Below are 72,089 nucleotides of genomic sequence, written 5' to 3'. Positions count from 1 at the left end.
AACTGTTAACCGTAACTGTGACAATAGCCGTAACCGTTACTGTACTGACAGGCATACTTGCACCTCCTTGTGAAGCTGTCATGTCAGGACTGGGAATATTATTTTAGAAAGTCTGTCTTCACTTACTCTGTGAGTCTCCAAAAAAAGACATACTCTAATGCCCTTAATCTTTCTGTATTGTGTGTTTCACAGGGAGACTATGGACAGGCACACAAGTTCTGTGCTGCGGACCAAATCCCAGACTTCTACAGCTACGGGAGGACCATGCACATCGTCTTCAAGTCTGACGCCTTCATCAGCGGCAACGGAATGAGTCTGACCTATCAGGTGGCAGGTATGGTGATGGCAGACTTCCAACCGTTAAGAGGGAGAGGCTCCCTCTTACCCAATTCTCCTTTTACTTATTTTAAACATCTGTGTTTGTCCCATGGATTTATCTTTAATGTATTTGTCTGGTGTTTTCTCCCTTGTCTGATTATTCGTCTCTCCTGTGTGTTCCTCCAGGTTGCAGCAGGACCTATGAGCAGGCCTACGGCTACCTGAAGAGCCCTGACTGGCCTAACATGTACCCCCACAATGTCGACTGTACCATCATCCTCATGGCCCCCCAGAACAACTCCATCTCTCTGTTCTTCAACAGCTTCAACCTGGAGTCCCACTCCACCTGTAGTTATGATTACCTAGAGGTGAGCACACAGACAGTCTGAGGACACCCTGGCTCAGTCTGCCACTTTACTTGATGCATGGCCATTTTATACCATACAAGGGCCTGGTTGAAATTCTCTCCTGACAGTCTGTTCTAAGTTTGTTTTTTATGCCCATTTTCATATCTTGGAATGTTACATTTTAATGGCATTTGGATGACCACATAAAATATTATTTAGCTGCTTTATGAATTCTGTGTATCCCAGTCAGTCATTCCTTGGTGTTGTATGTTTATAAAAGGCAACGTCTCGTCCCTGTTCCTCAGGTCCGGAATGGCAGTACAGAATCTGCCCCACTGTTAGGAAAGTACTGCGGGTCCACACTTCCCAATCCTATATTCCCGGGCACCAATCAGCTTTACATGCGCTTCAAGAGTGACTTCTCTGGTGCCAAGGACGGCTTTGAGATCACCTGGACCTCTTCTCCAGAGGGTGAGTGATTGAACCCTGTAGGGTGTCCCCATCCTCAAAGACAAGAGAGACACATTCCTAGTCCTAAACCATCTCCTCCTTCTGTAGTTTACCGTATGATGCAACCGAGACAATGGTCAAGATCTATCTATTTAAATGACAAAATAGCTGTTTGGTTTATTAAAAAATGAGCCTACCAAAAGGTTCTAACAGTGTATCTCTAGTACACAATTGTATAAGGGGATATCAACCGAGAAGTTGCTTGCTTTTATATTGAAGGTGTGTGTCTGTGCAGTATGTGTATTTTCATGTGTGTGCCTGTGTGTTTTCTCCCCAGGTTGTGGAGGGCGGTTATACGGAGACCACGGCTCTGTGACCAGTCCTAACTACCCTGGCACTTATGCCAACGGTACCCACTGTGAGTGGGGCATTAAGGCTCCTAATGGACGTGTGGTGACTGTCACCTTCGCCCAGATCAGCATTGATGACCCAGGAGACTGCCAGAACAACTACCTGAAGCTGTTTGACGGGAAAGATGCTAGCACTCCTCCTATTGGCCCTTACTGTGGAGCGGTACGTAACATAGGAATTCATATTGGACTTTAGTTTACTTTGTTGATTTGTTTCCATTTTATTGTGGGGAACGTAGGTATCATCGTACTCAACCTCAAATGGTCTTGTTTTGGTGCGATGAACCAATAAACAATTAAGTTCAGAAAATGAACGGTGATTCGCACTAAAAAATAGACCACTTTTTTTTCTTTGCTTTTCAGCAGGCAAACAAAAATAATTAACATTTTATTGAGGAACAAAAGAGCATATCAGGATTATGTGGCATTTGTACAATTTATCAATAGCGTTTATTTTACAGTTAATATACAGATTATAACATAGAATGAATGATTGTTGTCATATAAGGGCAAGGGTTATGTATGTGGTACCCCGTTATTCTCCTCTAGCCCTCCCTTCTTTCTTGTCGTTCACAGGAGACGAATATCGCTCCGTTCACAGCATCCTCACACCACGTCTACGTCGTGTTCAACGCCCAGTACTCTGTCCTGCCTTCTGGGTTCAGGCTTACATGGAGCAGCTGATAGGACACACACTCACACACTCACCACATGCTTGTTTACAGATTCTCTAATCAGGCCAGTGAAACTGGACATCTGCCATGAGATCTTAGCAGACAAATTAAATGTAAATAATGAAAAAGCTCTAAAATTGGACCGTAGAATGTTTGAATCATCTCTTTGTAGATAATTTTCGAAAGAATGGCAAATATGTATTTTATGGAGTTGCAATTGGGTAATAAATGAATGTATTTTTTCATATAAGATCTTTGATGTGCCAGCCGACATAGCAACCTTTTAATAAAAGTTATGTTTTAAACGTATTATGGGGGTATCTATCTTACAGGGCAGCAGTTGTATTGAATTGTAAATGTATGTATTACATCAGGAGACAACTTTATGACCAGACTGACCTTCCACATACACATATTATTAGTGGAAACAACAGTCGTGCAAAACATGAAACAAGCTCCTTTTTCATTGGTAGGGATCTCTCTTAAAATACTTGCATCTCTTAATCAAAAGATGTTTTTGGTATAAACTGAGTGTACAAAACATTAGGGACAATTAGGAGCATAGATGAGGATATGATAACCTCAGCTATAAATATGCAGTGACAGTCCGAATATGCATTCTGTAGCGTCTTTGTACTCTTCAATGGCCCGTTGTTGCTACATACACTGAGTGTACAAAATATTAGGAAAAACTTGCTAATATTGAGTTGCCCTCAGAACATCGGGGGAATGGACACTATAAGGTGTCAAAAGCGTTCCACAGGGATGCTGGCCCATGTTGACTCTAATGCTTCCCACAGTTGTCAAGTTGGCTGGATGTCCTATGGGTTGTGGATCATTCTTGATAAACACAGGAAACTGTTGAGCGTGAAAAACCCATTCTTTTTTTTTTCTTCTTTTTTTATAAATGTTATCCCCTTTTCTCCCCAATTTTCGTGGTATCCAATCACTAGTAATTACTATCTTGTCTCATCGCTACAACTCCCGTACGGGCTCGGGAGAGACGAAGGTCGAAAGCCATGCGTCCTCCGAAGCACAACCCAACCAAGCCGCACTGCTTCTTTAACACAGCGCGCCTCCAACCCGGAAGCCAGTCGCACCAATGTGTCGGAGGAAACAGCCACAGGAGTCGCTGGAGCGCGATGAGACAAGGATATCCCTACCGGCCAAACCCTCCCTAACCCGGACGACGCTAGCCCAATTGTGCGTCGCCCCACGGACCTCCCGGTCGCGGCCGGCTGCGACAGAGCCTGGGCGCGAACCCAGAGACTCTGGTGGCGCAGTTAGCACTGCGATGCAGTGCCCTAGACCACTGCGCCACCCGGGAGGCCGAAGAAAACCCCATTCTTGATACACTCAAACCGGTGCGCCTGGCACCTACTACCATACCCTGTTCAAAGGCACTTTAATATTTTGTTTCTTGCTCTTTCACCCTCTGAAAGGCACACATACACAATCCATATCTCAAGGCTTAAAAATCCTTCTTTAATCTGTCTCCACCCCATCCACACTGATTTTAGTGGATTTAACAGGTGACATCAATAAGGGATCATAGCTTTCAACTGTGTCCAACTGGTCAGTCTGTCTTGGAAAACAGGTGTTCATGTTTTGTACACTTCTATGATGTTAATTCAACAGGAACATTTTGGCTGGCTCTTTTCGCTCCCATTTTGTTTCCCCCTAAACACACACATGCATACTCCGCAAACACACACACACCTTCTACACAAGCTCCCTGTCAGTGAGTGTGTCTAATTCCATCAGTTATTGGACTGTCTAATTTGAGTGGAGTTTCAAACCCTCTGGCTCTACTAGTGCCCCTGGACACGCCTCAACTGACATGACACCTCTGACAGCCCTGATCAAACGGACAGTAAGAGAGAAGGAAGGAGGGGGATAGTAAAGAGAGAAAGGAGAGAGGGGGTAGCAGAGAGCAAGAAAGAGGGGGCAATGAGAGGCTGAGAGAGAAAGTAGAGGGAGGAGAGGGAAAAGGAGAGAGATGGAGAGGGAGAGAGACAGATTGATAGCAGGGAGAGAGGGATCAGAGTAAATGCTGTCAGAACCAGACTTACACAGACAGTGCTAATATTGTTCTGACAGCTCTTGGCAATGGGAGAAAAGGATCAGGAAGGCTAGTGCTCTCAGGGGAGTAAGAATGGTCTGAGGGACTTAAGCGGTATTATTCTGCAGGAACCAATAAAGGGACATCAGAAATGCAGAGTATCTCTCTTAGCGTGTTTGGGTGGAGCCTCCCACAGCAGCTCTACAGACAAAAGCCCAGGTAAACATTTACATTTTAGTCATTCAAGACGCTCTTATCCAGAGCGACTTACAATCAAACAATCACATGTATTCGTAATGCCCTTTTTACATCAGCAGATGTCACAAAGTGTTTATACAGAAACCCAGCCTAAAACCCCAAACAGCAAGCATTGCAGTTATAGTCACCAACACAAAGCCTGACGGCGCCATCCCCACCAGGACAATGCCATCCAGGTTAGCATCCATGACGTCCAGTCCGGGAACCACAGGATGGAGGGGGTCTACGCCAAGGCAGAGGTTGATCTTGCCCCCCACATAGCGCTTCATACTGATCAGGTAGTCTTTGCAACACAGCATGAGGCCTCACTCTCCGATCAGCTGCTTGTTCTGGTTGTAGGCAACAGTAAATGCCATGATTAGAGAGTGAGAGAGATTGGGGAAGTGTGAGGTGCCCTCTTACACTCAATAACTTGTTGTTTCACCTGTAGCTACAATGATTGCAGCAAAGCATCCCCAAACCATCACACCACCACCACCGTGCTTGACAATTTGTATGAGGTTCTTACTGTGGAATGCAGTGTTTGATTAATGCCAGACATAACGGGACCCATGTCGTCCAAAAAGTTCCACATTTGACTCTGTCCATAGAACATTCTTCCAGTAGACTTGACAATCATCCAGGTGCTTTCAGGTGCTTTTTCGCAAATTTGAGTCGACTTTTTGGATGGCATGGGTCCTGTTATGTCTGGCCAAAACCAAGCGCTGCATTCCGCAGTAAGAACATCGTATTAACGGTCAAGCACGGTGGTGGTAGTGTGATGGTGTGGGATGCTTTGCTGCCTCAGGACCAGGAAGACTTTCCATTGAAGGAACCATGAATTCCACTCTGTATCAGAGGATTCTACAGGAGAATGTCAGGTCATCCGTCTGTGAGCTGAATCTGAAGCGCAGCTGCGTCATGCAGCAAGACAATGAGCCAACACACACTATCAAGTCTACATGAAAATGGTTAAAAAGCAACACATTTGAAGTTTTGGAAGTCCAGACCTAAACCCGATTTGAGATGTTGTCGCAGGACCTGAAACGAGCAGTTCATGCTCGAACCCCCACAAATGTTGCTGAATTTAAGCAGTTTTGCATGGAAGAGTGGGACAAAATTCCTCCACATCGATGTGAGAGACTGATCAACAACTACAGGAAGTGTTTGGTTGCAGTCATTGCAGCTAAAGGTTATTAAGTGTTATTAAGTGTAAGGGGGCAATTACTTTTTCACACAGGGACATTGGGTGTTGCATAACTTTGTTTATAAAATAAATGAAATAAGTATCCACATTGTGTGTTACTTGTTCACTCAGGTTACTGTCTCTAAATTACGTTTTGATTGAAGATCTGACAACATTCTGTCACGATTCCTAATGAAGGTGGCTCCCCTTCCTGTTCGGGTGGCGCTCGGCGGTCGTCGTCACCGGCTTACTAGCTGCCACTGATCCTTTTTCCCCCTTTTTTTGTTTATTGGTTTCACCTGTTTTGTGTTTGGTTAATTAGTTGGGCTATATTACCCAGCAGGCCCACCTGCTATTTGTGTGGGATTGTTTGTGTAACTAGGGTGCACGTTTGAGGTATACATGTTTTGTGGTTTGTGGGTTTTGCTGGACTGTTGCAGTCCCCGGTTTTGGGGCATTTGTTTTGTGTGCGCCCCTTGTTTTGTGGAGTGGCTTATGTTCGCCGTTTTGTGCATTAAATTAGCACTACCACTGAACTCTCTGCTTCCTGTGCCTGACTTCGCACCCACTACACCCAGATCATTACACATTCAGTGTCAAAAATATGCAAAAACAGAGAAAATCAGAAACAGTTGAAGTCGGAAGTTTACATACACCTTAGCCAAATACATTTAAACTCAGTTTTTCACAATTCGACATTTAATCCAAGTAAAAATCCCTGTTTTAGGTCAGTTAGGATCACCACTTTATTTTAAGAATGTGAAATGTCAGAGTAATCGCAGAGAGAATGATTTATTTCAGCTTTTATTTCTTTCATCACATTCCCAGTTTTACACACACTCAATTAGTATTTGGTAGCATTGCCTTTAAAGTATTTGGTAGCATTGCCTTTAACTTCGGTCAAATGTTTCGGGAAGCCGTCCACAAGCTTCCCACAATAAGTTGGGTGAATTGTGGCCCATTCCTCCTGACAGAGCTGGTGTAACTGAGTCAGGTTTGTAGGCCTCCTTGCTTGCGCACGCTTTTTCAGTTCTGCCCACAAATTTTCTATAGGATTGAGGTCAGGGCTTTGTGATGGCCACTCCAATACCTTGACTTTGTTGTCCTTAAGCCATTTTGCCACAACTTTGGAAGTATGCTTGGGGTCATCATCCATTTGGAAGACCCATTTGCGACCAAGCTTTAACTTCCTGACTGATGTCTTGAGATGTTACTTCAATATATCCACATAATTTGCCTCCCTCATGATGCCATCTATTTTGTGAAGTGCACCAGTCCCTCCTGCAGCAAAGCACCCCCACAACATGATGCTGCCACCCCCGTGCTTCACGGTTGGGATGGTGTTCTTCGGGTTGCAAGCCTCCCCCTTTTTCCTCCAAACAGAACGATGGTCATTATGGCCAAACAGTTCTATTTTTGTTTCATCAGACCAGAGGACATTCCTCCAAAAAGTACGATCTTTGTCCCCATGTGCAGTTGCAAACCGTAGTCTGGCTTTTTTATGGCGGTTTTGGAGCAGGGCTTCTTCCTTGCTGAGCGGCCTTGCTGAGCGGATTTTCCCATGATGGCAAGCAAAGAGGCACTGAGTTTGAAGGTAGGCCTTGAAATACATTCACAGGTACACCTCCAATTGACTCAAATTATGTCAATTAGCCTATCAGAAGTTTCTAATGCCATGGCATCTTTTTATGGAATTTTCCAAGCTGTTTAAAGGCACAGTAAACTTAGTGTATGTAAACTTCTGACCCAATGGAATTGTGATACAGTGAATTATAAGTGAAATAATCTGTTTGTAAACAATTTTGGGAAAAATTACTTGTGTCATGCACAAAGTAGATGTCCTAACCGACTTGTCAAAACTATAGTTTGTTAACAAGAAATGTGTGGAGTGGTTGAAAAACGAGTTATGATGACTCCAACATAAGTGTATGTAAACTTCCGACTTCAACTGTACCTTTTCACAGAACTGGAGCTAGAAGAACGTCTGAAAGTGAGCTGACAATGTAAATGCTTATTTTTTCTTTCATTCTTTTTTCTTTCCTTCATATTTGTCTCCTCCTCATAATTTGGGTTGTTGTCCTCTGAATTGGTCATTGCCTTCGATGGTTCGAATCGTCTTTCTCAAAGTGCTTCAGAACTTTCACTGACATGATTGCCAATTGGACAAGTGTAGGTGTCACGCCCTGACCATAGAGAGCTTTTTATGTCTCTATTTTAGTTTGGTCAGGGTGTGATTTGGGTGGGCATTCTATGTTATTTTTTCTATGTTTTGTATTTCTTTGTTTTGGCCGGGTATGGTTCACAATCAGGGACAGCTGTCTATTGTTGTCTCTGATTGGGAACCATACTTAGGTAGCTTTTTCCCACATGGTTTTTGTGGGTAGTTATTTTCTTTTTAGTGTTTTGCACCTTTTTCTGTTTCATTTATTCTCTTGTTATTTTGTTTAGTGTTCAGTGTAAATAAAAAACATGAACACTTACCACGCTGTGCTTTGGTCCGACTACTCTTCTTCAGACGACGAAAACCGTTACAGTAGGACTTGGTTGTAGAAATGTGCGTGCTAGATGTTCTATAATGAGCGCAATCCAATGCATAGCTTAAAGTCAGAGAAACATTTTAATTTAGTCTAATTATACATTAATTTATTTCAGCCCTGAAAATAGGCCTAATCCCATAGACTAGTTTAGTTGATAACGTTAAAAACATCCCCAAAAACATATTTTTGAAAATTAAACACACCAACAAAAGATAACGTGGGTTGAAAAGTGAAGAGGATTTATTATGCACTCTCCAAAACATTTCAAGGCATGGGTAACGACTGTTATCTTCGTGAATCCATCCGGCATGGACACCTACTGCATCAACAGGTTTAACTCAGCGCTGCAGAAGGCCGTTAATGAGAAGCTGTCATCAATCTTTGATGAGAAGGCCATTGATGAAAAGGCTGCCCAGCCCCAAGAGAGCCCTGATGATACCACAAACCAGATGTTTGGAGGATGAGGAGGAGTAGAAGAAGAAGTCTAAAGAAAATTAAAATAGGTCTGAAAATAGTGAGGAGGAAAAAAACAATTGATTTATTTTTGACAGCTATGAGGTTGCAGGTTCATAGGTCCATGCCTTGCACATATGGTTCCACAGTTATTGTATCTGAATATAAAGCTGGAATTCTGACCATGGGTAATTAAGATACAAAGGGTAGAGTAAGAGGAAGCAACACGATTCCAACAAAATCTTGTTGCACAGCAAAATGTGTCAATATCAAACTGAAACTATAGAGTGTGGACATCATATCCACCACAAAAATATTGTTATATTCAGTGGTGGAAAAAGTACCCAATTGTCATACTTGAGTAAAAGTAATTAATAGAAAGTTTCTAAAGTAAAAGTGAAAGTCACCCAGTAAAATACTACTTGAGTAAAAGTCTAAAAGTATTTGGTTCTAAATATACTTAAGTATCAAACATAAATGGAATTGGTAAAATAAAGTAAATTACCAAAAGTAAAAATATAAATAATTTCGAATTCCTTATTATGCAAAGCGGATGGCACCATTGTCTTGGTTTTAAAATGTGCAGATAGCCAGAGGTACACTCCAACACTTAGACATCATTTACATTTGTGTTTAGTGAGTCTGCCAGATCAGAGGCAGTAGGGATGACCATGTGTTCTCTTGATAAGAGCGTGAATTAGACCATTTTCCTGTCCTGCTAAGCACACGACATGTAACGAGTCATTTGTGTGTCAGGGAAAATGTATGGAATAAAAAGTTCATTATTTTCTTTAGGAATGTAGTGAAGTAAAAGTAAAAGTTGTGAAAAATACACTGCTCAAAAAAATAAAGGGAACACTTAAACAACACAATGTAACTCCAAGTCAATCACACTTCTGTGAAATCAAACTGTACGCTTAGGAAGCAACACTGATTGACAATAAATTTCACATGCTGTTGTGCAAATGGAATAGACAAAAGGTGGAAATTATAGGCAATTAGCACAGCACCCCCAATAAAGGAATGGTTCTGCAGGTGGTGACCACAGACCACTTCTCAGTTCCTATGCTTCCTGGCTGATGTTTTGGTCACTTTTGAATGCTGGCGGTGCTCTCACTCTAGTGGTAGCATGAGACGGAGTCTACAACCCACACAAGTGGCTCAGGTAGTGCAGTTCATCCAGGATGGCACATCAATGCGAGCTGTGGCAAGAAGGTTTGCTGTGTCTGTCAGCGTAGTGTCCAGTGCATGGAGGCGCTACCAGGAGACAGGCCAGTACATCAGGAGACGTGGAGGAGGCCGTAGGAGGGCAACAACCCAGCAGCAGGACCGCTACCTCCGCCTTTGTGCAAGGAGGTGCACTGCCAGAGTCCTGCAAAATGACCTCCATGGACACCACAAAATATTAGCATTCTACCATTTCTAATGAACCAGCCTAGATTGACTTCACCTATCTCTTTCTCTACGGCATTGGTTAATCGTATAGTGTGTAAATGAGGCCCTGTGGTCTCATCAAACCATCACAACTTTCCACTCTGACACATTATTACCCTTGCTTCTTACCTTGGCCCTCTCCATGCTTTCTTTAATAGACGGTCCACAGCTTTCAGTATCATGATCTCGTTTCTTTCTATGTCTTTTCACTACAGACCATTCAGATCCTTGACCCTCATCCTCCCGCTCCATATCAAATCCAAATCTCTTCATTCAAAGACTCAATCATGGACACTCTTACTGACAGTTGTGGCTGCTTTGCGCGATGTATTGTTGTCTCTACCTTCTTGCCCTTTGTGATGTTGTCTGTGCCCAGTAATGTTGCTACCATGTTGTTGTCATGTTGTGTTGCTACCATTCTGTGTTGTCATGTGTTGCTGCCTTGCTATATTGTTGTCTTAGGTCTCTCTTTATGTAGTGTTGTGTTCTCTCTTGTCGTGTGTGTGTTTGTGTGTTTTGTCCTATGTGTGTTTTGTCCTATATTTATATGTTATTTTTTATTTATTTTTATTTTTAATCCCAGCCCCTGTCCCCGTAGGTCTTTTGCCTTTTGATAGGCCATCATTGTAAATAAGAATTTGTTCTTAATTAACTGACTTGCCTAGTTAAATAAAGGTTAAATAAAATAAATAAAAAATAATAAAATAAAAAATGATCAGAACTGTTTCCCGTATTGATCACATTCCAGCACAGCTGCTGCTTCTCGAACGTTTTCTCCATTTCCTCCACTTCGTCCGCACTACTCGCTGACATTTCCAACCATCCTCCATGCGTTCCTGCAAATCACATCCACTGAGGTATACAGTAATAAGAACTAGAGACTGCCTCCAAGATGGCCGACCATCGTTTTCAACGCAATCTATGTACGGCAAGTTCGCATACTCTGTTTCGTGAGGTATAATGCGATCCCGGTTTCGGGGACATGACCAGATAGAAAATCCAATATGGCTGACATTGTGTATTTTAGATTTTAGATTTAGATTTGATTTATTAGGATCCCCATTAGCTGACACAAATGGTTAGTCTTACTGGGGTCCGACATACAGTACCAGTCAAAAGTTTGGACATACCTACTAATTCAAGGGCTTTTCTTTATTTTAACTATTTTCTACATTGTAGAATAATAGTGAGGACATCACAACAATGACATAACACATATGGAATCATGTAGTAACCAAAAAAGTATTAAACAAATAAAAATATATTTGAGATTTGAGATTCTTCAAAGTAGCCACCCTTTGCCTTGATGACAGCTTTGCACACTCTTGTTATTCTCTCAACCTGCTTCATGATGTAGTCACCTGGAATGCATTTCAATTAACAGGTGTGTCTTGTTAAAAGTTAATTTGTGGAATTTCTTTCCTTCTTGATGCATTTGAGCCAATCAGTTATGTTGTGACAAGGTAGGAGTGGTATACAGAAGATAGCCCTATTTGGTATAAGACCAAGTCCATATTATGGCAAGAACAGCTCAAATAAGCAAAGAGAAATGACAGTCCATCATTACTTTAAGACATGAAGGTCAGTCAATCTGGAAAATTTCAAGAATTAAAAACATTTCTTCAGGTGCAGTCGCAAAAACCATCAAGCGCTATGTTGGAACTGGCTCTCATGAGGACCGCCACAGGAAAGGAAGACCCAGAGTTACCTCTGCTGCAGAGGACGAGTTCAAATAACAGACACATCTCAACATCAAATGTTCAGAGGAGACTGCGTGAATCAGGCATTCATGGTCGAATTCCTGCCAAGAAACCACTACTAAAGACACCAATAAGAAGAAAAGACTTGCTTGGGCCAAGAAACATGAGCAATGGTCATTAAGCCGGTGGAAATCTGTCCTTTGGTCTGATGAGTCCAAATTTGAGATTTTTGTTTCTAACCACCATGTCTTTGTGAGACACAGAGTAGGTGAACGGATGATCAACACTTTTTTGGTTACTACATGATTCCATATGTGTTATTTAATAGTTTTGATGTCTTCACTATTATTCTATAATGTAGAAAATTGTACAAATTAAGAAAGAATAAAGAAACAAACTTTTGACTGATACTGTATCACGAAAAGACATTACAGACAAAATACTCGTCACGCCCTGACCATAGTGTCACAATGGCGTGTATAAGTGGCAGAGGAAGTCAGGCGCAGGAGAGTCAAAATAGAGTGTAGCATGGAGTACTTTAATTAAAGTCCCAGTAATCTGCTCCATAACACTCACGGAAAAATATAATACAAAATCTGGGTACGAAGACCCATAGCACACCTATACACAAACAACACAACACTTGACAACGAACAATCTCTGACAAACACATGAAGGGAAACAGAGGGTTAAATACACAACAGGTAATGAATGGGATTGACAACAGGTGTGTGGGAAGACAAGACAAAACCAATGGAAAATGAAAAGTGGATCAATGATGGCTAGAAGGCCGGTGAAGTCGACCGCCGAACACCGCCCGGACAAGGAGAGGCAACGACTTCGGTAGAAGTCGTGACATTACCCCCCCCCTGACGCGCGGCTCCAGCAGCGCGTCGACACCGACCTCGGGGACGACCCGGAGGGCGAGGTGCAGGGCAATCCGGATGGAGGCGGTGGAATTCTTTTAACATAGAAGGATCTAAAACGTCCTCCACCGGAACCCAGCATCTCTCCTCCGGCCCGTACCCCTCCCAGTCCACGAGGTACTGAAGGCCCCTCGCCCGACGTCTCGAATCCAAAATGGATCGAACAGAGTACGCCGGGACCCCCTCGATGTCTAGAGGAGGCGGAGGAACTTCACGCACTTCAGCCTCCTGGAGCGGGCCAGCCACCACCGGCCTGAGGAGAGACACATGGAACGAGGGGTTAATACGGTAATTAGTGGGCAGTTGTAACCTATAACATACCTCGTTCACTCTCCTCAGGACTTTAAACGGCCCCACAAACCGCGGACCCAGCTTCCGGCAGAGCAGGCGGAGGGGCAGGTTTCGGGTCGAGAGCCAGACCCTGTCCCCTGGTGCGAACACCGGGGCCTCACTGCGGCGACGGTCTGCGCCAATTTTCTGGCGCCTTATGGCACGCTGAAGGTGGACATGGGCTGCCTCCCAGGTTTCCTCAGCGTGCCGAAACCAATTGTCCACCGCAGGAGCCTCGGTCTGACTCTGATGCCAAGGAGCCAGAACCGGCTGATACCCTAATACACATTGAAAAGGAGTAAGGTTAGTGGAGGAGTGACGTAGCGAGTTCTGGGCCATCTCTGCCCAGGGCACGAACTTCGCCCACTCCCCCGGCCGGTCCTGGCAATAGGACCGCAGAAACCTGCCCACATCCTGGTTAACTCTCTCCACCTGCCCATTACTCTCGGGGTGAAAACCTGAGGTAAGACTAACCGAGATCCCCAGACGTTCCATGAACGCCTTCCAGACCCTTGATGTGAACTGGGGACCCCGATCAGACACTATATCCTCAGGCACCCCATAGTGCCGGAAAACGTGTGTAAACAGGGCCTCTGCAGTTTGTAAGGCCGTAGGGAGACCGGGCAAAGGGAGGAGACGACAGGACTTCGAAAACCGATCCACAACGACCAAGATCGTGGTGTAACCCTGTGAAGGTGGAAGATCAGTCAAAAAATCCACCGACAGGTGCGACCACGGCCGTTGAGGAACAGGTAAAGGTTGAAGCTTACCTCTAGGCAGGTGTCTAGGAGCCTTGCACTGGGCGCACACCGAGCAGGAGGAAACATAAATCCTCACGTCCTTAGCTAAAGTGGGCCACCAGTACCTCCCATCAAGACAGCGCATCGTCCGACCTATCCCAGGATGACCAGAGGAGGGTGACGTGTGAGCCCAATAGATCAATCGGTCGCGGACAGCAGACGGAACGTACAGACGACCAGCTGGACACTCAGGAGGAGAGGGCTCTGCACGTGACGCCCGCTCAATGTCCGCGTCCAGCTCCCACACTACTGGCGCCACCAAACACGAAGCTGGGAGTATGCGAGTGGGATCCATGGACCGCTCCTCTGTGTCATACAGCCGAGACAATGCGTCTGCCTTGACGTTCTGGGAGCCTGGTCTGTAAGTAAGAGTAAACACAAAACGAGTGAAAAACATGGCCCACCTTGCCTGGCGAGGATTCATTCTCTTCGCCTGCCGGATGTACTCCAGATTGCGGTGGTCAGTCCAGATGAGAAAAGGGTGTTTAGCCCCCTCAAGCCAGTGCCTCCACACCTTCAAGGCCTCTACGACAGCTAACAGCTCTCGGTCCCCCACATCATAGTTTCGCTCCGCCGGGCTGAGCTTCTTCGAAAAAAAAGCACAGGGGCGAAGCTTCAGTGGCACACCCGAACGCTGAGAGAGCACTGCTCCTATCCCAGCTTCGGATGCGTCCACCTCTACCATGAATGGCAAAGAGGGATCCGGATGAGCCAACACAGGCGCCGAGGTAAACAGAGTCTTCAGGTGTCCAAAAGCCCTGTTCGCCTCAGCCGACCACCGCAAGCGCACCGGGCCCCCCTTTAGCAGTGAGGTAATGGGAGCCGCAACCTGACCAAAACCCCGGATAAATCTCCGGTAGTAATTGGCAAACCCCAAAACACGCTGCACCTCCTTTACCGTGGTTGGAGTCGGCCAATTACGCACGGCTGTAATGCGGTCGCTCTCCATTTCCACTCCTGAAGTGGAAATCCGATGCCCTAGGAAGGAGATGGATTGTTGGAAGAACAAGCATTTCTCAGCCTTGACATATAGATCATGCTCCAACAGGCGACCAAGCACCCTGCGCACCAGGGACACATGCTCGGCGCGGGTAGCGGAGTATATCAGAATATCATCTATATACACCACTACACCCTGCCCGTGCAGGTCCCTGAAGATCTCATCTACAAATGATTGGAAGACTGATGGAGCATTCATCAACCCATATGGCATGACCAGGTACTCATAATGACCTGAGGTGGTGCTAAATGCCGTCTTCCACTCATCACCCTTCCGAATACGCACCAGATTATACGCACTCCTGAGATCCAATTTTGTGAAGAAGCGTGCCCCGCGCATTGATTCCATAACTGTATTTATCAGAGGTAGCGGGTAACTATATTTCACCGTGATTTTATTAAGACCTCGATAATCAATGCACGGGCGTAAACCACCATCCTTCTTCTTCACAAAAAAGAAACTCGAAGAAGCGGGTGAAATGGATGGCTGAATGAACCCCTGACGCAGGGATTCAGAGATATATGAATCCATAGCCACCGTCTCCGCTTGCGACAGGGGATACACGTGACTCCTGGGATATGCAGCGTCTACCAGGAGATCTATCGCACAATCCCCCTGTCGATGGGGTGGTAATTGAGTCGCCTTCTTTTTACAGAAGGCGAGTGCCAAATCGGCATATTCAGGGGGAATGCGCACGGTGGAGACCTGGTCTGGACTTTCCACCGTAGTAGCACCAACGGAAACCCCTAAACACCTACCTGAGCACTCTCGCGACCACCCCGTGAGAGCCCTCTGTGGCCAAGAAACAGTGGGGTTATGACACGCTAACCAGGGTAGACCTAGCACCACAGAATACGCAGGGGAATCAATAAGGAAAAGACTAATCTTCTCCTTGTGACCCTCCTGCGTTATCATATTCAACGGTGCGGTGACCTCCCTGATAAAACCTGACCCTAATGGTCGACTATCTAAGGCATGAATAGGAACAGGCATATCCACAGACACAATAGGAAGCCCTAAACTATGAGCTAAATTTTTATTAATGAAATTTCCAGCCGCGCCTGAATCTACTAGCGCCTTATACTGGGACTGCAGGGAAAAATCCGGAAAAGTGACAGAGACAAACATAAGTGCAACAGAGGGCTCTGGATGAGAATGGTGCCTACTCACCTGGGGTGATGCCAGAGTGCCCTGCCTGCCTTCTCTATTCCCAGAGGAACCAACCCGGCACCGACCAGCAGTGTGATCTCTGCGACCATAGATGGTGCTCGAGCGGGAACCCCCTCCGGTCTCCCGGCGCACCGTCCCTCCCAATTCCATTGGTTCGGGAGAGAGGGTGCGGGAGGATGGAACAACCAGACCCCGATCTAGACGTCCACGAGTAGCCAGCATGTTGTCCAGCCTGATGGACATGTCCACCAGCTGGTTGAAGTTAAGGGTGGTGTCTCTACAGGCCAGCTCCCGACGGACGTCCTCGCGTAGGCTACAACGGTAATGGTCGATCAGGGCCCTGTCGCTCCATCCAGCGCCGGCAGCCAAGGTCCTAAACTCCAAAGCAAACTCCTGGGCACTCCTCGTCCCCTGCCTCAGATGATAGAGGAGCTCACCCGCCGTTTTTCCTTCGGGAGGATGGTCGAATACTCTCCTGAAATAAAGGGTGAACTCCTCAAAATGGTCCAACGCCGCATTCTCCTCTCTACACACAGCGCTGGCCCACTCCCGGGCTTTCCCGGTGAGGCATGAGACGAGGGCGGAACTCTTCTCCCGGTCGGATGGTACTGGGGAGACCGTGGCCAGATATAAGTTCAGTTTAAGGAGGAAACCCTGGCAGCCAGCAGTATCTCCGTTGTAACCCGTGGGTAGGGGTAAACGGATTTTGTTAGGTTCAGGTGGGGAAAACGCGTTAACGGTAAATCCCAGTTGTGGCAGTGGAGGCGCTGGAGAAACTCCCTGTCTCTCCCAGCGATCCATATTCTGGACAATGCGATCCATGATGGCGCTCAAACAGTCAATCTCCTTCGCTTGTTCCATAACGCGCTTTTCCACCTCCATGGCCGTCGTGTCCTCTCCTGCTGACTTCATATATTATAGTGGTCAGAGATTCTGTCACAATGGCGTGTATAAGTGGCAGAGGAAGTCAGGCGCAGGAGAGTCAAAATAGAGTGTAGCATGGAGTACTTTAATTAAAGTCCCAGTAATTTGCTCCATAACACTCACGGAAAAATATAATACAAAATCTGGGTACGAAGACCCATAGCACACCTATACACAAACAACACAACACTTGACAACGAACAATCTCTGACAAACACATGAAGGGAAACAGAGGGTTAAATACACAACAGGTAATGAATGGGATTGACAACAGGTGTGTGGGAAGACAAGACAAAACCAATGGAAAATGAAAAGTGGATCGATGATGGCTAGAAGGCCGGTGAAGTCGACCGCCGAACACCGCCCGGACAAGGAGAGGCAACGACTTCGGTAGAAGTCGTGACACATAGAGAGCTGTTTATTCTCTATGTTGGTTAGGTCGGGGTGTGATTAAGGTTGGTTTATCTAGGGGAATTATATGTTTATGTTGGCCTGGTATGGTTCCCAATCAGAGGCAGCTGTTTATCGTTGTCTCTGATTGGGGATCATATTTAGGTAGCCATTTCCCCATTGTGCTTTGTGGGATCTTGTCTAGGTATAGTTGCCTGCGAGCACGACGCTGAGCGTCACGTTTTGTTTATTTGCGTTATTGTTTTTGTTCTATAAGCTTATCTTCCAAATAAAAGGATGGAAACATACCACGCTGCATCTTGATCCAGTTATTATGACGAACGTGGCAATACTTTACAATCTACATACATCTAAAAACATGAACTTGTATTGTGTGTGTGCATCTATCAGTTACACATACATGTCAGTACATACACACAATAAGTAGGTCACATGGGGGAGAGGCGTTGTGTCATGAGGTGTTGCTTTATTTGTTTTTGAACCCAAATTTGCTGTTCACTTGCGCTACATAAGATGGGAGTTCCATGCACTCATAGCTCCGTATAATACTGTACATTTCCTTGAATTTGTTCTGGACCTGGGGACTGTGAAAAGACCTCTGGTGGCATGTTGGTGGGGTAAGTGTGTGTCAGTGCTGTGTGTAAGTTGACTATGCAAACAATTTAGAATGTCCAAAACATTAAAGTTTCTAATAAAAGCAAGAAGTGACGCAGTCAGTCTTTCCTCAACTCATAGCCAAGACACTCCGACATGCATAGTATTAATATTATCCCTCTGATTACAATGAAGAGCAAGACGTGCTGCTCTGTTCTGGGCCAGCTGCAGCTTAACTAGGTCTTTCTTTGCAGCACTTGACCATATGACTTGACAATAATCAAGATAAAATTGGCACTTCCCCTGGCTAGCTGGGGTCATAACCTAAGAGCATGAATATAAAATGTTAATAATATTGTCAGCCTAACGACAATAATTTTAATAATTCATTGGATGTTTTGTGCACAAAGACTAAATTGTCTTATTAGGAATTTTCTTATTTGATTTCTCAATGGGGCCGTTAATGGAAGTTGTCTCTCTCGGCTGTGATTCAGTTAAAATGCAGTACTGACGCAATACTGTACGTCCAGTCAAAAGCATGCATCCAAACTGGAAACCTGGCCCCTTGATCACATCGGCACCACAGTCTCAAATTTCACGACTCTGTTGAGTTGTCATTAGTTACCACAGCCACAAAGTCAAAATTGCCTACACTGGGTTTCCACTAGATAACACAGTGTCTCAAAGTGGATGTTGATGCTTCGCAATCCCAGCCTCGACTACCAATGAGAGCTGGGGATTCTCGGAAATCGTCTTCAAATCTAGAAAACATACTGCTTTCTTGCCAGAGAGGTCTCTAAAAACACGTGTACACACATAGTTACGCATAGCAGGTTTAAAAGGGTTAGGGATTTTGGGGTTAGGGTTAAGGTAGGGTTAAGGGGTAGGGTTAGGGTTTATGGAAAATTTGATTTTTAATGGTAAAACATTTTTACTCCCCAAAAAGTCCTGAATTTAACGAAAATAAAGCTGTGTGTGTGTGTGTGTGTGTGTGTGTGTGTGCGGGCATGCATGTGTGTGTGCGTGTGTTGGAGCTGTCACGACTTCGACCGAGGCAGGCTCTCCTTCCCGTTCGGGTGGCGTTCAGCGGTCGTAGTCACCGGCCTACTAGCTGCCACTGATCCTTTTCAACCCCTCCCTATGTGTTTATTGGGTTCACCTATTGTGTATTAGGGTGTAATTAGTTGGGCTTATTTAGTCAGCCGGCCCACACGTTTCTTTGTGCGGGATTGTTTGTTAGTGAGTAGTGGTGTTTGCATTGTGTTTGCTGGACTGTGTTCGTTTTCTCCCGTGTCTGGGGTTGTTTAAGGAGTACACCCAGTGTGTTAGTAGGGTGGCCTAGTTTCTCCGTGTTCAAGAACATTTGTTATTGCACCTGCTGTTTCCTGCGCTTGACTTCACACTCCGACACCCAGGCCTTACAGGAGGATCCCTTTTCTTCTTGTTTCAAGGAGTTGACTTGTCTGTAAAGGCAAGGAGGCCATTTCTAGGCATAAGCCACCAATGGTAGGGTTTGGTGAGGGTTTTCACAGGGGTTGGAAGAAACCTGCCTCTGTTTTCCTTGACTTTAGAAAAGTCTGCGAGAAGTGACGCAGTACTTAAGGCTGTAATAAGGCTGTAAAGTAACAAAATGTGGAAAAAGTCAAGGGGTCTGAATACTTTCCCAAAGGCCACTGTATGTCTGCTGGTGAACACTACATATTTCCTACTCAAATCAGTGCATCATTCACTACAATACTGAGGAACTATTGAGCGTTTGGGTATCTGCTACTTAAAACCTACACAGTCCTAAGCAATTCCTACATATTCATTATTGAATGACTATACAATGCCTACAGGTTACTGCTGTATGCCTACTCAATCCCTATTGAATTACTACTGCCATCTGTGTAGTAAACCAGTAGTGATTTATGAAGTAATTTAAGTAGTAATGGGTGGTAAATAAGGACGATAGGTATGTCTACTGGTGAACACTTCATATTCCCTAATCAAATATATTTGTATCCACTACTTAAAACCTCCACATTCCTAAACAATTCCCCCATGTTCATCAAACAAGAAATAATCTTATACAAACTTAATTGCATTTTTATTTGTATTAAATTAATTAACATTGATTACATTTCTTAAATTCCTTCATTACAACACTTTTAATCCATTTGAAGCCTTGTCTTCGTTCAGCTTTGACTAAACTGTCTTCAGATCCTCTTTTTTGTAGGAGCCACATTTCTCCACCACGTAACCTTTTAGAAAATACAGACAAGAACAAGAGACAACCAATTATAATTTATGCCATTACCAATAATCTGCTAACAGAGGTCACATAAGATAACACAGACAGGGCCTCTCGAGTGGCATAGCGGTCTAAGGCACTGCAAGGCGTTACTACAGACCCGGGTTCATTTCTGGCTGTGCCACAGCCGCCCGTGGCCGGGAGTCCCAAAGGATGGCACACAATTGGCCCAGCGTCGTCCGGGTTAGGGGAGGGTTTGGCCGGTGAGGCTTTTACTTGGCTCATTGCGCTCTATTAACTCCTTGTGGCAGGCCGGTTTATATGGACCAACATCGCACATGGGAGCAGCGATGACGTCATCCCGTCATCTAAAATCTTGACAGACATTGGATGAATAGAAAATGTTTATATCTTCAGCTGTGAGATATAAACGGCTAAACAACGACATGAAAGTATTCAAAAAATATAAAGGAAAGTTACATTTACAGATGATCCCAGCATAAGGGCTGTGAAAGACAGAATAACGAATGATTAGAGAAACTACTTCCTTTTTTGTGTTGGGTCATTGTCCTGTTGCAAATCAAATGATATAATCAGTCTATATATAGAGGCCTCTGTTTTTCTGTTTTGCTGTTTTGCTGCAGAAATCACCAGCCCCAGCCTACCCTGAAGTGAATATAGTTGTCTCCCAACTAAGTGGCAAACCAGATGGGATGGCGTATCGCTGCAGAATGCTGTGGTAGTCATGCTGGTTAAGTTGTCTAGAATTCTAAATAAATCACTGACAGTGTCACCAGAAAGCACTCCCATACCATCACACCTCCTCCTCCATGCTTCATGGTGGGAACCACACGTGCGGACATCATCCGTTCACCTACTCTGCGTCTCACAAAGACACGGCAGTTGGAACCAAAAATCTCCAATTTGAACTCATCAGACCAAAGTACAGATTTCCACCTGTCTAATATCCATTGCTCGCGTTTCTTGGCCCAAGCAAGTCTCTTCTTCTTATTGGTGTCCTTCAGTAGTGGTTTCTTTGCAGCACTTCGACCACGAAGGCCTGATTCACACAGTCTCCTCTGAACAGTTGATGTTGAGATGTGTCTGTTACTTGAACTCCGTGAAGCATTTATTTGGTCTGCAATTTCTGAGGCTGGTAAATCTAATGAACTTATCCTCTGCAGCAGAGGTAACTCTGGGTCTTCCTTTCCTGCGGCGGTCCTCATGAGAGACAGTTTTTAATATTTTTTATTTTTTATTTAACCTTTATTTAACTAGGCAATTTAATTTTAGCACTTGATGGTTTTTGCAACTGCACTTGAAGAAACTTTGAATGTTCTTGAAATTTATTTGAGCTGTTTTTGCCATAAAATGGACTAGGTATTTTACCAAATAGGGCAATCTTCTGTATACCACCCCTACCTTGTCACAACACAACTGATTGGCTCAAACGCATTAAGAAGGAAAGAAATTCCACAAATGAACTTTTAACAAGATACCCCTGTTCACTGAAATGCATTCTGGTTGAGAGAATGCCAAGAGTGTGCAAAGCTGTCATCAAGGCAATGGTGGCTACTCTGAAGAATCTCAAATATTAAATATATTTTGTATTTGTTTAACACTTTTTTGGTTACTACATGATTCTATATGTGTTATTTCGTAGTTGTGATGTCTTCACTATTATTCTACAATGTAGAAAATAGTAAAAATAAATAAAAATCCTTGATTGAGTAGGTATGTCCAAACTTTTGACTGGTACTGCATGAATGACTGCATTCTCCCTAGCAGGACCCATAGGCACCCGGCACTCACAGCCCTGTCCCCTGTCCCTTGTGCCTTCCAATAGCTAATATCGTTGTCTCCCTTATGCGCACACATACACAAGCACACACTTTTCATCTCATGTTTTTTTCTCTTTCCTCTTTTGGATGTGAATTGAGTAAAGTTAAATATTTTACAGTGCAAACAGAGAGTGGCCCTGAATCCCAGGTTTCTCCCCGGCACACAGTGAAGGCAAAGTTAATCTGTGCTGCAAGCATCTGTTGCCACTCACCGTCTGCCAAATGTAATCAGTCTATATATAGAGGCCTCTGTTTTGCTGTAGAAATCACCAGCCCCAGCCTACCCTGAAGAACAAGGGCACATAAAATGAGAGGGAAAGAGTGAAAGGAAGAAAGAGAAAGGGTGGGAAGGAGTGAGAGAGAGAAACACGACTCAGGGAGTGTTGTATGGAGGCTCGTCAACCCAACACAGCCAAGCGCGAAGAAAGTAGCACTCAGCCAGGGGAGCCCTCTAGGTTTACCTCCTCCTGTTCATGCCTGTCTAGGTGTTCTACGCTGGAGGAAGAGCAGGAGGAGGACGGGGAGGAAGCTCAGGTTGCAGTGTATTGTGTTATGGTGCCGTGTCTGAGCCAGGACACTAGGAGCCAGGCCAGAGAATGTGTCTCCCATGCAAGGTAATGTTAGTAAGGTATTACTACTATAGTGGGCCAAACTAGGAGGCTTGAGAGCTGATACTAGGAGACAGCAGCTGCTATGGACTGGACTGACTGGCACCTGCCCAGGAATTCTACTACTATTGTGTGATGTATTCTTAAACTCTGTTTTTCATCATGTGAAAGAAAGAGAAAAGTTATTTGAAGGAAAGAAACATTCTTTGTACACTGTTATGCCCAGTTTTGGTTGTTTAAAAAAAGTATTTATTAATGAATGATTAAATTGCCTATTGTTTAACCCTCAATCCAATAGATAGCCTACATATGGGTCGTCACTAGTGACCACAGCCAGAAAGTCAAAGTTAAAGTATAATTTTAAACCTAACCCTAACTTTAACCCTAACCTTAACCACACTGCTAACCTCATGCCGAACCCTGACCTTAAATTAAGACCCCAGCTAATTGTTGTTTTCATAAATTTTTATGACAGCGAATTTTGACTTGGTGTCTGTGGCAACTACTGACAACCCTATGGCACAGCAATGAACATAGAATAAGTATTTATAAATTGGGAAAAACGCAAATAGATTAAACAGATTTGTTAGATATATTGTTTTATAATAACCTGTAGTTTTTATAATAATAGGAATATAATAATTCAGAAATAAAATATAAAATAAGTCGTTTTTTATTTATTTGGTTGAGAAGTTAACAGTCCAATTAACATTTAGCAAAAATAATATATCTATATCTATATACATATACACTGATTATATACACTGATTATAAACTGTTAATTTTCACAGATTAGCACAATTTAGTTTAACCCTAAACCTGTTCAAATCAGTAACATGTTGATTATTGCTTATTAAAATGTCTATGCGAGCGTTCATGTAATTTTTACAATCTAGACTATCCGATACAGTCAATGATGCGTCGGATACAGTCTATACTGTAGAAGAAGATACTGTATAAGAATTTTGCGTCGTTCGCTACATTGTTTCACTGCGGAGCATATTTATGTTGCACCATCCTTCTATCCGATTGGCTGAATAAGGACAACAGCGCATTCGGTTAGGAAATACCCGTGGATCCAATTGGATATCCTTGTTAACGTTCTCTTTTTTTCTCTGGGATTGTGGAAAACGATTGGATAGAAAAGGGAACTATGCTCGAAGAATGTTTGGGATACGTTTGGGTTGTAGGAAGTGCCCTTTTATGGCATGCAGAACATTTTACAGATCATCGCACATCAACTTCCGGTTGGGTGTGTGCAGACGCTTAGTCTAGGAAGTAAATTGGAAATATCTCTCCTTTTAACACAAGAATTGTTCACGGAATTAATACCGATCGAAAGGTAACCATTTCCATCGTTTCCGAAATACAATGGGCGGTTTTCTAACGTATTTTACTTACGATAGCCTATTCCATATTATCTGCAGTCAATCTAACTTTCTTGGCCATGTTTATAGAAAGTAGGATATCCTGCTCATTCAAGGAAAAAGTAGCAACTCAACTAACTCCTTGACTTTCCCCTGTTTACGTTGTAGAAAATGTCCAAGTCTTTGAAGAAAATCGTAGAGGAGAGTCGGGAGAAGAATATACCCGAGGTCGATATGTGCGACAGGGGTGTATCAAACATGTTGGACATTCCAGGGTTATGTGAGTAGGGGCCTACCGTTGCTGTTTCTTGCCATTTCCTTATCTTCTCTATGGAAAACAGTTGAATATGGCTTGCTGATTAGTTGACAAGTAGAATCAGGTGGACTTGTCGGTGGGGTACTCGAGGACCGGAGTTGGGAAACGTTTGTCTAGCCCTGAATTCCTATTGGTTGACTCTGGGGATTATACAGTATTAGGCCTATATCAACATAAGGCTGATGATGTAGCATATAAATATGAAGCAAACAGTGCCTTTGTGATCACACTTTTCCATGTTAGTCCATACTAGCTTGTATGCCAAATTGATTTACTGTTGCCAAATGTATTTTTCATAGTAACTGTTACTTGGTTTATGTTTGGATTTGGTCAAATGAATAATTATTATAAACGGTGTAGCCTTCAAACTGCTGCATGCCTTATGCATCTGTAGGCCAAACAGTAGATTTTTATTATAGGATTGGTCAGATAGACTCTTGTTTATTTGAACAGGGAGTTCATTTTCACACATTCGGTCACACTTTACATGACAGTGTCTTTGTTACAGGAATAATAGGCCTGATTAGATACAGTAAGTACAGTTGTAGTAAGTAGGCCTTTTGTGAGTAATTCCTCAGATAATGCTGGTTCATGTATCACGTGTCCTTTGTGTTTTTACTTTGCAGTTACACTGTCCAACATTACCCAGCTGGTTCTGAGTCACAACAAGCTCACAAGTAAGTTCTGACGGTTTAACTGTTGTTTATTCAGCTGTGAAGCAAGCAGACTTAGACCCCTTCATGTCCCTTCAGTATTCTCCACTTTGACAGACAGATGTCTCAACCAATGTTCCCTCCAATTGTTTGGGGCACTGAGCAAATTTTAGGTCTTGTGAGCGGAAACTTGAACTTTGAGAGAATTTTGTGCAACTTACAGCGCGTTTACAGTGAACACTGAGGCTGTACTCTTAGTTTTAGACAGTAGCCAATAGGCTATTGTGGCTATTTGAGGACAATGTAGGCCAACCAACAAAACCAATTGTGTGAATCGCAGAACATTTTCACATGGAAATAGCTTTTGATTTCTATGATATAGCCTACAGTAGCCTATATGTGGTGTTCAATGCAGGACTGCATTGCATGAGACTTTTTTTTACATTATGAAGTGCTTGACATTAATTAATGATTGTTGACTTGGTCTGTAACACCATGGGCCAATTAGGTGACTGTAAAATGCATTGTGTTGTATGATGCAAGAAACCACTTTTCAAAGTAAAAGTTATTATTATTACCATACAGAGAATTAGATAATGTAGGCTACCCCTCTGCCTATTTATTTATTTGCATATTCAAGCCTGTCTCAAAATACAACACTGGCCCTTTTAATTAAGACATAAGCTTTTTACCTGACTGGCTTTTCAAGGAGATCTTGAAATGTAGCCTACACATTTTGTGCTCTTGTAGGAAGCAGTGACGTGCGGCTCTGTGCTCTGATCTGAAAAGCAGATTCACTTGTGGGTGATTGAAAGACCTCTTGTGGGCTACACCCTCCAATAGAATCCTTCTCCGTTGCACTCTGGCTCTGCCTACAACAAAATCACACACTCAATCTTGCAAAGTTAGATTTGTTTTGGTTAGTTACATTGAAAAGCGGCTGATATAATGTTGATTCGATCACAGAAAAAAACGTTGATCTGTATTGTGCCAACTAATGAGGCGAACTCAGTGAAGTTCAGTCTCCTCTTGCGTCCCTGCGCGGCCTGGCATTTCTTCTGTTTGCCAGTCCTGGAGGAGGTGCGTGGCTGCGCAGGCGGGCCGCATAGAGGGAACATTGGTCTCAACCCTAGTTTCTGTCCAATTTGGACATACTCTGAGTGTACAAAACATTAGGAACACCTGCTCTTTCCATGGCATAGACTGACCAGGTGAAATATTTGATCCCTTATTGATGTCACTTCTTAAATCCACCTCAATCACTGTAAATTAAGGGGTGGAGACCGGTTAAAGAAAGATTTTTTTAACCTTGAGACAATTGAGACATGGATTGTGTATGTGTGTCATTCAGAGGGTGAATGGGCAGGACAAAATATTTACATGTCTTTGAACAGGGTATGGTAGTAGGTGCCAGGCGCACCAGTTAGTGTGTCAAGAACTGCAATGCTGCTGTTTTTTCCCCTCCTAACAGTTTTCTGTGTGTATCAAGAATGGTCCACCACCCAAAGGACATCTATTGACACAACTGTGGGAAGCTTTGGAGTCAACATGGGCCAGCATCCCTGTGGAACACTTTCAGCACCTTGTAGAGTCAATGCCCTGACAAATTGAGGCTGTTCTGAGGGGAAAAGGGAGTGCAACTCAATATTAGAAATTAGTTCCTAATGTTTTGTACACTCAGTATACACATACGTCCAGTGGCCAGTTTATTAGGTACACCACCCAGTTTACATGGTAAATGGTTTGCTCCTACAGACCGTGAGACACGTGTACATGGCTTGCTATATAAAGCAGACAGACAGGCATCAAGGCATTCAGTTACTGTTCAAAGGAATGTTAGAATGTGCAAATGTAGTTACTTTGAGCATAGTATGTCCGTCAGTGCCAGGTGCGCCGGTTCCAGTATCTCAGAAACGGCCGGCCTCCTGGACTTTTCACGCACGACAGTGTCTAGTGTTTACAGAGAATGGTGCGACAACCAAAAAACATTGTCAGCGGCAGTCCTGTGGGCGAAAACAGCTTGTTGATGAGAGGTGGAAGGAGAATGGCAAGAATCATACCAACTAACATGCAGGCCACAAACAGGCAGATAACGGCACAGTACAACAGTGGTGTGCAGAACGGAATCTCGGAACGCACATCTCGTCAGTCCTTGTCACGGATGGGCTATTGCAGCACACCGGGTTCCACTCCTATCAGCTAAAATCAAGAAGAAGCAGCTCCAGTGGGCACGCGATCACCAACACTTGACAATTGAGGAGTGGAAAAACATTGCCTGGTCCGACGAATCCCGGTTGCGTCATGCTGATGACAGAGTCAGGATTTGGCGTAAGCAGCATGAGTCCATGGCCCCATCCTGCCTGGTGTCAACGGTACAAGCTGGTGGTGTAGAGGTGTGGGGAATGTTTTTCTGGCACACGTTAGGTCCCTTGATAGCAATTGAGCAGCGTTTCCATGCCCTGAAGAATTCGGGCTGTTCTGGAGGCAAAGGGGTTTCGATCTGGTACTAGATGGGCGTACCTAATAACCTTGCCACAGTGTATATTATTGAAAGAGTTATTTTTACAGAATTACATACATACACAGCTATGAATGGCAACTCAAGGGTGTGCAATTGTGCTTAGTACCACTAGAGGGCACACTTGTGCTGTAGTACTTACCTTAAAAGGCTCACTTTCCGAGATGAGCATTGGAGACCAAGGCCTGTAGTCAGCTTGAACAACGAAAATTCTGCTCATTAGTCAGTTCACTTTTCTGTGTTTTAACTGGGGGTGTTTGACAAAGTATGCATTTACTTGAGGATTTTTATTTAGGATCTCAAAGCCTAGGTTCATGTGTGTTATGAGTAATTTAAAGAAGAACATAATTTAAGTTGCTAATATGTTTATTACGTTATTATGTTGTTATTGCATTAATATGACATAAAGTCAGGTAACATAGCAACGTAATCACAAAGGGTGAGGCAGAGAATCATGTCTGTCTGTTAACTAATGTATCATCTGTACAAGAGTCTGTAGTTAATTTTGGGACAAGCTCACTAGGGATACACTTGAAACAAATGAACAAAAAAAACGCAAGATCTCTCTTGGCATCCTCAGTCAGGTTGGGTTGATATTGAAACTAATCTAGACACCAGCTCAGAGTTCCCATCTAACTACCTGCATCATGTTGGCACATTGTTTATCACATACTGCTGGTATCTTGAGTTTCCTGTTCTGTTCCTCACCCTAATCCCCATTTTAAGATGTCACACATTGAGATTACATCCATTATACATTTCTCTCTCCATGCTATTTATAGCGGAAGATCAGAGACTTGTTTTTGGAATAGCTAATTACCATTATCATCCATGCCCATTTACCTGCAGGTGTTTCAGGTGCGACCATCTGATCCGTCTGTTAGCAATAATGTTCATAGCTGTATCTATTTAGTTTTTACACAGCAAATCACTGTATTGTGAATATGGAGCTGTGGTTTATGGCTTTACTCTTCGTCTTGCCGTACCTCTACTGGGTTTTGCCCCTCTCTCCCCTCCATGGCTCTGATCTTGTCCTGCCTGTTTTAAAGCGCGCCCAGATATAAAAGATAGCGTGCCGTCTTTTTGAACTTTTCAAGGTAGTCAGATATTACAGTGACATTTGGAAAGTCTTTCATTAGAGAGGAGGAAGAGGAAGGTGACGAGAAGGGTGATCTGGGTGAGCAGGGTGCTTACTTAGCCTATGGGAGGGAGGGAGAGAGAGAGAGAGGGGGAGCAGGAGAAAGAGGGGAAATGAGATGGCTGTTGCTGCTTAGCTAAAGGTTGGGACCGTTTCCCTAACACGTCTCTCCCCTATTACCATCAATCTATCTATCTGATCATTAACAACTCCCGAGTGTCACAGGGTCCCCATGCAGGCTGCACCAACCTGAACCCAGCCTCCTCCTCACACACACTCAAGGGGCACCCACTTAATACCATACACTTAATATCACACGCACACACACACTATTCTCTCTCGCTTGCTCTCTCTCCCTCTCATTTATCTCCATTGAGACTAGCAATTAAACACAATTAAGCATAAAAGTGTTATTTGTGGTACGAAATCGTATCGTTTTCAGCATGTCTAAGAGTTTAACTTTACTCATATGAATACAGGGCAGGTGTAGTAAATGAATAGTGTGTAAAGAGATTACTGGAGTGTTGTATTGATTGAGGCGTAGGCCTAGATCTGCGTGGCCAGGTCCAGTACTCTGTGACCCTATGTTCACTCTGCATTGATTCAGTGGACATTCACAGATCTATTGAGACTGAGCCTGAATGGAATTGATTTTGTGGTGCGGGGTAAACCACTGGGATAGATGGAGAGAAATGGACTCTAAAAGTCCAGGGATCGGAATCGAGTCACGATTTTTCACAACTCAGGACTCCACTCTAAATCAATCAGTGATGATATGGATTCAGACTGGACCGGTTGTGACATGGACTTGGATTCAGACTGGACCAGTTGTGACTTGGTTGACAAAGTCTCTCTCCCTGGTATACTTTTAATTCCACATGCTACTAAGCTTTAGTTACAGACTACAGAGATTACACACACACACACAACCACTAGCGCTGGGAATTGCCAGGGACCTAACAATACAATATTGTCACGATACGATAAGTATTGCGACTCATATGATTGTCACAAGTCTATATTTACGGGATTCGATATTGTGATTTGATCTTCCAATAATATTGCTCACTATATGACTGCTGCAAAGAGTGAAGAGAGCATGAGAAAATTAGTTTTGATCGGTCATGGAAATAAGTGCTGAAAACAAACATGTTGGCTCACAATTTAAAAAGAAGATGGAGAACAAGCTATAAGATGAACAATACAGGAGTTTTGGCGCAGGTACAGCCAACTAGTGCTAGCTAACGATACCTAGCAACAACAACAAAAAATCCAAGTATTGATAAAATATTGTCCTAAATAATATTGTGATATGTAACTGTATCCATTTTGTCCCTCATCACTGAAAAGCCCACCCCTCAATGACTAGCCTTTGTGACATGTTGTCCCTGTGATATGGAAACAGTATGGCAGGGGCACGTTCAGTCACACTGATCTCCCCAGGGACATTCCTGTCAGGTACACTTGTTCTGTTTGTGTACCCCCCCATCCCTTCTTAACCAACGCCTCCATTGATCAGGCCTCTAATCGGATAGAGGCATCATCTCGTTATCTCCCTATCGATCTCTGTCCACCTCTCAAAAATTGACTCGTGGAGGGGAGGAAAGGATGAGGAGCAGGAGGATAAGGGTGAGAGCGGAAAATAGGGGGAGGTGTAGGGAACAAAATAAATGGCCCCATCATTAAAATGTCAAACCTCTGCCCTGAGTGCCCTGGCCATAGAGCAGCTAAATGAGCCATCAAAGACATACAGGATGATAATTGGCTTGTTAAGACACTGTACCATCAGCCTGACTATAGTGGTTCTTCAGCTGGTCATAGGTTGACTCCATGGTTGTGTTTTAAAGTGATGAAAGAGTATGCAATGTTCAATAACAAGACTGGGAGGAAGAAATACTGGTGGTCTGTATTTTTATTCCATGTTCTTTCTGTCTCTCTCTCAGCCATTCCTGCCAACGTGGCTGACTTGAAGAACCTGGAGGTTCTCAATGTGTTCAACAACCAGATAGAAGAGCTGCCCACTCAGATCAGCAGCCTGCAGAAGCTCAAACACCTCAACCTTGGGTAGGCCTCCGATTTTGTATTTTTTTATATTTTTATTTCCTGTCCTGTGTGTGTGCGACTGTGGCTCTTCAGCTATGCCACTCCTTCATCCTCATTCCAAGCTCACAAAGCCTACGTTGTCAGACAGGTGAGAGAAAGAGGGAAACTGTTAATTTGAACACTTGTTTATTTGCGGGTCTCTCTCTTCCCCTCAGGACATGGCTGTATCTCTGTGCTCAACTGAATTGCTGTTGTCAGGGCAGGGATCCTGTTATTTTCTCATCTCCGTTTGTGACACAAATCACTTCACCCCTGTAATTTACCCTTAACACTTTACCCATCACTTCACATTCACATAGTGGAATAAACCACTATCAACCAGTATGCACACATTTATTCTAGAACAATTTAGATCACACATCTGGCTAATCAGTGTAAGAATACAGCGTATGCCATTTCTTCATGTGGTGATCAGTCGATCTATGTAATGCCATATTAAAGACTGGCAGAATTTACCAGCTTGCAATAGGTTTGATTTGATTAGATTGAAGGACTATAGAAGACAGCAAGCTATGTTCCCTACCTATACCAGTCTGCCAAAGACGATGAATCTTAAGCAATTTCAGTTCTCAGGTCAAATTGTGCACAGCACAAAGGGACAAGGCTAAACCCAAGAATGGTGTGCGTGAGGCATGGTGTGTAACTATCTATTTTCCAAGACAACATCGAGAGGCCCAGAGAAGACTTCATATTGTGTGTTTCTGTCCTCTGTGAGCATTTAAAGGAGGAACACAACCTGTTTTCTCTGTTTCCTACGCTCATCCTCTCGTCCAGTGCTCGACATTAACGCTTTTCCTTTTGTCTGCGACAATTACAAAAATGTGTTGGACAAGAAGAATATCGATTTAAGTTGTCAAAATGGACAAGTAAAGACTTTTTTTCACACAAATCACAATATCAAACAATTACTCAGATCAGAGGCCAACATTGGCATAACATTCAAATACATTTTTCATGTACATAAATAAAAAGGTTAGGAAGTGTAGGTGATACGCACATTGGCTACAGCCTCATGTCCAAACCGATGCTGACATGAGGGAGGCGACAGAAAATGTAGCCAAACTTTAATGAGACTTTTAATTACACAGATATCGGCTAAACGCCAGTCATGTTTGACAAAATACAATGAAGGATAATTCACATTAACGTCTAAAGACTTGATTCTGTCGACGTACTGGAGGCACCGCTCGTTCAGATGTAATGGTCGAGTGAAGGACAGTGCCTGTTGCGCCCCGCACCTCTCCCACCTTGAACCTGAGCGGAGGCGGTCAGCATTTCAAAACGATTCCACCGTAAACGTAATTGTTTTAAAACCTGCATGTTTTATGTCATTTTACGAAGCATGACTTGTTTCAAAGTAGCCAAATTATGACCATAGAAATGTTGAGGAAATTATTGTTCTGTAGGTTTTCAAATCGACGTTCTTTTATTGTCCAGCAGCCAAAGGCATAGTCCTAGTCACGGCCGTTTTCCTTTTCTTAATTTCTAATGGATATTTTCATCTCTGTCACGTGAAACCGCTTGTGCGTGGCTGCTGCGTTTGTGAAGTGTGTTTTGATAATTGCATGTTGGAACGTTCGCAAATATCCTACAGCCATGTATGCGTTGTTGAGCTTTATAATATAAAGAAATAAACCTCTATCGAACTTTTTAAGCTAAACGGTCTGATCTGTTGCATCAGCCTCTTTTTTTATGTGCAGTGGTTGTATGAATTTTGGATCTGTCTTTCCAGAACATTCCAGACACTGTAGACATATACAAAAGTAATTGGAATGTTGAAATATTTTAAAAGCTACCAAGGGTGGCCAACCATCCTCCAGGAGAGCCTTAAAGGGGCTGTGTTGTATTCAGAGGCTTGAATATGCAAAGATGCCAATAGGCAGTGCAGCCTACATTCCTGTCTGATTCTCTATGGTAAAACATATGGTAATGTGTTTTATTTTGTGGAGTGGTTCCTTGCATCATACAATGATGTCAGAATAGTGTTACAGACCACTTTTTTTTGTTATTTTGGGACAAGTGACTTGTGCTTTTGGACAGGTAAAAAAAATCTGTCCTACTTGTGTTTTCTCCTTTCTCTTCCTATGTTCTACTCCAGTTCAGTCACAGCCCAAAGGTGTGGAATTAACAGTTTGCCCGTTACAGTTTTAACCCCAAATACTTTTGTGGGCCAGACATTGGAGGAACCCCCCCCTCACCACTGAAAGATGGGGGCTGGCGATAAGGGATTGGTCTCAATGTCACGCGGGATTACCAAAGTTTTTACAATCTCCTCCACCGCTCTGACATTCTGCGTCTCTTATGGATTGGCTGTCAGCTGCACCGTCTCCCAACCATAATCTAGGAAACATAAGCCTTGCAGACGTATTCAGGACCCACTGTCCCTTTCAGCGCGGTGTGTGTACTCTGTACTGTGTGTGTTTGTGTGTGTGCAGGCGCATGTGTGTACCTACCAACCTGATCTCATTTGTCAAAACAATCTCTGCCTCCCAACCTGTAATTGCCTTGCAAACATATCCTGGCGTCGCAGAATCAATTTGTTTTTGCTTTTCAAATCCGCCCTGAAAGCAAGGCGCTCCACTGTGTTCCCTGTGTCTTTGAGACGGCCTAGCCTCTTGTGGTGTGTGTGGACATTGATAATGTAATACCTGGAGATGTATAGACTGAGGCTTAAATGGTTGGGCTTAATCAGAACCTGATCTCCGGCTAGACCCAGTGACACCTTGATCCTCTCCTTCTTCCTGAGCTCATTCTATAGAATCCTTAAACAGTTCTGCCACTATCTATAAGAATATGCCTAACACAAAGACTTTATGTGACCTTACATGAGGAAGGTGAGATTACACAATACAATTGAAGAATTAGTTATTTCTCCCAATGTGAACGCCAGCTAGTATGAAAAAAGAATGACTCTGCGTTCACTGTACATTGGATTTACTGTAGAAATAGAGTCACAGGCTCAGGAAACCGATGTCTTCACCATTAGACCAAGTGGAAAAGTCCTCTTGTGCTGAGGGTGACACTGATTTTTCTTCAGTTGAGGACTACTTCAGGACATGCTGTTGTAAAGCTGTGAGTTGGTTTAACTCGTTGTTTTCTAACTGTCATTATGCGTGCAGTATGAACAGGATGAGTGCTCTGCCCCGAGGCTTCGGGTCCCTGCCTGCTCTGGAGGTGCTGGACCTGACCTACAACAACCTGAACGAGAGCTCACTGCCCGGCAATTTCTTCTACCTCAGTGAGTCACTCTCTCTCTCTCACACACACACACACACACACACTGCATCGCACGCACACGTGTACTCAAGTGCGACTGAAATATTTCTCCTGTCACCACACGCAGAGCAGACCACCGTTTTTATTACTGACTCAAGCACATCATCATCATGGGCCTCATCTTTCCAATCAACTCCTCCGTTCCGTCCACCACCCTGGTAAACTCTCTCTGGTAAAAATTTAAATTAAATAAAAAACAACTGAAAATGGAATGTCTTCAACCAAGACCTAAAGTGGGAGCGAGAGAGTTAGGAAGGAAGGGGAGAGCGAGAGAGATGGTCTCCCCCTCTCTGACTGTTTCTCTCTCTCTGAGGCTGCTGTGCTAGCTCTACTAATGGCCTGTTATTTTAATACTGATGATGACATAATGAAAGCACTTCACACAGCAATCAGCTCCATTTTAATCTTATACCCCCCTCGCCTCGCACACTACTTCCTCTCCTCTCCACTCCATCTATCAAAGCTGGAGCAGGCTATGATGCCCAGACACACACACACACACACACACACACACACACACACACACACACACACAGTTCGCTACTAATTCCCTGCCCAAATTAAACAGCCACTGATTAATGAATGAGGTGCATATGATTAAAGACAGAGATACAAGAAGGAGGATGTGCACTTTCATTGTTGCTATTAGAAGCCTGTAATGTGGCTATTTTTGGTATTTTACTTTGCTCCAAAGGATCTGCTTCCCTTAGAGTGACATACCAGGAAGTATGCCTGTCTGTCTGGATGTCTCCCCAAATCCCGATGGAAGAATAGTGTCAGTGAATCTGAAGATGACCCTTTTGGTCTAGTCTGTCTCTGTGTGGGTGTGTGTCTCTGCGTGTGGGTGTGTGTCTCTGCGTGTGGGTGTGTGTCTCTGCGTGTGGGTGTGTGTCTCTGCGTGTGGGTGTGTGTCTCTGCGTGTGGGTGTGTGTCTCTGCGTGTGGGTGTGTGGGTGTCTCTGTGTGTTTGTGAGAGAGAATGAGAGGCAGTGTGAGCTGCTGTCTTCCAGTGTGTCAGTATGTGTGTTTGTTTATATAGACACCCCCCCCCCCCTGACTAGACAAGCAGCAGTAAATCTATGTTTGACCCATGTGTGTGTCAGCTGCCCAGAGCTTGCAAACGGTTATTAATCAGCCGTGACTGGTCTTATTGATCACGTTTCGGCCTGGTTAGGACTGAAAGTCCAGTGCACACACACACTAACCAACTCCTGTGTAAATTGCAGCTACCCTGCGTGCACTCTATCTCAGTGACAACGACTTTGAGATGCTTCCTCCAGACATCGGCAAGCTGGGCAAGCTGCAGATTGTGAGTCCTTTATCTAAATATCTCCCTCTGAAAATCAGTGCTCAATCCTTTCTCTCCTTCGTATTGCTTGGTTGGTTCCTTGTATTTTCTGTCACTTAGAACTGCCTGAATACAGGAGTGACGGTTCCCCACAATAAGGACTTAAAATGGAATATGTGTTTCTCCTATTGTGATGTCTCAAGAATTTTTATTCTGATTGTAGTCGGGAAATCATTGTTTAGTATACAGTTGAAGTCGATAGTTAACATACACTTAGGTTGGAGTCATCATAACTCGTTTTTCAACCACTCCACACATTTCTTGTTAACAAACTATAGTTTTGACAAGTCGGTTAGGTCATCTACTTTGTGCAGGACACAAGTATTTTTTACAACAATTGTTTACAAACAGATTATTTCACTGATGATTCACTGTATCACAATTCCAGTGGGTCAGAAGTTTACATACACTAAGTTGACTGTGCCTTTTAAACAGCTTGGAAAATTGCAGAAAATTATGCCATGGCTTTAGAAGCTTCTGATAGGCAAATTGACATAATTTGAGTCAATTGGAGGTGTACCTGTGGATGTATTTCAAGGCTTACCTTCAAACTCAGTGCCACATCATGGGAAAATCCGCTCGGCAAGGAAGAAGCCACTGCTCCAAAACCTGCATAAAAAAGCCAGACTACGGTTTGCAATTGCACATGAGGACAAAGATCGTACTTTTTGGTACTGATGGTCTGATGAAACAAAAATGGAACTGTTTGGCCATAATGACCATTGTTATGTTTGGAGGAAAAAGGGGGAGGCTTGCAAGCCGAAGAACACCTTCTCAACCGTGAAGCACAGGGGTGGCAGCATCATGTTGTGGAGGTGCTTTGCTGCAGGAGGGACTGGCGCACTTCACAAAATAGATGGCATGAGGATGGAAAATGATGTGGATATATTGAAGCAACATCTCAAGACATCAGTCAGGAAGTTAAAGCTTGCTCGCAAATGGGTCTTCCAAATGGACGATGACCCCAAGCATACTTCCAAAGTTGTGGCAAAATGGCTTAAGGACAACAAAGTCAAGGTATTGGAGTGGCCATCACAAAGCCCTGACCTCAATCCTATAGAAAATTTGTGGGCAGAACTGAAAAAGCGTGTGCAAGCAAGGAGGCCTACGAACCTGACTCAGTTACACCAGCTCTGTCAGGAGGAATGGGCCACAATTCACCCAACTTATTGTGGGAAGCTTGTGGAAGGCTACCTGAAACATTTGACCCAAGTTAAACCATTTAAAGGAAATGCTACCAAATACTAATTGAGTGTATGTAAACTTCTGACCCACTGGGAATGTGATGAAATAAATAAAAGCTGAAATAAATCATTCTCTCTCCTATTTATTCTGACATTTCACATTCTTAAAATAAAGTGGTGATCCTAACTGACCTAAGACAGGGAATATTTACTAGGATTAATGTCAGGAATTGTGAAAGTGAGTTTAAATGTATTTGGTAAGGTGTATGTAAACTTCCGACTTCAACTGGATGTGGATGAATGTCTGCTGTGCAAACAGTACACATTTAATGTTTTATATACATTGACCTCATCCAGAAGACGAGGTCAGTACAGGTGCATCAAAGCTGGGACCAAGAGACAGAAGCTGTTTTTCAATCTCAAGGCCATCAGACTGTTAAATAGCCATCACTAGCACATTAGAGGCTGCTGCCTATATACATAGACTTGAAATCACTGGCCACTTTAATAAATTGAACACTAGTCACTTTAATAATGTTTACATATCTTGCATTACTCATCTCATATGTATATACTGTATTCTACACTGTTCTACTGTATCTTAGTCTATGCTGCTCTGACATTGCTCATCCATTTATTTATATATTCTTAATTCCTTTACTTAGATTTATGTGTACTGGGTATATGTGTAATTTGTTAGATATTACTTGTTAGATATTGCTGCGCTGTCGGAGCTAGGAACATTTCGCTACACCCACAATAACATCTGCTAAGCACGTGCATGTGACCAATAAAATGTGATTTGATTTTATACAGAATGTATAAATCACTATTTTCCCCTCTCTATCCCCCCTCTTACTCCCTTTGTGTTTCTCTCTCGTCCTTCATCTCTCCCTCTGTCTCTCTCATTATCCCCCCTTCTCTCCCCCTATCCTCCTCCATAGCTGAGTCTGAGGGATAATGACCTTATCTCTCTGCCTAAAGAGATAGGAGACCTGGCCCAGCTCAAAGAGCTCCACATTCAGGGCAACAGGCTCACTGTGCTGCCCCCTGAACTGGGTAAGACTGACCACACGAACACACTATTGTACACAGACACACACAGTCACTGTATGTGGGCGCAGGTGTAGTTGACTGCTCCTCTGGTTGGCTGGCCTCTCCCAGCATCGCCCCACTGCCCTCACCGTCCCACTGTGTGTGTGCGCGTGCATGTGCATGCCCCAGACTGCATGCTTCACAGATCCACAAACCCATGAACCCCCACAGAGGTCACCAGGGGTCAACCCTCTCTCTGACAGCCTGTAGAGTACAATGTGTGGACCCTCGCCACTGGAGGTTCTGCAGCTCAACCCAGCTCAGTTTACAAAACTGAAACACCTTCCAGTACAATACAAAGGAAATATTTTCATCAGTTAGTAAAAACCAAAAAAGGGAATGTCTTCAGCCAAGACCTAAACTCGGAAGAGAGAGAGTTCAGGAGGAAGAGGAGAGGGAGGGAGAGATGGTCTCCTGTTTCTCTCACTCTGTGTGTAGAGCTGATTAGAATCTCCCTGTCACGGCTCCCTAATCCCAGTGTCTCACTGCTCTGGCCTTGTTAGGGCCACAGCTACAGCACCAGCCAAAAGAGAGGATGGGAGATGGAGGGAAAGAGGGGGGGAAATTATGTAGCGGGAGAGAATGTTAGAGAGATGGAGGGATGGACAGGCTGCGGGAACGACTGAGGGACGGGGTACTCCAGAGATGGAGCAGAGGGGGATGAGGGGAGAAAGAGATGAAAAGGGAGTGGCCCCTCTAACAAGGAGCAGCCAAGTGCACAGGGGAAGTGCAAGTTTGGGGATAGAAGATCAGGCATTGTAGCTGTCAAGACCACACTGGAGAGAAGAGGGAGTAACACCTACCTCATCCTGTAACTAGGGGAGAGGGATGATGGAGCGGTGGGAAGGAAAAGAGGATAAATAAGGGAGGTGAGGTTTCAAATGTATGTAATATAAATCTAAAAAAGTGCATTTCATGCAGATTTTTACAGTTTAACCATACTGTAAAACCATCAAATCATTCAGCTTCTGAATTCAACCCTAGTTCGTTTTCACAAAAAATTTCCAGACAAAGCTGAAAGCAAGGAGTTGAGTAAGAAGAGCAGTGAAACTCTAGAGTCTGTACAATTATAGATGAACAGCTGAACAACCCAACTGACTAGTTAGCATGGGGCTGCTGGTGTTGGCTTGCTCTGACCAGGCGTAACGTTGGTTGAGGTTGGGGGGACCTAGGGGTTTTAGGTTTTAGGTCCAGACAGCTCTCTCGGTGCTGGGCTAATCAGATGTGTGTTAATTGGTCTCTGAGGTGCTACCATCGACCACATTAGCACCGTGACCCGTCGCCCGCGCCACAATGTTGTCAGAAGGTTGTTCACTCTTTCGCCCTTTCTCTCCCTCTTTCCTCACTCCTCTTCTCCCCATACCTTCATCTCTCCACCCGTTGACCTCTTCCCCCTCCCTCCTTTCCTCCCTGACACACTTTTCTATATCACTCTAAATCTCCTAATCTCTCTCTGTTCATCCCCTCTCTCTCCCTCCCTCTCTCTCTTCAGGTAACCTGGATCTGACTGGGCCTAAGCAGGTGTTCAAGGCTGAGAATAACCCGTGGGTGACCCCCATTGCAGACCAGTTCCAGCTGGGAGTCTCCCATGTGTTTGAATACGTCCGCTCTGAGACCTACAAGTAGTAAGTATTCTAATCTACAAACACCCCTACACCTATAGCAGTAGTGGACTCACTGACTCCGACCTACCGAGGGAGAGGGCTCTAAGAGGAGAGAATGGGACACGTGTGTGTGTGTGTGTTAAGGACTTTCATGCGTGTGACTGTCTGTGTGTCTCCCTCTCCCGCTGGTCTTGTGGCTGTATCATGGTGTTGGACCCTCGCCCTGCCCTGCTCTCTCCTGGGCCCTCAAACCTTTACTTCTCATTAGGGACAGAGCGAGGGATGCGTGGAACCTCTGTCCTCTCCCTCCTCTCCTCTCCTTCCCTCTTTTCTCGTTCTGTTTATTGAGCTGCTGGACTGCCATGTCAACGCAATCCTCCAGCCGAGACCCACTCACTCTTATAGACCTGAGGCAGGGCATCCGTTCCTCTACCGCCGGTGTACAGTATCTTTCTGTTACGTTGTTCTCCTGCTCAGGGCTCTATGGATTTCCATCCCAATGTCAGGTGTAAAAGGGGGATAAATAAAGAAGTGTATGATGTCACTTCCTGCATGATGGCGGATGTCTCTAGGCTCCGACCCCGGCCCCAGCTGTCTATGTCCCAGACTCCCTCAGCGCCAGACTCAGACACAAGGATGGAGAGCTGGTGGAGGGAGGTGATACAGACCTGTAAGACTTGGCCATTGGTGGGAACCAATGTTCTCTCTAAGCCACGCACCTCCTCCAGGACTGGCAAACAGAAGAAATGCCAGGCCGCGCAGAGACGCAGGAGGAGACTGAACTTCACTGAGTTCGCCCCATTAGTTTGCACAATACAGATTAACGTTTTTTCCTGTGATCGAATCAACATTATATCAGCCGCTTTTCAATGTAACTAACCAAAACAAATCTAACTTTGCAAGATTGAGTGTGTGATTTTGTTGTAGGCAGAGCCAGAGTGCAACGGAGAAGGATTCTATTGGAGGGTGAAGCCCACAAGAGGTCTTTCAATCACCCACAAGTGAATCTGCTTTTCAGATCAGAGCACAGAGTGTGCACATTTGTTGATATTCTTTGCTAGTTAGCAAGTTAACCCAGTTATAGATAAGTATAGGGCAGCAATAGGGAGTTAGTTTGGTGGGAGTGACCCAGAGACCAGAGCTAACAGCATGAAATAACACTCACAACAACAGCACAGCCCTGTCTGACAAGCCCTGGAGCTGCCAATGTCTGCTTTGAGTTACCTCTACTGTCTGTTCACTGCTGAGCCCATCTATACTATAAAACCCCGCACACACACACTCTCTATTTCTCTCTCTGTGTCTCGCTCTCTCTTGTAGTATGTTTTTCTGTTTAAAAGAGCCGAGACTTTTAAAGATTTCCTGTGTGTGGATGGGAAGGCTAATTTTAGTCCCCTTATAGAGGGCAGTTTTATTTTGGAGTCTTTGTTTCTGGAACAACCCAGTCAGGTCATTCTAGTTAATGTCTGTCTGTCTAGTTGGTTCTATTAACCCAGAATCAGATCAATTACTATGACGGGCTTGAGGCTTTCATTTTGTGTGTCTGTGACTGGGGACTGGTATTGTAGTACAGTATCGGCACATTCCAAAGCTATTTATGCAATTAAACATTATCTATGCATTTGAAACCCGTAGTTTTGGTAGCTATCTTCTGGGCTCCCGAGTGGCTCCCGAGTGGCGCAGCGGTCTAACGCTTCGATCACACCAACAGCGTCTGTTGGTGTGATCGAAGCAAAAATCTTGAAAACCCCCCAGGCAGACCAGTCATTAGTAGTAATGAAAGTCTGACAGAACCCATCTCTACGTACATTGATTACTTTATTAAGCCTTTTCTGATGTCACTTCCAGCCCATCTTCAAGATACCACAGATGTGTTGAACAAAATTAAGGAATTGAAGAATATAGGTACAGCTTCCTTTTTAGTCACCATGGATGTGGAGTCTCTATACACCACCATTGAGCATCAACAAGGTTTGGCAGCGATGCACCATTTCTTGAGTACCCGGCCTGAAACTGAGATGCCTCCTACAGAATTCATTGTATCACTGACTGAATGGACTCTTAATCATAACATCTTTATCTTTCAGGACCGTATTTTTAAACAGGTCAAAGGATGTGCCATGGGAGCTTTCTACAGCCCTTCCTACGCTGGTTTGTACTTGGGTAAATGGGAAAATGACTTCATTTTGGATCCTTCTAATAACCATTTCTTTGACCGGATTATATGGTGGGGACGCTATATTGATGATGTTTGCCTGTTTTGGTCCGGCTCAGAAGATGAACTTATTTCCTTCCACCAATACCTTAACAGCATTAACCCTAACATCAAACTAACTATGGAATACAGCAAGGATAACATTCATTTTTTGGACCTCGACATTAGTAAAAATGACAAAAGTTGTTTGCACACATCAATCTTTAGGAAGCCTACAGATGGGAATGCCATTCTGAGGGCAGACAGCTTTCACCCCAAAAGGTTAAAAGAGAATATTCCATATGGCCAATTCCAAAGAGTCTGCAGAATTTGCGACCAGGAAACAGACTACAGTGTCAAATCTGCTGAATTGGAGAATCGCTTTTTGGATCGGGGCTACAGCGTTCAGGTCCTGAAAGATGCAGGTATAGGGCTGGATTACTTGACAGAGAGAACTTGTTACGAAGAGGAGTGCCTCGTGATACATCAGAGAGAGTGTATTTTGTTACAAAATACAGCACTGAAGCAGAGAACATTAAAAGAATCATTAAAAATAATTGGGGAATCATCCAAAGTGATACGCTACTACGCCAAGTCTTTCCTGAACCACCAGTCATAAGCTTTAAGAGATGTCCTACCCTAAATGACAAATTAGTCCACAGTTATCTTCCGGGTGACTCTAAAAAAACTTGGCTTGACCACAAACCCAAGGGCTCTTTTAAATGTAACCAGTGCAACCATTGCAGTAATATTGCACAGAAAAAGTATTTTGTTGACACCGCTTCTAAAATGGAGTATTACCTCAAGCATTTTATTAACTGCCAAACCACTCATGTCATCTATAGATTAGAATGTCCACAGTGCAAGGTGTTCTACATTGGACGGACAAAGAGACGCCTTCAAGATCGCTTGGCGGAACACAAGTACGCCATACGGGTAGGCAATGGAGACTACCCCACGGCAAGGCACTACAAGTCCTTACACCATGGCAACCCTGCCTCCCTACAAGCTATGGGTATTGATCATATTCCGGCCTCTATTAGTGAAGGGGACCGTCTTAAACAGTTAAACCAAAGGGAAAGTTTTTGGATTTACAAACTACAGGCCACTAAGTACCCTGGTTTAAATGAAGATATGGATTTCTCACCCTTCCTGTAGGGTCGTGATGGGTCCATTTGCTGTCATCTAGTGGACATTTTGCTCAATTGCCCTCAGCTATGTTTGGACTGTTGTTCATGTTTTGCTGTGGTCTAGTGTACTGTGGAATATATTGCTTTCTTGTTCTGGACACTTCTCCCAGTCATGGTTAGGGTTGGAACTGCCTCTCTGGGTGTTCTGATGCTTCTAGCTTGGAGTTGTATGCTCATGATAGCATAGCTACAGTATTTCACCTTTTCATGTGTATATTATTGCTTACTAGGTGTGTCCAATTTGGTAACCACTCCCTATTCTAATTAGGGCTAATTGGAAAAGCCTTTCAAAAGAGGACATTGTATTCTCCTTTTTCTGTACTCCCAGACGAAGGCCATGCAGCCGAAACGCGTCGGTTTTTAAACAACTTTGTTTCTATTGAACATGCCATACTAATAAAGGCATTTTAATTAATTATGTGAAGAGTGCCTTGGTCCTCCTTTCTTTTTGAACACCAACAGCGTCATTGGATTTTGGTACACCAGAATTGCATTCATTTCCAATGAAACGCTGCGTTTGCCTTGCAGCATTGCGTTTGCAGAGGCAGTTGCAGTGCGTTCGGTGTGGTGCATACATTGGGTTTATCGAATGCATGTGTCAAACTATGTGTAGACGGCTTGACAGAAATGGCAGCAGAAGGGGAATTATGAACTTTTGTTGCGTACATATTCCGATGATGCTGCGTGCTATTTTGCGCAAGGACTCTGGCGGTGTGTTCGACGCGTAAGGCACTGCATCTCAGTACTAGAGGCTTCACTACGGACCCTGGTTCGATCCCGGGCTGTATCACAACCGGCCGTGATCGGGAGTCCCATAGGGCGGTGCAAAACTGGGCCAGCGTCGCCCGGGTTAGGGGAGGGTTTGGCCGGGGTAGGCCGTCATTGTAAAATAAGAATTTGTTCTAAACTAACTTGTCTAGTTAAATGAAGAAAATAAGAAAATAGTAAACTAGAAGACCAGAGATACAGTCTAGGTTGAGGTGGCAAAAAATTGGGTTAGGGGAGGGTTTAGTAGGCCGTCATTGGGAGGCGGACGCAGAACAAATCCCTTTGTTGAATACTTTCATATCCAGCTGATCCTACATCTTCAGAGAGACTCGATCCACACACTGGAACTTATCTTCCTGTGTGTGTGTGTGTGTGTGTGTGCGTGCCTGAATATGTGCTTCTGTGACCTGGTGCAAGGAAATGTCTGTCTGGGTTTATACAAAACTATGGCATCCCACTCTACTTTTGAAATGCAGTAGATTCTGCAAACATACAATATGCATCTATGCACTGTTACGCTCATAGTTCCACCTTTTGTTGCAATCAAACCAACAGCAGTTTCTGTCAATCCAATATAGTACACTTATTTTAGTGTTACGTTTACGAAGTGTACGTTTTCTTGGACGCTTCCCTCTGTTTTGATAGGCGTATGCTAATGTAGCGCTGGCCACTGACCAACGACAGGTTTGATACACACCAATGCCGTCTGCATCAGACGTATGGTGTTGAAGACTGGCATATATTACGAACGGCATGTTTTGATGCACAATCAATGCTGTCTGCATCAGTGATGATGTTAAACGCTGCTGGTCAATGAAAATGCCGGGTACCATAAATCACTACTCAGACAGGCCAAGTCAAACCGGCGTCCCCGCCGCTGAGATTATACTAGACCTCTCGCTTTATCTGTCTCATAAGTCATCTTTCTATTTCCTCATCGATACGCTGATTCATCAAGACAAAAGTGGTGGTGAATGTGTTGTTGGAAACGTCACGGTCTGCTGTTGATACTGGCATTTTTCTTTTGTATTGCAGGGGACTGATTGCAAGTGTCACGATCGATGACTGTTCCTGCTAATATTTTGTATTATATAGTGTTTTGTATTTGTATAAAGTACCTCAACTGTACCTTCGTTTTGGTGTTCTCCTTGGTACAGAATTCAAGGCCTCTAGGCCTAAATCTATTATGAGCTGGCAAAGATGCGTCAATGTTCCTTCCTTCCTTGTCAGTCAGCTTACGTCCTCCTCTTCTGTAAAGTGGAAAATACATTTCTCCAAGAGAGAAAATAAGCATTTGCTTGCAGAAGTTCCGTAGTCGCAAGTCTTCCACAATTTATTTAGATGCCATTCTAGCTTTTTTGTGTTAAAAGGATTTTTAATTACTCATTTGCTAGGAGTGAATAGGTTTAGTCTCTGAGTCTACTCAGTTGGTACATGGGTTATGCTCATCATGGACGTGGTGTGCTGTAGCACTCTCTGTGAAATCACTGTGAGGTGGATTTTAAATAGGCTATTCAGACTATGTGATCCTCATTCTCTGTTAGTGTGTTAACGAGGTGCAGACTTTGTGGGGGATGGTGTTATTAGTGTACTTTCACTTTACTGGTCCCCTTCCCTCTGAATGAGCTCCCTTTGTGTGTGTGTGTGTGTGTGTGTGTGTGTGTGTGTGTGTGTCAGACCTGGGTTCAAATTCTATTTAGGGTTTTGAAATGACTTTCAAAGACATTTTGAAGGTAGTAGTTGAATATTGGAATATATTTGGAAATACACTTGAAATGTTGGCATGCATTTGAAAATATTTAAATACACAGTGTATTTTTAAATCCTCCCCAATTTTTCGTATTTGTGTCGTATTTGGAAAAAAGTATTTATAGGAAGTTATTTGAAAATACTTTCAAATACTTCAAATAGAAGTACGTGATTTGGGGACATTATTTGAAAATACACAGGAAATACATTTTTAAGTAACTAATAATTAAATATGCATGTATTTGAACCCAGGTTGTGTGTGTGGGGGGGTGGGGGGGTGGTAACGGTTATCTCACATTAGACAGGCGTTAACAGACCTCCGGGTTGTGTCTGGTCTCCGAAGGATTCATACGCACAACAGCATCCTTCTCACTTTCCTCAGTGTCCTTCAGACACCACTACTCAAGACTCACTCTCTATTCCTCCTTCTCGCACTCCCTTTTCCCTCTCCCACTTTCTCCTTCTCACTCTTTTCCCTTCTCTTACTCTGCCTCCATCTAGCTCTCTTTCTCCTATCACTCTTTCTCCCTCTTCCCTTCTGTCTCTACATCAGTTTATTCCCTAACATGTCATGGAGTTTATTTTCATTGCTTGCTCAGGGATAAGTGTATCAATGTGCTTTTCAATGCAACGCATGGCAGAACATGTTGTACTTGTTGGTATGTTCTCTTGAACAAAGAATACATTGCAGTTGGTACTACACTATAGAGCATTAGACATTCTGCATGAGTATAGTTCAATCCTACCTTCGCCCCACTAAGGTCTCTTCTATCACGATCACTGCTTTCTCTCGGCGTTGTCAATAGTATCCAGAAATAGCTGTGTTGAGATTTGTCTTCAGTCTTCTGTGGTTTTCTGAAGCCCCAAACCATAGTGCACCACCAGTATACTCATCCGTTTAGTAGCGTGTGTTTTAAGGAGAAGGGTTTGGACTGTTAAGTAGTGCCCTCTCTCCTCTCTCCCCTTCATCCTTCTTAGTTCTTCAAATGAAGTGTGTGTGTGTGTGTGTGTGTGTTTTGGCTTAATTGTGTTTTCATTTCTCAGTCAGCTCTGGACAGCTGTGCAGTGACGAACGCTAGCCACCCTCTCTTATCAGCAACCATTAAGAGAAGAGAGAGAGATGGAGCGAGAGAAATCTGTTGTGTGTGTAAAGGAGCAGAATTTGAGTTTACCATGTGTTAATGCTTTATGATTATGCCATGGCTTTCCCTTCGCCGCTGTCTGTCAGTCCACTAGTCCGGCTGCCAATTATTTCTGTCAAGTTAACAAGCTCCGTATGAAATATGCATGACAGGTGTGCGCACACACACACACACACACACCTGCTGTGAAACTACTACTGCTGGCTCCAGACAGAGACTGAAGCTAAATAGGCTCTAGGTGTATCAGTTAAAAAATACTTTAAACATATTAGGAAGTGTTCTCCTCAATGCTGTGTGGGCATTCGGATCATTAGCAACCAATCAGGGTTTGTCTGGTCTAGACACAGGTGCTCAGCACTTTACAAACCCACCCGCTGAGTCTGCTATCTAAATGGTACCCTATGTAATGCACTACCTTTGATCAGGGTCCATAGGGCTATGTCAGTCACGTGATTTTTAAAATGATGTGTTTTTAAACCATAGACCTCTGTGGAGTTGTTTATTTTTGTAGGACTTTTGAGTTTTGTTTTGAGTCCGACCTCAGAAAGTACAATGAGAGAGGCAAGGTGATAGATGATGTTATCAGGTGTTGATAACTCTGAATTCAACTAACACGTTAGTGTCATAGCGGCACAGTAGGAGAGGGGAGGAAAATCCTTTGCACTAAGCTTCTCTCTGGTGTAGCTAACTAACATCCCCCCCCCCCCCCGACACACACACACACACTTTACCTTAGCATATTTTGTCAGGCGTTTCTGCATGGCTACCTAGCCCTAGTTCGTTAATTCTGCTGAATGTGCTCAGAAGAGTTTTCAGACTTTCATCCTCCGAGCTAATTATATTCATGCATTAATGAATATGCCCCGCCTCGCTGACATGGGTGGACAGGGGCCCACTGGCTACTGGGAACGGCTGCCATTTGGGTCTTTGCTCCCTCTGTGACTAGTATGTGTCTGGAGCTAGCCGAGGCTGAGGAGCTAGTAGTGCAGCTGTCGGTGTATGAAGCTGGTGAAATGGCTGATGAGCTATAAGCAAACTTTGACAATCTCAGTACGGACTGAAGCAGTCAGTGATAGTTGAAACCTGAAAATCGACCTTATATTCACAGATCTAGAGTTTGCCCATTAGAAAGAAAAGCACTTCTCTTCTGTGAAGAAAGATGACAACGTGCGGAGGAGGACAGTGAAGACCTGGCGTGTTATTGTCTTGTAGTGGCAGATTGCAGATCGTTTTCCATACTGTCCTACACTATACAAACCTTGTATAGTATATAACCACAGTACATCAGACCCTGTTATGGTATATAACCACAAACCACAGGGATAGAATAAACTGTCCAGCTCCTTGCCTCAGCCTAAATCCATAGTGACAAGGCCACAGGAAATCCATGGGGAGGCTCGATGAGACTAAATGACAATAATTAAGACGCATGACAAACGAGCTGTGCTCCCAGCCTATGACAGATCTTCCCTCCACTCCTACTCTCCTCCCTGCCTGCCCACATCGTTAGCTGTAACCTTAAGGATGATCGAACAGTCTATTGTTGCTGACTGACCAGCCCACTGCTATGCCTACGTGTGGCACCGACCAACGAGGGTAAGAAAAATGTGGGATATTCTACCTCCGCTTTTACACAACTCATAGCACCAACGTATTGTAATGCGTATACCCCTGAGAGAAATGATAATACCAATGACCCTAATGTAGATCCTCAAGAGTCGTGTATCATTCTAGGCAATTAGTGCAGGCCTACTACTGTGTATATGAGGTTGTTGGACTGTATTTGTGCCATAGAAGTGGATGGCTACTTCGTTAATAATTCATGTTGTACAGAGGCTAATTTGTGTTATTGTTACATCATTGATTTCTCAGATTTTTCTTCCTCACAGGGGCCTCAATCGTGCTGTTTGGGGCCCTCGATTGGCCCCTTGTCCCCATTCATTACGGGGACTGAGAGAAAGAAGGAGAGGGAGAGTGGGGAAGAGAGAGCGTGGGGGAGAGAGCAAAGGTAGAGACAAAAGGCCCCTGTATGTTTGTCCTTTAATGAGGTGTCTGATTGATAACCTGTAGGAGGCCCCTGGCCACTCAGGGGCCCGTGTTATAGAGCTGTCCTCGAGGCCCAGCTAATGAGAAGTGATGGGACTCCAGTGATCTCTCACCCCATTTGACCTGACCTATAGATACTCTCTTCTCTGAGGTTTGCAGATTCCGATGCATAGTACAGAGAAAGGTATACTTGGAATTTGCCATGACTGTGATATGTGGTTGTTTCCCTCCTATTAACCTTAGTTGAATGTACTGACTGTAAGTCACTCTGGATGAGAGTTTCTGCTAAATGACAAAAGTAAGAGTTTGTACATATTTCTAGGTGCCATATGAGTTTGAATTAACTTCTTATAACTAGAGCAATTGATAGAAATGGTAGATCTTGATTTCCCTCAGAAGTATATTTCCATCTGTAAAACCTATAGTAATGCTGTAAAATAACTGTATAACTGAAAATGGAACGGCCTCCCAAGTGGCGCAGTGGTCTAAGGCACTGCATCGCTGTGCTTGAGGCGTCACAAAAGACCAGGGTTTGATCCCGAGGCCGTGTTGCCAGCCTGCCGCGACCCGAAAACCCATGAGGCGGCGCACAATTGGCCCAGCATCGTCCGGGTTTGGCAGGCCGAGATGTCCTTGTCCCATCGCGCTCTAGCGACTCCTTGTGGCGGGCCGGGCGCAATGCACACTGACACGGTCGCCAGTTGTAAGGTGTTTCCTCCGACACATTGGCGCGGTTGGCTTCCGGGTTAAGCGATCAGTACGTCAAGAAGCAGTGCGGCTTGGCAGGGTCGTGTTTCAGAGGACGCATGGCTCTCGACCTTCACCTCTCCCACGTCCATACGGGGGTTGCAGCGATGGGACAAGACTGTAACTACCAATTGGATATCACGAAATTGGGGAGAAAAGGGGTTAAAAGGACCCCCAAAAAATGATTAAACAAAAAAATCAAAAATGGAACAGGATGATAAAGGATAGAGCTGGGACGATAAACTGAAAATCTTCAATGCTGACCATACCGATCACTTATCATAGGCATTTTGCAGATATTGTTCATTACAATAAGCAGCCTATACTAGCAAAATTTATAATGGATTGCGTTTGCTAATATGTGTGATTTGTTAATGGGACAATTGATGGCAATAACCTCAAACTGGTAGTAGTAGTTTAAAGGATAATAAATATAAATACTTCGGTGCACATTGCTATAAACGTATCTTGTATTTATTGTTATCGCATCAATTTAGGCAATTTATTGCGATTTTTGTCCATATCCCCCAGCTCTACTGCAGAACACCTGATATCAGATCAATGACCCATGGTGCTGCACAATTATCAAGAGAGAGAGAACCTATGGACATACACTGGCAAGTGCCTTGATTATTTAAGCCGTGTAAAATGGAAAATAGAAAAGTCTTAGAGTCTCTAAGACCACACCAGGACCCATTAAGTTCTCCGGGCTGCTTTCCCCTTTTTAGTGGCCCTAAGTGTTCACAAGGGTCCTATCCAGTCCCCTCTCCACTCACTGCAATGCTATGGGAAATCTTTGTGTTTATGCAGAGACAGAACTGCTGCTGCTGCCCATGTACGGTCGTAACAAGACTCTAGTCGGCCCTCAATGATTTGCGCTGTATGTATGTGTGTTTGTGGCCAGGGGGGGGGGGGGCAGTTCTGTGGATATCCCATGTTCCCCTTGGGCTCTGGCCTCTCCAGTGAACAACAGACTGTGACAGAGTGAGGAAGAGAGAGAGAGGGGGGGAGGATAGAGCACATGGAGGAACAGGAGAGAAGGAGGAAGAGGGGAATGGGATGTCTCGGTGTAGACTTTCCCATGGGATGGAACTTCTACTTTTTGCCCCCAATATTTCTTTGAATATCGCTAGCAACAACGGAATCAACAAATTTTAAATGACATATCTACAGTAGAAAATAGGAGAATAAAACTGCTGGTAAGCTTTCTTGACTTGGGCATACATTTTGCCAACATGGCTAACCAAAGTCGATTGACGCACCCGTGCGTCACTTGGTCACTTAATTTTGAATGTTGAATAGCTCACCGTGTATTTATCCTAGAGACTTAGTTTATTGTAGTGGCTGCAGCTCAATCCCGTCTGTCCTCCGTTATAAAGTTTGTACATATGCCATAAATGGCTTTTTCTACACACAAGAGGTTCCAAACAAGAAAATCGTAAATAAATAGTCTGTAAATCCAAAACTGTGTGAGCTACAAACTAATATGTCACCAAACTAATATGACTCCCACAAACACTACAGTGTCGGTTGTTTGGCTCTACGACATCCACAAGCTTTCCAGCAGTCATCTGAAGGTAACTCCATACCGACTGGCAAAATAGCAAAAGTGCCAAAAATATATAACGTGACCAAAACCTGGGTCTAAACATTGGATCAAAGTTTTCTCATATCTCATAGATATAGGACAGACACTTCAAAACCTTGTTATTTTTTGACTGTCTTTTTTGCAATTTATGGACGTTATTCAATGCGTTTCTATGGGCTATCGCAGTTTAGGCCCAATTCAATGTTTTGCCAAAAAATTAATTATACCTGCATGTGTCCTAAAATTCAAAATCAATTGGCTAAATGATACATTTTTTGACCATCTTAATAAAGCAATTCCATATTTTAGCTCAGTAGATTTTGTGATCTAACGGATTAGACCTACAAGTTAAACGGCTGCTCTTAGACCTAAATTCAAAATGTTTTCGTTATGTGACGCAGTTCCTTTTGCAGCCACGGTCCCAGCAATTTTGCCGAGATCAAAAATAGCCCAAGATATAGGTTCAAAAACTAGAGATTTAAAAAAAAAAAGAAAATTCTCCCCAGTTAGTCTGGTCCCATTGCTGCAACTCTCGCAGACTCAGGAAAGGCACAACGCCCGCTTAACCCGGAAGCCAGCCGCACCAATGTGTCAGAGGAAACACTGTGGACCTGGTGACCATGTCAGCGTGCATTGTGCCCTGCCCGCCACAGGAGTCGCTAGAGCGCAAAGAACATCCCGGCCGGCCAAACCCTCCCCTAACCCAGACGACGCTGAGCCAATTGTGCGCAGCCTGCGACAGAGCCTGGACTCGAACCAGGATCTCTAGTGGCACAGCTAGCACTGCGATGCAGTGTCTTAGACCACTGTACCACTTGGGAGGCCTCTCACATGGCTCATTATATCGGTATTTATTGGGCTATATCAGCCAATAGGGTAGACCTAGTTTGAAAGAGAATACAGTTATAAAGGAGAGTGGCTACTTACTTGACTTGAGCTACATTTTGCATAACTGGATGATTCTACAGAGCAGGATGATTTGCAAGCAGAGTAAAATACATGTGTTATCAGTATTTATTTCCAGTCAGTGTCGGATTCTAAACAAGCCTATCATATTTAGGAAGTTAAGGACAACTGCGCTTTGCGTCAAAGCGCATATAACCTAGTCTACAGGCTATTTAATCGAGACCACAAATATAGGCGTACTTGATCTCGCACGCCCAACAAAATATAATATTGGTAGGCTGCTGAACGTAAATCAGCAAGAATTAGGTTATTTGATTTGGTGAATATTGCGACAGAGGGGATTTTAACACACTAACGAATAGCCTACAAAACAAAAGACAACCTTTTCGAAATAATCTTTAATAACTTTGATAGGAGCAGGCAGACATAAATAAATGTGTTATCAATATTGATTTCCAGTCAATGTCGGAGCCTAACCCAACCTATTATATTTAGAAGTTCATTTCCATGGAAAGACAGGCTACAGGCTATTTAAGTGAGACCACGCATAGCTGCATTTGACCTCGCACGCCCAACACGAGAGGAGAGGTAGGTTACTGAACTTGAAGCAGAATTATCCTTTGAGAGTGTGTGAATAGTATGACAGAGGTGCTTTAATACAATAGTTAACACATACCAAACAGAAAGACAACCGTTCTAAATAATCTGTGGCGCGAAGAAATATTTTCATCCCAAAGTTGTCTGTCTGACCGCCCACTCCCGCTGCGCAGCATGAAAAATGTAGACTGTGCCGCAATGCTCTCTGTCGGGGCCCGCGGGATGCCCTCGGGAAAGCGGCTCTCTAGCCCAGAGCAGAGAAACAATAGCATGCTGTTCAGGTGGCATGATAGAGCATATCTTTGCTGTGTCTCCCTCTTTTCTCCCCCGTGTCTACCCCCTCCCCCACATCTTCCCCATGGTTCCTCAGTATTCCACTCATGTTCCTCTGCCATGTCATTCCTCTGAGACTGTCAGAAAGAGAGCGGGAGGGAGGGGGCTGGGGATTGATGGATGGAGGGAAAAGGGGGGTGAGAGGGCGGGATGGCTGGGGGGAGGAGGAATGCTTTGTTGATCCCACCAGTTTCCTCTCCCCTTTCCTCCCCTCCACCTCTCACCTCTCTCCACCTCATCAGACCAATGTAAAACAAGACCAATTAACTCCTGAAACAGTGTTGTGTGTCTTTGTACGTGTTTCTGTCAACACTGATCCTGACAAGCCCCGGTCTGATCAGCCTCTATCTGCATGTCTCGGTGGGGAATAAACCAACTCTACCACTCCTTCAGATGACTCCCAACAACATCATACACAGCCAGGCTACATGAACTATGTTACACTGTATGACCTCCACACCATAAGTCATCCTGGTAACAGAGAGCCTATACGAGGACATTCGAGACTACATTTTCAATGACATTTGTAAGACCTGATGTAGTCTTGCAAACCTTGCGAGGTTTCAACCTATCATGCTTCATACTAGATGTAATGCTGAGACCGCCAATGAGACAATATGTTGTCAACATTCATGATATATTATGTCAAGCTTTAAGTCATGTTTATAACAACCCAATGTAGGCATTAGTATGCTTTCAAATTAAATGTTACCGGTGTTACTGTATGTGTTTTAACTTGAATATGGGGTCATCTTTGGGTTTCAAAATATACTGAACAAAAATCGAAACAATTTCAAAGATTTTACTGAGTCACAGTTCATATAAGGAAATGTGTCAATTTAAAATGCATTCATTAGGCCCTAATCTATGGTTTCACATGATTGGGCAGGGATGCTGGCCTGGGAGGGCATAGGCCCAACCACTGGGGAGCCAGGCCCAGCCAATCATAATTTGTTTTTCCCCACAAAAGGGCTTTATTACAGACAAGTACTCCAGTTTCATCATCTGTCCGTGTGGCTGGGCTCAGACGATCCTGCAGGTGAAGAAACTGGGTGTGGATGTTCTGGGCTGGCGTGGTTACAAATCGTCTGCGGTTGTAAGGCCGTTAGGACGTACTGCCAAATTCTCTAAAATGATGTTGAAGGTGGCTTATGGTAGAGAAATTAACATTAAATTATCTGGCAACAGCTCTGGTGCACATTCCTGCAGTCAACATGCCAATTGCATGCTCCCTCAAATTTGAGACATTTGTGTCATTGTGTTGTGACAGCTGTACATTTTAGGGGCCTTTTGTCCCCGGCACAAGGTGCACCTGGGTAATGATCATGCTTTTTTTCCCCCCAGCTTCTTTATATGCCACATCTGTCAGGTGGATGGATTATTGTGGCAAATGAGCAATTCTCACTAAGATGTAGGATGTAAGCACATTTGTGCACAAAGGAGAGAAATGAGATTTCTGTGCATATGGAAAGTTACTGGGATCTTTTATTTCAGCTTATGAAACATGGGACCAACACTTTATATTTTTGTTCACTATAATTAGTGTACTACATTTCCAAACACATCTTTATCATAGTGCCTTGGCCTACACCCTGTTCATACAGTTCCTATCCCTCCTCTTTAGTGACTCCCTTGATCCAAAACACTCCATCATTCATTTGGGGGTATTATTCTCCTCGGATTGATTTTTTTTTTATGACACAATGGATTGTCTCTTCCTCTCTGCATCCCCTTCCTCTAAATCATCCATCAGTGGGGCGAGAGCTACAATTATGCAGAAACACAGTGGCTTGTTATGACACTACTGAGTGCTGCGCCCCACTGCATGTTATTGACAAAATGAGTAAACCCGCTCTTTTAAGCAGCTCCCTCCATCAGTCACCCCCCCTTCTCCATTCCACTAGATCCCTGCTCTCTTATATACTCAAACACATGCCTATTTTCCTCTTGTGTGTCTCTCTCTCTCTTTCATTCTTACCTGATTTCTCTATTAGTTGAGTAATATACCGGTTAAACAGCGTAGGCCATGTGAATGCATTCCAATGGTAATGCTGTGGCTTTATGCCGGAGTCTGTCCCTGCTCTTGGTCATGGTAGCGAAATAGTTTTGATGTCCAAGTAGAAAGAGAACTATATCTCTTAGGACCCTGGTTCTTCCAGACACTGGGGGCCCCCAGGGGCCAGTGGAGTGGCTCCTAGCCCCCAGCCAACCCCCTTCTCCTGGGCCAAAGCACCACGCCTGGCTGGGCAGCAGCTCTGGAGGAAGGGGGGGGCAACTGCTCCCAAGCCCCAGGAGGGGGGCCTGACACTGGGCCAAACACAGAGAGATGTGCCTGTAGAGCTAGAAGATTCCAGGTTCTTCCATCACAGTGACAGACAGGGGATGACAGAATCTAGACTCCATTTTTGATTTGTAGTTACTTTATGGATAAGTAGTGGGAAGGAAATTCAAAGGGATGACATGTTAACGAACCATCATTTAAAAGAAATAAAAAGTGCACTATCCAAAGTTGAGTTTGGCCACACTTAAACCAACATCTTGGTGTTCTATTTGAAGGTGTGTGTGTGTGTGTGTGTGTGTGGGGGGGGGGGGTTCTGTCCATCATCCAGATGGTTACGGTGTTAACCCTCACAGTAGGGGTTAGTTAGAGCAAGAAGCCGCAACAGAATTTTGTTTATGCTGATAGACAGTAAAAATATCGCTCTGTCAAAAGTGAAATATTAACTATCTACATTATTAATGAAAAATGTGTTTGATTTATGCAGCGTGAGAGTCAGTCAACACCTTTGTGTGTGTGTGCGTGTGAGAAGCTCTGCATGGCTATATCTCAAATTTCTGTATTAGAATTGAACTTCTTCCATAAAGCTAATCAGACTCTTGACATTTTCCTAATCTGCAATTATGACTATTTCTGAAATGGCACTCTTCATTTACCCTCAACAAGTGGGATGCAGTCCAGGCAGTAACATGCACTCAGCTATCTCCTGTCTATCAACCTGCTCTTTACCGTTCCTCCTCTCCTCTTTACCTCTCTCCAGACGGTTGTTTACAACCTCTCTTTTCATCGATGGCCTCCGTTCCTTCTTGTTCTTCTCATGCCCCCACTACCCCTCTCTATGTATCCCTCTCTTTCTCTATCTTCTGCACTCTTTCCCTCTCTTCTCTCTCTCTCTCGCCCTCTGTCACTTTGCTCAGCCCCATGGGTGGCTCTCCCTTACAGAGAGTGAAAGAGCAGTGGACTGGAAAGGACTGTTCTTCCCTTCCCTCTCTTTTTCTCCCTAGCCAGAGCGGCCCAGTTCTAAGATAATTGTCTCTGTGTATTCCCTGTTCTTCTGCAGGATAATCCCCAACTGGGGCTGTTTAGCCTCACATAGATAGTGTTTCCCCATCTCTCTCTCTCTCTCTCTTTCATCTGTCTTTTGATTATGTCCTATTTATTTAGCCCTGTTTATTAAAAATGGGTATAAATGCTGTAATGACGTTTAATTAATTGTTAGTCTAATAAGAGGTTGAATTAAATACTGTACATGTTTGATGCAACACGAGAGAATAGTCAGGACAAGAGATGTGTAGCTGTGCATGAATGCATACGTAGAGTATGTAACACAAATCCCTGTTTCTTCTCCTACCACAGTCTGTACGGCCGACACATGCAGGCCAACCCCGAGCCTCCGAAGAAGAACAACGACAAAACCAAAAAGATCAGCCGCAAGCCCCTGGCCGCCAAAAACAAATGAGAGAGAGAGGAGGATGAGAAGGATGAAGAGGAGGAGGAGCTGACCGCTTGTTTGCCCCTTTTTTAAATGTATTTATCAGAGGAACACAGAACTACATTTTATACTGCTCTATGTTCAGGATGTCACGCTAGTGTTAGAATGGTAGGCCACCATGCATCTTTATTCAACAGCCACAGAGGCCGGTTTTATTACAGCACCCTTTTAAGCAGACCAAAGGACTGATTCAGTCAACCCATCCTCTTCAAACCAATTCATAAAGCGTCTTTTATTAACTTTTCTCAGACAGTGTGATTTTAAACCATCAGAAATTCGTTTCTTAACTTAATTTGGAAGATAAATCATTTCCCAAGCCATATCTGTAGTGGTGAAGTCGTTATACAGGTTGACGGGCTCTGGCCCCTGTGGTCCCACAGTAACTGAATTAGCTTGTCCTGGTGGGGGAGACTATTGTGAAACAATGCTAATTTGTGTAGCTATCTGCCGACACAAAACGCCTTGTAGAGTAACCACCAGAGAGACGGCATTAGCTTCACCCCGCGTTTGATTTGATCCAGCTTACCAGAGAGCGAGCGAGACGAGAGGGTGAGGGGAGGGAGGAGATTGGGGGGTGGGGGGGGGGGGGGGTGTAGGAAGGAGAGCAGGCCATTTTGGAGAGAGGGGATGAGGGAGAGTGAGGAGAGAGGAGTAGGCCATTTGAAGATGGTCATATCCGACCCCTCCAGCACTCCCTGGTGACTCCTTGTCTCCACTGTAGTGAGACAGGTTGTGTAAAGGCAGCCGCTGCAGCCCGAGTGGATGGAGGGATTTTAGACGGCTTTAAAGGGTCTTAACGGCATCTGTTGTATCCTGCCCTCGAGGGGAGTAGAGGGGTATAAAGTCACTGACTGTTACCTTTTCCTGCATTTGCTCTTCTTAGTCTTGTTTTCTAACACAGGGATATGTATCCTCACTGTCTCTTGTGGTCAATTGTACATGTTCGCTGTCTACGAGCTATGGGAGCCAGCAGTGGCCAAAATGCCCACAGAGCTCATTTTTTATAAAGGATAACAAGTAGCTTTCAACAATGGGGTGGCCATGTACCTTAGATATCAGTCATATGGGACATAACACTGAAACAATATGGCGTCCTAAAGTTGCAATCCATTATAGTCTGGGACGGTGCTCGGTCATAATCCACTTTGTAAAACCGTTGTCCAAGTCTTTTCAATGGAGATACTGGAGTATTTTGATTGTTCCAATTTGTCAAGTGACTTTGAAATACATCTACATCTGCAACTATCTAGGACAAGCCATAGAATAGCCATTGAAAGACTGAGTCTTTACTGAAAGTGTTATTTTTAAACGTGCCTCAGAAACACACGCTTCCTGACAACTGTCCTTAACATTTCAGCTTAATAATGTCAATGAAAAGAATGTACTCCTTTTTGTTGTGCTTTTATCAAGCCATGCGCCAGATGCCACAATATACTGTACGTTACATGTGTTCTGTTTTCAATATTTTAAATAAAGCAATCCATTTGGTTTGAGTTTAGATTTTGGTCCAAATCTGCTGTCTAATTTTGATAACCCGTAGGGTGTGGTTTCTAGGAGAGTTTAACACTGAACTTGTGAACACACAGCAAGTCAGTCAGGGAGATCACACACCCTAAGACGGCCATGTCACGCCTCACACACCTGTCCTACACACACACCTCCCCTGTTGTCATGACGGCGGGTGGAGGGAGGCGATAAGATCTCCTTAGAACTGACCTTTCAGCGGTGTCTCCTGGTAACCAGCTGATGACTCTTAGGATGGTGTGTGTGCGTGCGGGTGTGTCAGTTGCCCACCGTGGGGCTGCCTGTCCTGCTCGTTCACACACCACGCTCACAAGCACAGCGGGCACATCTGTCCATCTAATAGAACCGACGCAACAACTCAGAAGATGGAGTTGGAGACCTGACACGCATCCACACACCCCCTCTGCTCTCACACACACATACCACTCACCTCGCCCCATTGTGCCAGCATAGCCCTTACCCATTCCTCCTCAGTGCTACTCTCGATCGCTCTCGCTCTCGCGCTCTCTCTCTCTCTCATACCTGTCTCCAAACACTGTCTACACTACCTTCTCCCGTTCCTCATTAACACCAGTAAATCATCCTCTTCTCCTTATCCAAACATCTCATCACTCTGTCCCCTGTGTTCATCCACAGCCTATCTCCCTCTCCAATCTACTCTCTGCCCCATTGTCTTCTAACTGGTGGCATCACTTCTACACGACGCTTGTCCCTCAACCAACAGAAAAGATGGATTCGTCACGCTATCCGACGTACGACAATGCCCTCTGCTCTTCCTCCTCCATCCTTCTCTTCACTCTACAATACTCTCTGCCCTCTGCTCTTCCTCCTCCATCCTTCTCTTCACTCTACAATACTCTGCCCTCTGCTCTTCCTCCTCCATCCTTCTCTTCACTCTACAATACTCTCTGGCCTCTGCTCTTCCTCCCCCATCCTTCTCTTCACTCTACAATACTCTCTGCCCTCTGCTCTTCCTCCCCCATCCTTCTCTTCACTCTACAATACTCTCTGCCCTCTGCTCTTCCTCCTCCATCCTTCTCTTCACTCTACAATACTCTGCCCTCTATGCTCATCCTCCTCCATCCTTCTCTTCACTCTACAATACTCTCTGCCCTCTGCTCTTCCTCCTCCATCCTTCTCTTCACTCTACAATACTCTCTGGCCTCTGCTCTTCCTCCTCCATCCTTCTCTTCACTCTACAATACTCTCTGGCCTCTGCTCTTCCTCCTCCATCCTTCTCTTCACTCTACAATACTCTCTGGCCTCTGCTCTTCCTCCTCCATCCTTCTCTTCACTCTACAATACTCTGGCCTCTGCTCTTCCTCCTCCATCCTTCTCTTCACTCTACAATACTCTCTGGTGTTATGCTCTTCCTCCTCCATCCTTCTCTTCACTCTACAATACTCTCTGGCGTTATGCTCTTCCTCCTCCATCCTTCTCTTCACTCTACAATACTCTGGCCTCTGCTCTTCCTCCTCCATCCTTCTCTTCACTCTACAATACTCTCTGGCGTTATGCTCTTCCTTCCTCCTACTCCTTCAGTCTGGCCAGAGGGTTTAATCTGATCGCTCAAAAAATCTGAACAATTACAAGTCCAAAACAGGGTGTGGTTTTTAAACTTTGCAAAAGGTATTGGCAATTCATTACTGTCTGAGAGTTTCGAACCAATCCATCTATTTGTGGATCTAGAATAATGGCAACTTGACCCATTCTCTACAGCGGTTCAATTGTGTTGTCAGCCTCCATTAGAATGGGAGGACTGGCCTGAGAAATGGAGCTCGTCAAGGGAAATGCATCATTATGCGAACGGTAGATCAGTCAACGACAACAACGAATCTATGACCTTTTCCAACTATTGTTGTTTTAAGTTAAAACTTCACAATGCTGCATTGGAATAGATTTGATTCTGGCCCCCTCTTTGATTTTGGTAAAAGTCATTACCTCAACGTTTTGTTTTTTAAGCTCGTTTTGATTTCCTCTCTGCTACTCCTTCCTTTAAACAGATGTTATTCCTTCGTTCCTTCTTCTCAATTCATCTCACGGCCTCAAGGACACAATAGGTCCCCAGCTAACCAAGGCCATTGATTTTCACTGGGTGATTTATAGGGTCCAGTGTGTGTTAGGGTAGACTTGATTGGCTAGGGAACCTGCTCTATGCCACCTTAATGGGTGAAGGGAGGGAGATGGCATATGGCCGATTGGTGCCTACAGGCACCTATGCCACCCAGACCATGCCAATCTATAGAATATGAGTACCAAAGAACGTGTGTGTGCGTGCGCAAAATTGGTCTTGGGTGGCCTTAAACAGTGAAATATTGTCACAGCCACCTTTTTGGTCCCAGCGCTACGTTAAAGCTCTTCAGACAGGACGTGCTGCTTTTATGCATCTAGCAAATCGTTATCCCTATGACCTGCAGTCTGAGGAGTGCGCAGTGTGCAGGGCTTTGCGCACATCCAAGTGCAACACAGCAATCGTGTTTGTGGTAACAACCTGTTAAAGGTGTGAAAGGAGCGTAAAGAATATCACCTAAACTGTTCAAATGTATACCTGATATTTACCTTGGATACCAGGGCCAAGCAGCAATAAGCTACATTAAGATATAGTTTGTGCTTACCACAGCAATGTGCTATAATTTATCTTCTGCTGTTATGATATTGACAGAAGTGTCATTATAATGATCGCCCTGTTACCTTCGAAGCTCATTGTCAGGGACTTGTATAATGTATCAACTAAGTGGTCTCAATAATATTGGATTTTTTTGAGCGGTATAATAACCCGGTATAATAACCCGGAACCATGGTTTGATATAAAGGACATAAGAGTCCGCGACCAGTGATTGCCTTCTCGTGCCTCCTGATGTCCTAGTTTGAGTTACAGGAATGTAACCATGTATTAATCATGTTTACGTGTAAATCATAAGTGCTGTATTAATTGTAGTCTAAAGAAACATATAGAGGTGTTGCCACATAGCCCTGAGTAGACGCTAAAGTAAAACAATCCAACGTGTCTAAGTTTGAAACATTTCTCATGTATATCCTCTAAAGCAGTGATTAGTGCATTTTTGTCCAAGGCCTGATTGCATCCCTCCAAGCCTCTCCTCCTCTGGTCCTAGTGATGCCAAGTCTGAGTTTTGGACCGAGCGAGATATCAAGATAACGGAATGGGTGGTGTTACTTTGCACTAGATTTCCATCTTTTATAAGACGGTGCACTGTCTTACCCTCCCTCTCTGTTTTTTCTTCTCTCTCTGTGCAGTGAAGAGTACTGCGCATACAACTCTGTAAGCTACGCGCTCTGATCAGTGGCACTCCGCTCTCCACACAGGGCTTAATGACATTACCAGCGGTTTATAGAGTCGTGCTTACACCTGATATGCTGCTTTTCTTTAACCAACTCTGGATTGTGTACACAGTGGTAGACTTTTAGACCAGTTGGCTTTGGATATAAGCTGTGGAGCGTTGGAGAATAAAGGAGAGGAAGGAGTGCGTTCTCCCACCGAAGTGTTTTTTTTTGTGCTACGCGTCCACACGTGGCTGCTTACAGCAGGGCTTTAAAGTACAGCCGCCACCTCACAGAGATGCTGAAGACAGTGTTTTTTTTTAAGCACTGACGACTTAAAGCGCGAGCAGCCAGGAAAAGGGCTGAACTTTCCGATTCGGTGAGACTTAAATAAGCAAACATCAGCACAAAAAGTAAAGAGCGGAAAGAAGAAAAAAACAGACGCGCAGGGGGCTTGGCCCAAAGAAGTTCATTACCATTAACTTACCAACAAACCAATATTGGCTGTATATTTTTTTCTTTTTAAAAGCGTACCTCATCAACCACCAAGATTTCACCCAAAAGCAGACAGGAGGATCGCCCTGCGCTGACGAGACTGGTCGGCAGGAAGCGGCTAATAGCGGCTGGAGTGCTTGGAGTCGTCATGGTGTTAGTGCTGGTGATTCTGATCCCAGTTCTGGTTAACTCCGCTGGAACTTCAGCGCACTATGAGATGCTGGGAACCTGCAGGATGGTATGTGATCCATATGGAACCAAGTCACCGACCGCTACGGCAGACACGGTGCGAGCGGACAACAGCCTCATGCAGTCTTTACCAACTTTTATAACAGGTCCGAAAGGAGAACCGGGCCGCCCGGGGAAGGCTGGACCCAGAGGCATTCCAGGTGATCAGGGCCCGCCCGGTCCGATGGGGCCACCCGGGGAGAAGGGGGAACCGGGGCGGCCTGGACTACCGGGGCCACCGGGACCCAATGCCGCGGCGGGGGCTATCAGCGCGGCTACGTACAGCACCGTCCCCAAAATCGCGTTTTACGCAGGACTTAAAAAACAGCACGAGGGCTACGAGGTGCTGAAATTCGACGACGTGGTCACTAATCTGGGGAACCATTACGACCCCACAACAGGGAAGTTTACCTGCTCCATACCTGGGATATACTTCTTCACTTATCACGTCCTGATGCGCGGAGGGGATGGAACCAGCATGTGGGCAGATCTCTGCAAAAACAATCAGGTATGGACTGGTGCACAAAGAATTACGCACACACTGAGGCACATATTGTTGTAGCCTTTGTGTGTTTATTGGCAAATATAGTTTCAACGTTTGTCACTTGTCACTGAACTGGCGTTCGAGTGATCTCTTTTTTGTTTCATGGGAAAATAAGTAGTAACCGAAAAGTGACCAAATGCATAAACCATTAAAATAGACATTGCTCAACATGATAAATATAATGCTATTAGCTTATTTCATGAGTGTAGCTGAAGTCAGTTTTACGCATGTATGAATGTTTCTATTTAAATAATCACTCCAGCATGTATAGTAGCCTATAGGCGAAAGCCAGGCGACAATAAAACGAAAGTGACACTTTTACCCACTCAAACATTGCGTTGAACTTCCTCAGTCATGCCCGTGTGCGCGCTGACAGGAGGCGTATGGATGCTTGATTGAAGATGCCCGGTGTTGGGTGTAATTGATGTAAACGGGGAAAAAATCGCGGGACAGCGCTATTAGGACAATGGAACTGAGGCAAAGATTGTCCATTGTTATCATAATACATTTTCAACACTAATTGGGTTAATGAATTGACATTGGGTTGAAATTCAATTTTTCCTAAGACTGGATGATTGAGTTTAACGAAACGAAACAAATCTCTATTTACTTTTCACACCAATTAGAAGATTTTTTTTAAAGGCCAAATAATAAAATGTATTATACCCGTTCCTGTCTTTGTGACTTGATTACATTATGCTAAATCTGATAGAAGATCAACATAACAATTGTTTATTATTTTCATTACAAGTAAAAAATAAAAAAAATAAAAAATAGGCCTATCATATTTTTTTTTACAAAAAGCATTATTATCAGTATTATTATAAAATCCTTAATCATAATATGATTAGAATATGTAGATTTAGCAATATTTTGTTACTCACACTGTACATGGCTACAAATCATATTTTATCTCCTTTTTCAACAGTGCTTCAATGATCAGAATTTACAGAATCTGCTCATAATAGTAGCTGCTGTCAGAGAGCACATCTAATCCCTATTCCCTCGGGACATCCCGTGTCACCAAGCCACTGTTAGTCTCCTCGACTCACAGAGCCCGCTTCGCCATGCGCATCCCCCTGTCAACGGCTACTGCGCTCGGTGTACCGGGCGACCAGGCAGCCACTTAGGCTGAAGCCCGGAGCTCATTCTGCACAACACAGCTACAGTACGGGCCAATCAGTTCACAGCACATACAGACAGGTTCATCTGAAGCAAAAACTGTACTTTTGGTGTGTAAAAAAAAAGAACAAAAAGAAAAAATAACTAAGACTCTGCCAAGAGGCTCTGTGTTTTGTTTTTATTGTCACATCCAGTGTTTGAAAACAGCACGCTGAGCTGAGGACGAGTAGAGGTCAAGCGTGAGCTCAAGCAGAAATAAACAATTACAAATAATAGAATAAATACTTTATTTATTCACTCGCTCAGATAATTAAAATGATTTAGATTACACTAAAATATGCCTTTAGGCACGAGCGTTTACAGTATAATTTAAAAATAAAGTCGTCTTAATTAATTCAGATGTTATTCATCATTTTATTATAGTGAATTAACAGGGCTTGCTGTGCATGCCTTTAATGGCATTTAAAGGTTGTTCTCAATTTGAATCTCCACACACAGAACATCAAAATAGTGTTATGCAAACAGTGGATTTATACCAAATCCCCTAATTTACAGTCTCATGTTACACCTTACAGAAGGTGTCTTGAGGAGACTCATTTTAATAAACAACAGCCCACAATTCCCTGCTATGTTTCACTTTCTAGATCGTAATGATATTCATGTTCATCAATCAATGAAGACTGATGATTACGCTAATTAGGGCGATATTGCCGAAGAATTTCTGGTTGATGACAGGTCTGGATAGGTGTAGCCTAATTGGGCTTAGGCCTATCCTTCATATGGACGTTTACCATCCCTTTCTCTATGTGATGTTGATATAACGTTTTTATTGGTTGTTTTAATTCATTGTGGTATTTTGTTATCTAGCTCAAATAGTTGTTTTAGCAATAGTTAGGGTCAGAATGCAGAATTCAATGTTCTTCCTGACACTCAAGCCTGGGTAGTTATGTAGTCTGGGTACTAAGGGTCAGAATGCAGAATTCAATGTTCTTCCTGACACTCAAGCCTGGGTAGTTATGTAGTCTGGGTACTAAGGGTCAGAATGCAGAATTCAATGTTCTTCCTGACACTCAAGCCTGGGTAGTTATGTAGTCTGGGTACTAAGGGTCAGAATGCAGAATTCAATGTTCTTCCTGACACTCAAGCCTGGGTAGTTAGGTAGTCTGGGTACTAAGGGTCAGAATGCAGAATTCAATGTTCTTCCTGACACTCAAGCCTGGGTAGTTAGGTAGTCTGGGTACTAAGGGTCAGAATGCAGAATTCAATGTTCTTCCTGACACTCAAGCCTGGGTAGTTATGTAGTCTGGGTACTAAGGGTCAGAATGCAGAATTCAAGGATCTTCCTGATTTTGAAATCTTCCTGACAAGCCTCTGGTGTCCGGGTAGGCCTGTTGTGTATTGGAGCTGTCCATGGGGCTGAAACAGTTATCGCCTCTTCTTTATAATCTACATCGGAAGCAAGACCAAGGCAAGACCAAGGCAAGACCAAAGCAAGACCAAGGCAAGACCAAAGCGAGACCAAGGCAAGACCAAAGCAAGACCAAGGCAAGACCAAAGCAAGACCAAGGCAAGACCAAAGCAAGACCAAGGCAAGACCAAAGCAAGACCAAGGCCTACCCTATGATTCTAATATGTTGTTTTTAGAAGAGTGAGCAGTCCATTACAGTACTGCAATTTGGAGTCATAAACATTAGATTATGTACACATGTTGTATAAAAACTCCCCAGAATCTATGAAACTAAAGATAATGTTCTTGTAAAAATTGAAGCAAACTTGTTAGTGTTAATTCCACACCATATTTTAAGTTAACTGATTACTGAAACATTGCTAATCTGGCAACCTTCAGGGGGGAGAACCTGTTATGGGACTCCAATGAGAAACCTTGGGTTAAGGTGCTGATTCTATTCCATTCAATACGACTTTAATTATCCACTCAAGGGAAATTAAGAAAGGCATATTGCATATCAACATGACTATTCTCCTCTAGGCTTGAGCCAGTGCCACAGTGAGTTGATGACAGTTAACTATATACACCTGTCTCCATTACCCTGTAGGTTTGAGCCAATGCCATGTGTTCATGATAACAAACTGTGTCTCCATACATTCCCCTCTAGGTTCAAGACAGTGCTAACTGTACCCATTACTCCATTCCCTTGTAGGTTGGAGCCAGTGTTAACTAATTATATACATGAACTAACTATGTAAACATGTCTCCATCCCTCTAGGTTCGAGCCAGTGCCATAGCCCAGGACGCTGACCAGAACTATGATTATGCCAGTAACAGTGCCGTGCTGCATCTGGAGCCTGGAGACGAGGTCTACATCAAACTGGACGGGGGCAAGGCCCACGGGGGCAACAACAACAAGTACAGCACCTTCTCTGGATTCATCATCTACGCAGATTAGCTAACAGACCTAACCTCAACCCTCAGTCAACCTACAGCCTCACCTCTCAATCATACGGAACACCCTCTCCATGATCTGTCCTATAGTAACTATAGTAACTATAGGCCCTAGTTACTAAAGTTACTATAGTGACTAATACTATATTTGAGAGTTGAGGCTATAGGACCTAGCCTCAACTCTCAGTCCTCCCTACAACCTCAACCCTCAGTCACCTACTTACAGAACACCCTCTCCATCTATATGATCTAGCCTCAACTTTCAACCCTCAGTCATCTAATATCGCAAGCCCCCCCATACCCCTCCCCCCCTCGATTGGATGGAAGGCTGTTGAGGGTGGGTGTTTCTCAACGACAGAGTAATTGAGTTTTGTCCAATCCTGCTACTGAATCCAAAACTGCCTGAGGGAACTGCCTGTGTGTAAAGAAAATTAAAGAGGAATTGAAGAAGAAGAGTTACAGAAGGAAAATGTCAAAACATAAATTGTAAGTCAAACAGAAGTGCTGGCCTTCATTATTCTACCACCAAAGCAGTAAACTAGTGTACATCTTTGTTCGTGTAGCTATATAAACGAAGCCTAATCGTGTGATGATGAGAGTTTTTATGAACACAGAACCAGATGATTGTTTGCAATAACCCACATAAACAAACCATAATTGTCCTTGCTGTGCGTGACGTGTTAAAACCTAAGGCAATACAATACTTTCTGAGGGTTGCCAAGCAACTCGGATGCTTACATGTTGGAGAAAGGTTGGTTGTGTTGTTGTAGGGTTGTAGGGAGAGGGGGGACGATGACATCATCTTAAATCTGGTTTCAGTTCATGGACTGTGTATATGGTGAAGTCCCCACTAGCTCTATAAATAGTCATTCCTTTCCCTTATTAATTAAGTAGACTGTAAGGCCTTATAAAAAATACCTTCAACATCATATTTAAAGGGATAGTTCCTTTATGGCAGAGCTGCTCTCTTATGGTTATAGCAGACACAGCCTTTCTGTTTACAAAAGGTAGACATGGTTTCTATACATTTTTAGAAAAAAAGGTGCTATCTAGATCCTAAAAGAGTTATTTGACTGTCTCAATAGGAGAACCCTTTGGAGAACCCTTTTTGGTTCAAGGTAGAACCCTTTTGGGTTCCATGTAGAACGGGTTCTAGTTGGAACAAAAAATGGTTCTAGTTGGAACCAAAAAGGGTTCTACCTGGAACCACAAAGGGTTCTCCTACGGGGACAGCTGACAAACCCCTTTGGAACCCTTTTTTCTAAGTGTACAGTATGTATACTTTTTCTGAAGGTCAAACCTAGACTGTTTAGTGGTTAAGTCCACTTAGCCCACCTTGTTTTACACTAGATGAATCATCGAGTGCTGTGTAGGAGTGACGCTACCTGACGTGAAACAATGCTTAGCCCCATTAGTTCAACACAACAGTGTGAAGTTACAGTATTGGAATGCTACTGGAAGAAAGCACTATGCAGAACTACGAGTACGGCTACTATGTAAATGTATATGTATGTATCCTAAAGAAAGTTTAACAAGAATGTGGATAGCACCACTGAATTATTGTGTAAATATTGTAGTGATTATGAAATTGTTCTTATTTTTCGCCCCTATAAATGTACAAAAATGTTGAAAGAAAGAGCACAGGTTGGATAACCTACCGCTTCGTATTAGAACCATAGTCTAACTTAATGGGACATGCAGTACCAGTCCTATACCTACTGATATGTGTGTGACTATGTCTGCGTCTGAAATGGCACCCTATTCCCTATATAGTGCACAGCTTTTGATCCGAACCCTATGGGCCCTTGTCAAAAGTAGTGCACTATATAGAGAATAGGGTACCATTTCAGACAGAGGCCATTAGATCAGGACACGTTCTTCTATTGTATTCCCTGGACACACTTCACCTGTGTACTGTTTACTCAAATCATGTTGCCATTAAATGGACAAATCTAATCAGATGATCAGATTCCTGTCTCTATTTATTTTTCTGATTGGTAATATGCATTATACAACCATTAAAACAACTGTCTGGATGGGTGCTCAGTCCTGGCTGGGTTGTTTGTGTGTGGTTGGTTGGAGGGGAAAAGGAGTCTCCTCAAACTTGAATCAGATAGAATGTCAATGTTTCAACTCACTCAACTTTCTGTCTGTGAAGGGTGGTTGGTTACACAGGAGAGTCAAGTCACTGAAGTGTTCAGTCGATTTTAAGTAAAGGCATCCTCACATGTAATTCCTGCACAGTAATTGTGCAAGTCTTGTAGAACTCGGAACATGAGCTTCCACAGTTCAGCCACAGTGTTTCTCCTCCAGGAGGTCTCACAGTATGACAACTGATGTAGCCAGTTCTTAAAGAAACGATTCAACCCACACTTTCCTCAGTGGTTGAATTGTTCCCCATCTGTGCCTCTTGGGAGTGAATGGAAAATTCTGGTACACCAAGTTCTGTCCATTAGGAGTGAGGATTATTTGGTCATGGGCATAGGTTATACTTGTCACTGACTCTCTCTACACCTCTTATAGAGAGATATAGAGCTTGATTCAAGCCGTATCGCTGAATTTAAAGGTAATCTCCGACATATGCAGCATTTACTATCTCTGCTAACGTGGGAACCGTTGCCTTTAAAAGTATTTCGCGCTGTAGCGCAGCTCTTCAGCACTACGGATTGAATCGAGCCCTTATATTTGCTTTGTTGTGAGTCACTCTGGCTCACCGCAGAGTTCCAAAGGGCCATATGGGCACTTTAGAAGTCATCTGAGTGGAAAACAACATTGGACAGACTCAGACAGAGAGAGAGGAGAGAGGAAGAGAAGAATGGAGAGCGTGAGGGAATAGGTGAAGGAGAATGGTGTCAGGGAGGACAATGCAGCAGTGTCAGGGAGAACAATGCGACGGCCTCACACCTCTGTTAGCGCTCCAGATGGGGCGTCGGTCTGGCCGGTGGTACAGATGTCAGATCTTAATTTGAGACAGTTCACTACGGCAGGAAAATAATCCTGCATCAACAGGAAATTAATTATTATGTGGATTTTAACTATTAGACATTTTCGTTTTGTAGGGGTTAATAATTGTTTTGTAAGAGAAAATCAAGTCTGAAATGTAAAAGTGGAAATAACAAACTTCAGAAGCCCTTTTAAACCTCAAATAAACTACAAGTTTTACATTTCCTGCATTTCAGGAAATATCTCCTGCAACAGGGTGATCAAATTAAGATACTTCATCTGTACAGGGGAGGGGTGTGTCTGGTTATGGACAGGACAGGACACAACTTGACTTCTTGATTTATTCCTTTCATCTCCAGAAAACTCTGTTTATGAAACAACATACCCACTCTATACAACACAGCACGGGTCAAGGGTTATCCACAGACAGGGTTATGTAGTCAATATTGAATATTACATAATATTATATTGATAAATGACTGCATTGTCATGGCTTGTTAGTATGGTGGTGATAAAAAAAAATCTGTCTATGCGCAATGCTGCTGTTTTGGGGAGATTTCCCTTCAGAAGGTTTTTGAAATCTGAAAGATTTATTTTGTACTGTCAGAAAAAGGTGAATGAAATATTCACAGAATCCTGGCTGTTCCATTATCTGATCATGCAGTACTAATTTAACCACACCCCCCAGGCTCAATTGCTACCACCTTATGTTGGCTGGGGGCGAGATTTGTCCTATAGGCAAGTAAGCATCATTGGATGATGTAGTACTGACAACGAATTCTATTTGTGAATTTAATGTTTAGATTATAAAAACGTCGTCCTGGTGGTGAGATTGGGCCAATCAGTGAGCTGTGGGTCATAGGTCAAAGGTCATGACACTGAGAGGTCAGAGTGATTCCCAAATGACCCTGCAGGAACACGTACTAGGATGGTAACAATACCACACACAGACACACCTCCAACCTCTCTATTGAGGACGATCTGTGAAATTTACAGCCTTCATGCAACATGTCCATACACTGGCGATCAAAGCGTCTCTTCTTACACACACACATACATACACACACCATAATGGAGTGACCTTTTACTCTCAGGTAATCAATAACATCCTCAGCGTCTTCAGTACGGGGACTTTATTAATCATTATAATGACTCTGATGTTGACAGCCTCTATATGCCACATGAAAGAGGAGTTATATCACACAATTATCTCAGAACTGCAGCTAACACAGTCAGATTTCTCCTCATTACTCGTCACAAGTCACAATTGCTTCCTCAAACCAACAACTCCGTCAATAAATGGATTAATGAATAAGATGCTACGTCAGCGCTAGTCACTCTGCACATGCCAGTCCTCTAGCCTCTCCTAATGTGTCATCAGACATACGTCTGTTACATAAAAGATACTTACTTCCTCAATCCAATCAAATCAGACTTTCTTTTCACCTCATTCACAACGACCCAACCAAGGACATCTGTCTGTGCCGGGTCTAAACTTTGTGTTCCTTCCTTTATTCCTTCTGTGTCTTTTCTTCTCCTGATGGCCGGCTTTAATAATGATAATGCCCAGGTTGGGATTGCTCCTATGTGGCCGTCAGACGGTCATTTGTCACACAGAGTCCTGCCTAGCGGAGCCACCTGTTCAGAAGGCTGCTGGCTGGCTGGCTGTGTGTATGTGTGTGTCTTTTTCTCACTGTGTGTGTGTGTGTGTGTGTGTGTGTGTGTGCATGTGCGTGTGCGTGTGTTGGCTGCTCATGTCCTTCATTATGAGCTGTCTATCCCAGACCCCATTAATCACACATCAGTTACCAGCAGGAGACAGGGGACACTGGACATCTTAGTTTGACTGAAACCCAACCTACAGATCATACACATACAGGTACATGTGTGAGACTCACAGTCTATATCTGATCTGAACCAACACAACAATAATATTCTATTCCAATGCCGTCCTTCCTCTCCTCTACTCGTCTCCAGTATATTGTGCTGTCCTATAAAGTACCCATCCTTTTTCTGAGCCTCGTGTACTCTATTGCCCAAGCAGAGATCTACCAAGTGTAAAAATAACACTGTCTACAAAGTTGGTTGGAAGACATACAGACATTATCGATACGATTTTTCCTGTTGACGTCTTCTTGGTGCAGACAGCCCTGTGTCAGGACTGAGGACAGAACAGCTGAATATACCGATGTAGGATCTTCATTTGAGCCAGTTTGCTACAGCAGGAAAATAATCCTGCAGTAACAGGACATTTTAATTGTTATGTGGATTATAAGTAATGGACATTTTTGTAGGGGTTGATACATTTTTCGTAAGGGAAAATCAAGTCTGAAATTTCAAGGTGGAAATTACATACTTTTTAAACCTCAAATACACTACATGTTTTACATTTCCTGCATTGCAGGAAAGTTCTCCTGCAACAGGGTGATCAAATTAAGATCATACATCTGTACAGTCGCCAGTCAAAAAATCACAATGGGAAACAATGTCCACATTACCAGAGAAACGTGCAGGTCAGAAGATAGATAATAGAAGATGTGTTAATAAGCAGGTTCGCACCTTCTGTCCATGCACACACAGTCACACACACACACGCACACACACACACGCACGCACGCACGCACCCGCACCCACGCCCACGCCCACGCCCATGCACACGCACACGCACCAGCACACACACACACAAAGCTCATTGAAAAGATACCCTTAAGTGTCATTACTGCAGAATGGGTCTCCGGGAGAGAAACCAATATAAATTGATAAAAATGCCAAGGGAATATGCTGGGTGTCATTTATCTAGCAGAGCAGCGCTCAAAGATTCTAGGTCTAGAGTCTGGAGGAGAAGCCTGAAATCAATCTGTATGGTTATTTCTGAGTGCTGTTATATCTGAGGGGCATCTGTAATGTTGACATGTTGTCCTGCTTAGGCCTATTATATAAGGAGCACAGACAGCCAGTCACAGACAGACAAGGCCAACAGGCAGGATAGTCTCCCCAGAAGAAGCTACTCTCCTTGGCTGCGCTCAAAATTATTACCGTCGTTACGTAACAAGTTATGGTTTCAAGGTACATTGCAGCCAATCCAGTAACGTAACCGGTAAACCTTTGAAAGTGACCCAAGTAGCCTGTGTGGAATAGGAACAGTTGACAACAAAAGCATAAATGGTTGTAACATTTATAAAACCTCATCTTTTTTGCACAGCGGTCATTGGAGCCAGATATCTTCGCTACTTTACTTGTTTGAACTATCCTTTAAAAATAAGACATCATAATGGAA

At 43.8% G+C, this 72,089-nt stretch overlaps 3 protein-coding genes and 1 long non-coding RNA gene across 4 annotated transcripts in view; 3 read left to right on the top strand and 1 right to left on the bottom strand.

Moving 5' to 3' along the window:
- cubn (cubilin (intrinsic factor-cobalamin receptor)) overlaps positions 1-2,508 on the top strand; it is a 53,784-nt gene extending 51,276 nt beyond the window's left edge. The window contains 5 exon segments of the mRNA XM_055881370.1: positions 193-334; positions 505-686; positions 971-1,136; positions 1,453-1,688; positions 2,102-2,508. Of these exon segments, the coding sequence (XP_055737345.1) occupies positions 193-334; positions 505-686; positions 971-1,136; positions 1,453-1,688; positions 2,102-2,209 (834 nt within the window). The 3' untranslated portion in view covers positions 2,210-2,508.
- Positions 2,509-20,103: 17,595 nt separating this feature from the next.
- Positions 20,104-46,245, bottom strand: LOC129822878 (uncharacterized). Its single transcript, XR_008754543.1, has 3 exons — positions 45,894-46,245; positions 35,908-35,972; positions 20,104-20,206 (listed from the first exon to the last, which is right to left on the bottom strand). It is a non-coding gene; the product is annotated as an uncharacterized LOC129822878 (long non-coding RNA).
- On the top strand, positions 23,754-56,856 carry rsu1 (Ras suppressor protein 1). The gene is made up of 9 exons (XM_055881366.1): positions 23,754-23,987; positions 24,181-24,292; positions 24,955-25,005; positions 30,581-30,701; positions 33,860-33,978; positions 35,242-35,324; positions 37,492-37,606; positions 39,135-39,267; positions 56,141-56,856. The coding sequence occupies exons 2-9, from the start codon at positions 24,184-24,186 to the stop codon at positions 56,241-56,243; spliced, it is 834 nt and encodes a 277-aa protein (XP_055737341.1). The 5' UTR covers positions 23,754-23,987; positions 24,181-24,183; the 3' UTR covers positions 56,244-56,856.
- A 4,142-nt stretch (positions 56,857-60,998) lies between these two features.
- c1ql3a (complement component 1, q subcomponent-like 3a) lies at positions 60,999-67,830 on the top strand. Its single transcript, XM_055881365.1, has 2 exons — positions 60,999-62,310; positions 65,694-67,830. The coding sequence occupies exons 1-2, from the start codon at positions 61,723-61,725 to the stop codon at positions 65,871-65,873; spliced, it is 768 nt and encodes a 255-aa protein (XP_055737340.1). The 5' UTR covers positions 60,999-61,722; the 3' UTR covers positions 65,874-67,830.
- Positions 67,831-72,089: the final 4,259 nt, after the last annotated feature.

Source organism: Salvelinus fontinalis, chromosome 25, assembly GCF_029448725.1.
Source record: "Salvelinus fontinalis isolate EN_2023a chromosome 25, ASM2944872v1, whole genome shotgun sequence".
NCBI classification, from domain to species: Eukaryota; Metazoa; Chordata; class Actinopteri; order Salmoniformes; family Salmonidae; genus Salvelinus; species Salvelinus fontinalis.
The sequence above is the reverse complement of the archived record's forward strand: the minus strand, read 5'-3'. Positions and strand labels throughout refer to the sequence as shown.

Excerpts from the sequence above, each read along its gene's own strand:
- rsu1 (XM_055881366.1), top strand. The coding sequence starts at position 24,184 with ATGTCCAAGTCTTTGAAGAAAATCGTAGAGGAGAGTCGGGAGAAGAAT. Across the intron at positions 25,006-30,580 it reads GAGTCACAACAAGCTCACAA|CCATTCCTGCCAACGTGGCT; the intron begins GTAAGTTCTGAC and ends TCTCTCTCTCAG. Across the intron at positions 39,268-56,140 it reads CGCTCTGAGACCTACAAGTA|TCTGTACGGCCGACACATGC; the intron begins GTAAGTATTCTA and ends CTCCTACCACAG.
- c1ql3a (XM_055881365.1), top strand. The coding sequence starts at position 61,723 with ATGGTGTTAGTGCTGGTGATTCTGATCCCAGTTCTGGTTAACTCCGCT. Across the intron at positions 62,311-65,693 it reads ATCTCTGCAAAAACAATCAG|GTTCGAGCCAGTGCCATAGC; the intron begins GTATGGACTGGT and ends CCATCCCTCTAG.